At 36.0% G+C, this 52,053-nt stretch overlaps 1 protein-coding gene across 1 annotated transcript; it reads right to left on the bottom strand.

Moving 5' to 3' along the window:
* Nucleotides 1-7,285: 7,285 nt before the first annotated feature.
* LOC129005636 (uncharacterized) lies at nt 7,286-42,529 on the bottom strand. The gene is made up of 2 exons (XM_054434596.1): nt 40,017-42,529; nt 7,286-9,377 (listed from the first exon to the last, which is right to left on the bottom strand). The coding sequence occupies exon 1, from the start codon at nt 42,138-42,140 to the stop codon at nt 40,017-40,019; it is 2,124 nt and encodes a 707-aa protein (XP_054290571.1). The 5' UTR covers nt 42,141-42,529; the 3' UTR covers nt 7,286-9,377.
* Between the last annotated feature and the right edge of the window lie 9,524 nt (nt 42,530-52,053).

The raw sequence follows: 52,053 nt of genomic DNA, 5'->3' as shown, positions 1-52,053 counted from the left end.
GTGAGAAGAGGAGTCTGTTAGAGGAAAATCCCCGGTGTAACATACTCCTATACGGTACTATTCTGGCAGAAAGCTCTAGAATCAATCGTCAAACCCACCTTCAGAAACTCCACACGAACGATCGCATTGTAAATCGTATGTATAAGCCGAGGACAGGCATGTTTGTAAAGGTAACACCATTGATTGTATTCTGCACTAAGTGTATAGTCAATAGTGTACACACATATTATTAATTTGAAAAAGAAAGTATATAATAGTTAGCGTTTGTACAGATTGCTTCTAGGTCATTCAATTGACAAAAACTGATTATAAAATAACAAATATATACACTATACAGGGTGGAATTAAGTCCCGGGACAGATACAAATTACTATTCAGTGATACGCTACTCCCTCAGGAGGACGGCCCGCTAGGAGTCAGAACAAATCATTGTGTATATAAAGCTTAGTGTTTATTTTAGTTCCTTACACCAAATATAACCATTAGAATATTTCTAATGATACATAAGTGTGTTTTTCTTAACTACAGAGTTTTTATTGTTGTTGGTCTTTTTCTTATATTCTTGTCCCTTAATTAAGTTGCAAAGTGTTGTGAAGATAATCGTGAGAAAGTTTCAAAGGATAACGCATGTTTTGTTTAATATGCGTCCTTCGCGAATCTCGCGTGCAGATATGAACCTTTCATTCGCAACACAAAAGATCGCCTGCTCCTAGTAGGTAATTTAGAAATTTGGCGAACATAAATTACTAGAGATCTGGTCAGAGACTAGGTAGGTTTCTTTTTAATAAATAAGAGACCATAACTCTTTGGTAAATTTCCGCCCAGCTTTCATCCTGCTTTCATAAATAAGGGTGAATGTAATGGTGTAATACTTTAGACGGCAACGTTTGCTGCCAAAACAACACACGTTTTAAATCGTAAAAGTGTACTATTACACAACAAAAGGGTTGGACAATAAAAGTTATTACCCAAGAAGTAGTACTCACCGAATATATATTTAGTACTCGAAACGAAAATTAAACTAAAATGCGTATTTTGACCTAACCGTAATTTTGTCTTTACTTCAAGGGACAAAGTGAAGAGGAGTCTGTTTGAGGAAATTCGCCGGTGTAGCAAACTCCTTTACTATTCTGGCAGAAGGCTCCAGAATCCAATTTACATCCCGAAAACAAGTTTGAGGGTTCGACCATTTTATCTTCTCAGTTTCGTTCTTGCATCCCAAATGGTCCATGAGTAAAATCACATTGATGTTGATATTATAAAATTAATTAGCAGCCTTCTCTAATTATTCACAAGCAAAGGTTGCTGGTGCAGGAAAATAACTATCTTTTTAAGTCGTTAAGAAGGCTATATGAATGTTGAGCTGGAGAATTAAATAGAACACGACCGAAGTCAGGTAAGTTGTACGGTCTAAATCTAGGATGTCCGGCCGGAACCGTCCGTACAAGGCACTAGGCAGACGATCGCACATAGAATGCTCATGAGAGGAGTGGTATGTCTGAGCAAGTGAGCAAGTGAGCAGTGAGCAACGTACGAATGTGGCTCACTCGCTCCATTAAATCCACCACCTACCCTCGCAAACTCAAACTCGTAGAGCCTATTCCAGCTTCCAAAATCAATCTGTATTCATCATCATAACAAAAATCATTCTGATTAACTAACACATAATCCAACACTGGTGTACCCTTACAAACTCACACGTGTGTACCAATTTATTATCCGGTAATTTTTGTTCCTTTTTATGATAATAATTTAGTCCCTCATATTAGCTAACTAATTAATACATTTTTAGTGGCAGACCCATCCTACCTACCTTTTTAACTAATTATTCCGTTTTCTGATATTAGGATATTTTACAGGTGTTTACCCATTTGTGGTTAGCAGGTTTGATGGATACAGTAGAGATTTTAATTTTTCAATATATCGTGATTTCCCTTGCGTTGTGTTCTGACCCCGATTTCCACCAGTTGGAAAATATATTAAACCTGGGATCCCAAAGGCCGTAAAAGGTCATTTCAGGAATAGTTAAAATTGCCCCAGCCATAATTTACGCCAACAAAAGCTTGTATGTGGTTCTAAAGCTCGAAATCCATTCGATTTAGCGACCCTCGCTCCGTCGGGCATCACCACCACGTCCGGTCACTGACGTGTTGTACAATTTTCATCACGATTTTCCACGTGAAATCGTACGATGAGCCTAGGAAAGCCACGACCTCCGGACCTCACCGAGCCTCGTGATCCCCACTCTTTGTTTATTTCCATTAAATGGGCGCTGGTTTTGGAACCAGTTTGAGGAATGTGGGACCGGTCCACCTGTAGTGGCGTGGCGGTTGAGGATCTCAAGATTCAGGACACAAGACAATATACACAAGACACAAAACAATCGGCCTGGGGTAGCTTGCACCATCAGCAGTCAATATTCATAGGCCTAATGTGCTTCAATTAATATATTCGAGATATACTACGACTTTCTGATCAATTCACGTTAAAACTTGTCACGGACTAAAAAATAATTAAAATTCAATATTAATTATCTATAAAAACACAACACGTATACTACTCTTATGTAAATTAAAATTTCTGGGCAATGACTTGTATATGTTATTAAGTAGTGTTATCTAGAATTAATTCAAAACTCAGTAGATCTGGTTTACACATAAATTACTTTTATACGTAACAGATTTTAAAATTAACCAATGGGTTGAGTGGAGAAGGTTCTAAAGAACAGCGAAAGTTCTAATCGCCTGTAAAGACTATCTTATTTTTTTTATGTAAAGAGTAAACAATTTTTTTTCATATTACTAAGCACAGCCCAATCATAATAATTGTTGAGACATTTAAACTGGCCACTTATTCAAGTAGTGTGCCCAGTTACAAAGTAAAACATAATTAATAATTACATTTTAAATGTTTGATTGAATTTTGAATGTTGATATTGAAGTATACAATCATAGATGAAGTAATATTACTTCATCTATGATACAATTTCACAATTAAAGCTCATGTAATAAAGGCAATATAAAGGTAATATATGATATACTTTACTATATCATATACTACACCTTATGATATACACTATTATATGATATGGCTGCTTTCTATAAAATACAATGTTGATTTACTGTACCTGCATAATGGTAAAAGTATAGTATATCTGGGATTCAATCCCATGATGACGAACGGGTTTCTTCTTGCTTTGTTGGAGAAATGAAATCCCTGCAACGTTTGGTTGACTCATCCCTTCTTCAAAATCCCGTGCAGTGGATGTATTACTATGCGTAATAAACTATCCGGTGATTATAAAAAATGGAAAGCAAATTGTATCTATTACATTACTAAGATACTAGTGGCTTGTACTAGTAATTATTTTGTACAAATTATTAGTATCATGAGTTACCCTACCTTGTATCATCGTCTAACATTTTTGTATATTATAATATGTATAATAGTTATTTTTCCTGCCTAATGCATTTTGATGTCTGCTCTGTTTAAAATAAAAATTCCAAAGGGTTGTTCATGTGGTGTGTTTAAAATATAAACTTTCTATATTATATGTTTACATTATATTATATTTTACATTATATTATTTCTATATTTTTTATTTTATTTTTTTATAATACAGTACGGCAGTTACTTAAATAAACTGTGGGACTTTTATCCATTATAAGAGGTTTGTGACAAGCTAATGGGGAGAAAGTATGGTTCAGTTTGCTGATATCATTAATTTTATTTCAGAATAAGCTACTAATATTTCACTAAAACACACTTTATTACCGTCCCTGTAGCAGCAAATAAATAATTGTTGATCTTGATATTATTCAGAAAGGAAATAAATCTGACATGTTTAAGGAGATTTTTTTTGTAAATATCCAATTAGACAAATTGGAAACTCGCTTAGTCTGCAGGTTTGTTTTTGTTTTGTTAAGTGTTTTTTATTTGGTTACTCTGAATTGTCTCTAGGCCGGTCAAAATGTGTTAACAGGCTCATGTTTGTGCTAACTGTTCGCCATACTGACACTGCTCAGCAACTGCTGACAAGCTTTAACAACTTTTTACGATTTGCTAAGTATACGCTTAAGGCACATTTTCTCTATTAACACATGCACTATGTGTAGACCCAAAGGGAAGTTTATTGGAGAAATTTCTCCTGCAACTTTAATTTGTAAGAACTTTGAGCGTTAAAATAATTAATAATAACAAACAAATAAATGTAGTTTGTAAACTCGTCTAAGCCGTGTATTCGTTAAACGTATTCCAACTTAAAAATATTCGTTGTTTGCATGTGATTTTTTCACCTACAAAGTTATCATGTATAAAAGCAAGTCCACCACCAAGTTAGATGAACTACTTAATCGAATTATTCTTTGCAATCGACTAGATGACTTCATAGCCTGATGTAGAAAAGGTTTTCACTGTTCAACATAATATTCAATAATACTCTTGTACAACACTTCTGATGACTCTAAGTTACTCTAAGTTGCGGTGTACGATGTTCACAGCTGTTTATAGAATGTGACGTGATGACTTGAGTCTGCGTAATCATCAGGACAGAGTTTGGGGCTCATTCGGGGATCGTTCTGTGTTAAATCGCGTTTCTTTGGAATTGAATCGCCATTGTCTAAATCAAATGCATTGATGTTTAGAAAATAAATCAGTTTTTTAACTTAGCTGAATTATAATTTTTCTTTCGATCAATTTATATTCTTTTTGTTTTAGCGTGTTTCTAATCTCCTTAAAAATTCAATTGTAAATTTGTTTTACTCACATTTTGTGTTTCTTTGGGCATGACAACATTTTTAAATCTAAAATGTGCATATCCTATTTATGTCTTGACGAATCTTCTCAACCCTCCTTCCACTTACTTCTACAGAAAACATACCAGTCATTTTATATTTTCGTAAAGAAATAAAATAATATATTGCACAAGAAAAAACATACGTTTGTGTATAAACGAAAAATAATTCCTACAAATTTAAATAATATCAATATATATATTTTTTAAATTTATTTCACCACAGCCTTCAATGGAAATACTTACTTTTTTATGGTCCGTGGTTAATAGGTATAGTTGTTAGATATGTAATGTTGAAGATAAGATTTATTGTATGGTGAAATTATAAGTAAAACATATCAACTGTTACACTTGTATTATGTTGTTTCGCAAGGTTTTGCACCAACAAACTAGTTTCTAGTATGGTTGACTGATACAACTTTGAAATCCAAGTATGTTATTGATATTGTGTATCTATTGATGCATAACTATTACATCAGAGTCCCTGATGTCATCGTACAAAAATCAAGGCTTGGTCCGCTATCAATGGGCTGAAAACAAAGATGTGAATTGTGTGTTTGCCATGACTTTCAGCATTAGTCTCAATAGTGCTGGTTGTTTTAACCTGGAAATGGAGAAGTGTGTGGTTTAGTGGGATTATGTATTATGTAATCTAATAAAATAATATGCTGAAAACCAGTTGCTATATTGAGTACTTTAAATACAAAAAGGTAATGTCAACAAAACAAAATAATCTTGGTAGGAAAAGTACTTAACAAACAGTGTATGTTGTTGAATGTAATTCGTTGACGTTAATTTGTCCATTGTTGACTTGTCTTCAATAGGTGAAATAAAATATCAAAGGTTGACCCAATCATCACCATTGTAGATTCAACATACCTTAATCGTTGCAAAACATTCATTAAGAAACCTGATTCGCATATCTGCAATTAGAATTCCAGCGTTTGTGCATTCTTACACAATAATTTATAGCAAATAAATTTAAATTTTACCTTTGTTATTATCAATCTATCCCAAAGAGATCTCAATTAGTAATTCTGTTTTGTGCTAAAACATCCTACGGCCCAAAAAAATGCCAAAATTATATGTATTCCCTCACAGTTAATTAAATAAATTTTGCCAAGACAGAATGCATACCATCAAGTGGTTAAGTATGTAAAAATAAGCCTCCATTTCAAAAGAGCTCAGAGGAATCTACGTATAAAGTATCAAATGTATTTATTTTAACTAATTTCCCTATAGCGAAGTAACTATTACCGTAGATGGCACGGTAGGGCTTAGGCCCGGGACCGATTTACTTTTTCATTTTGATGTCCCCAGAGGCCAAAAACACTAACGTTCAAATTGTTATGAATATATATATATATGTCAGTGAACGCGATAACTCGAGTAATTTTGGCACGATATTGATGGAATTTGGCTTGAAGGTGTAGGGCGGGATAAATTTGATTGAGTTCGCGAACCAGCAAGATCGGGCCACTTTGGGAACGGAATACTTTGTGCTTTTTAAATTTTGTATATATATTTTTTTATATTTACCCTTAAAACATGGAAATGCCCAATTTTCATGAAGACCTTGATAGTAATTCAAAACTCCTCCTCTTCCCAAAGGTCAAACAGTGTTACGAATAATTCTAGCAACTTTGTTTATTTATATTTATATGAAGCCAGAATTGTAAAACTCAGTAAAACGGTAACATAAAAATAACAATGATCAAAAATAAACACGTAACATAAATAAACTACGTAAACGCTAAATAATGTTTGGCTGTTGCTGTGTGATTTTTAGATTTGGAGTTTCTAAACGAAGCCAGACGATTTTTTTTCTCCAACCAATGGCCGTTTAATTTTATGCCTGCTCGCAGATGGAACGTAAGGCACGAACGTTCTCAAAATGCCATTAATCTTCAAACCCTTTTACCACGCTATATTGAATCCAAATGGTCATTAAACCCGTTGTAAGAAACGAAGCGATCATAACAGTTGTTGGTTCAGGTTTCATTTCAGCGTTACTGCTTCTTGGAACTATAAGGAGGTTTTGTAATTTACAGTTTGTATTCAATTAAACTTCTACTCACTCCTTAAGGCCATCCGTTAGGGTTTGCCTTTATTTTGTCTGAGGGTTGAAGGAAGGCCATATTCAACTGATAGAAGAACCCTTCTTTGATTGTTTTTTCTTGTTGCAAAGTATACATACAGTGTTAGCAAAACGGGAGTGCCGATGGAGACCAGGTCAAGTCCCTTCAAACGCACGCACCCCCACAGGTCTCCATCGGCACTCCCGGTTTGCTAGAGGTATAGCTCTAGATGAACTGTGTCATAGTTACCATAAGATCTCTCCTGGAAGATAAAATGTAGTCCACAACCTTGATGTCTTGGGAGCCATTTTGAACTTAAATGCCTTGCAAACATGAAGGCAGGAAGCATAACATTTTGGTTTTTATAAAGATACAAATGATAAGAAATAGAGGGTATATCAATAATAAAACCTCGTTTTATATAATAAATTTATTGGTTATCATAACAGAAATAATAGCTCAATTATTTTGTTATAGAATTTATGCTATACACGCTATAGACATATTGCATATCTGATGATAATCATTATATATATTCAAATGCAATCTCCACATTCTTGACAAGTCAAAGGTAAGTTCGATTCATATTCCTATTCGATCTTGCAATTCAACTACGATAAAGTAACAACCTCTAAATACAAAGGTAAACTGCCTTCTTTCGTAAGACATAACATCTTCAATCCACGAAATACAATGATTCGATTATACTATGTACAAATCTAAAACACATTCTCCTACAAGCCGAATATGATGCGAATCTTCATACAATGGCACTGGAGGCACAGGGCCACCTCTACACTCGAGTTAGATATAAGCTTACTTCTAGTATAAAATGGTACATCGCTTATTTGAGCAATGACAGATGAGTACCTAGCACCTCTCGTACAAAACTTTGGTTCGGGGCTATGGAGACTAGAAATTGTAACCTGATGGATGCCTACCTCTTACGTGAAAATTAAACGGGATACAAAATGATGGTTTCTTTCAGATTGAAAACTTGAATCGACGAGTTGGCAATCACAACAGGCGTACTTGTATGCTTTATAGAAACATATCACATATGAAAAGTGTTGTGTAGACACCAAGTAGAAAATGTTGACTTGGTTAAAAGGGAAAATGGGGGAAAAAGTTAAATTCCATGGCCAATGTCAACCCATTATGTAGTAGCAGAAAAATCTAATTAACATCGGATGTGGGTATTTCATTTACAAGAGTAAGCATCCATAAAGTTGTTCGGAAATTATAAAATCAAGGGTCTTGTTTCAGTTTGAATACAGTTAAGTATGTTAAATCCCACAAATTACTGATCGAATTAGCATGTATTGTTGATTTTCTATGACCACTGAAAATATTTTGGACTCGATTGAACATTTTCATAGCGCGGAATATTCGATAATTTGGGTTATAAATGCACAGAGTGTCTCAAAATTGCAAATGCTCGACCTTGAAATTACACTGTAGAACGGAAAATTAGTGTTGAAATAGTATTATCCATCATCAATTTTTCTAAAGATAACTACATAACTGTGAAATGTGTGACAACCGTACACGATAACCCATATTTGATTTGTTGTTGCAAGTAAATGAATCACTTTAAAGATCATACGATACATTAGTGAATACATTTATTGAATAATACTTTATACGGAAACATATCTTTACACTCTTTATATTGAAAAATTGGTAAAGAAGCAGATAGTCCCACCCCGCCAGAGCTTTGCGCGGGCACATTGACAGCGCCTGCGCCACGCACTGCATACGTTCTATTGAACGTACTGTATGACGAGAGTCTTAAAATCTCTCGAATAACATTTAAAAGTATAATATCCTCTTTAAAACTCTTCATATCAACTACATAATATAGCGATGATACTATATTTATCACATTCTAACCTATATCATTATTACTGTACGATAAATGTTAAAACCTAAGAGTCAATTTGATAACACTAATACAATGAAAGAAACATGATCATAGCATAGAAGCGGATAAAAAAGTAACATTCGTATAATACATTCCAATCATAACTAATAACAATTTTTACATGTTACTGTACAATAGATAACAAGACCTTATCGATACGGTTTAAGTGAAGAAAACAACTTTCTAAGATAGATCTTCAACGTTTGAGTACAAAATGTCATTATTCAGTTCTATATGCATTTTCTGAATAGACAGTGGTCACAACCCAAGAGACAACAATAATATATATTTACCTAGTTTTATACATAGTCTAAAACTAAATATTCGATTTAATGTCATGTAATCGAAATGTATGAGCTATTAATTATACATGGGCAATAAATTGACTATACATAAATATATTCAAAGTTTAAAAAATTCATTTTATAGCGTATAGGACGCAGAGAAATATATTTACTGTGTTAAATGGTTTGAGCTGACTTTTCTTTTGAAAACCTGAAAGATTATAGGAGCCAGCTGGAGCCAAGACTAAGAAGTTCAGAAAAGATGAGAAGTACGATGATATAGTACAGCTGTTGGTCATCTGAAACAAAAACGAAAAAAATGAATTTCCCATCGAATTAAGTCGATAATAACCTATAGGTTTTAATGAGCGTTGGAAATTTGGGGATCATTCTCAAATAAATCAGTTATAGATTATTGCCACTAAGAAATCAGTGTGTTTTTTCTTACAAAAAAACCCCAGATAAGCTACATTTAGTTACACGGGACCTAGGACACCTTTGTGTCCATCGATCCTTTAATCGCTAACACATTCAAGAAACATGGAGTATTGATAGCCTTCAAGACTCAGAACACCTTGAGTAAAATATTACATCCACAAAATTTGTATTAAATGTGATAGTTAATATAAGAATATAACAAATTTGACGCTTCGGGGATCTAAAAAATCAATTATTTAATTATTTAACGCCGAAACAATTCATCCCTAGGTCAAAGACCTGTTTGGGATGTTCTATTACGTACATATACATATAAAACTGCTCAAAGATGGGATCACCGACATCAATAAATGATACACTCTAAGCAACTCTAAAAAAATTGCAACGATTGTGATAGCTTTTACATAGGACAAACTGTAAACTTTGTTAAACGTTTTAAAAACAATGTCTCTGCATGGAGAAACAACAAACCGGAAAGATAAAATGTAGCACAACACCTGTTACATTAGTCCTCATTAGAGGAAATGGAAGACAATGTATGTATTTTAAAGAATTTTAAGAAAGGAAATTTGATCAATGCTTGGGAATAATTCTATATTTACAGGGAACAATTTAAAGATATAAATAAGCTAATTAATGAACAAGTGATTTTGACTCCAGTTGTATGCTACTTATAGACACTTTTTGGGCCGTACTTCCGGTAGCCAATAGTATATAAGGGACGCCATTTGAGATTCTTGTCTGGAATGGGAAAAAACAGAATTTGCGTTGTCAATTGTCTACACCATAGTTTTATTATGAAACAATAATTTTTCCTTGATAACACCGATGCATGAACCAACACGTTATTATATAGAGGGTTAGTTAAAAGCCATATCATGAACCTTGCATTTTCAGCAACAAAGAATATAGAAGGTGCAGCTGCTTTTAAAACTGTTTCTTGAAGCTAAATACGGTAAATCTTCCAAATTGTTTGTGAAATTACCACCTATATGAAGCAGCTGTAGCTAATTTTTCATTCAAATTCACCATGGTTCAGCACCATAGTTTTTGCTTGGTTAAATTGTCAGTGAAATCAGGTGTATACGACAGAAATCAGCACTCGACATTCTGTTGTTGATTGAATTGAACTACGTTAAATTTCATTCTAACTGCTGCGACTTAGCAAAGGAGTTAAATGTCATTTTCTTCTCTTGCAGTCAGAGGGAACGTGTTGTATGGTTATTTGTCACAACCATTTTGACGTGGAAGAGCACCTAAACTAAAACAAGTAGATCACGTATCATTGGAAAATTACTTTGCGATGATCGTCGACACAACTATCTTAAAGCGTTATACACACAATAGTTAAGGTTTTAACCTCTGATTGTCCGTTGTCATCTAGTTTATCTCACTAAAAATACATATCGTGCCGATACTGTACTGTATAGTTGCATCTTATCGGACCCATGCACCTCTTTACGTATTTTGGTAACAAAGCTTAAGCTTGCAAAAACTACCCAAACATACACAAGAATGACACTTCTAGTCTGCAATTACCCATCATATTGTGACTACATCTGCATTTTACAACCGAATGTCCTATGAACTACCGAGGCTCGGGGTGAGGAGGTTATGGCAAGTGCGAATGAATGGAAAGCTGTCTGTCTCTGTCTGCTTTCTCTTCCCACATACACGTGACCCCGTTTCCTCACTTCTAGTGACTGTTTGTTACTCTTGTAATTTACTCAAAAGCATTTTTATGCGGATTGTAACTACTTAGCAAATATAATGTCTGGTTGGCCTTTCACTCGGTGTCGAAACACCCTTGTGCCACTATTCCGCTACTAGGTCATTGTTTCGTGGTTAAACCGCATCTACGGTGTTGGTGAAGTTTGCTGTTTAAAACACTGAATTCTTGGCAAAATAAAATGTTAACAGACTGCAGTGGTGTCATTCTAGTATTTATTCGTTGGTTCCTGCACCTTGTGAACATTATTTGCGAATGTTGTTCGTGTAAACTCTCAAACCACCGTGTGGAAAGATGTCAGTTATTGGGTCTATTGCAACATGAAATGTATTTCACTAACAAAGTGGCAGTAATTTCAAAAATCCCTAATATATCAGTAAAATATCCGTGTCCCCACAAACAGGTCTCAATCAAATTCGTACATTCACATGAAAACCTACTTCGAGTGTTATAAACATTGATTCATCGGGTACACAGACTTAGCAAGCTACTGCCATGAATAACACAAATATTACAATTTGTGGCATCATTTTGCAAACCGTTGGTATCAAACGATTAGCCACGAGCGTTGGTTCGAATAGCTTATAATAAGGCGTCTTGTAGTTTTTTTGTTTTTGTGAATTGCATCACTGGATCGAGGACTTTCTGTTCATATAAAATACATTCAGGATATGAACTCAGATGGAAAAGCGAATTCAATTTATCGATGTTGAATCATAGTGAGCAGTTTAGTTTATGACATACAAAAAAAGTTTTGATAAATTTAACCTAGATACATACAATATCCAACTCAACCATCGAGGCTATTGGAGCCCTGTGACAGCGTGTTTTTATTAGATCAGGCCATGTCGACCTTCAAGGTTGTTTATACAGCTATCGAGATGTTGCTAATTTGTTGTTGACTTTGGAATGTGTCAATGGTGTGACATAAATCTGCTCAAAATAAAACATAAAGTAAGCAACAATAAGGAATACTTTGTTTAAATAACACAATGAAAACAACATTCAAAAAGGGACATGGAAAAACAGATGTGAAAGTGTTCTAAGTTTGATTCCTCAAATGCATCGTTACAATTTGTATTAATTGTATTATTCATAATCCCGATGTTATACTAAACAAACGATCTAAAAAGATGCAACATTCAATATAAAAGTTATACATTTTCGATCAGCTGTTGATCGGTGAGCTAATAACAAGTCAAATGTAGAATTAAACTTCAATTACTTAAGTTATAAGCCCCTTAACTAACCTAGGAAAGTTTCACAAGCGGATTGTGAGGGGGTTTGTATGTATATTTTTACAGTTTTTACGTTTACTATTTTTATAATTTTACAGATTGATTTTGGATAAAACATCAGAAATGTTACTTACATAACATTGATTGATACGACCGAGAATTCGGACTAAAAAAATAGTGCCCTGATATAACTTGTTGAACCGTTCCTACATCTACCAGATGTATGAATTATGATATGAGTTAAACTTTTCTAAGGATATTATAATTTTTTTATTATTTTTACAACAACATAGCAAAAAATCGTGTTAACGTCTATTCACACCGGATTACGTCATAATTATTAGATAGGGCCTAATACAGTTAATTCGTGAAGTTTTGAAAATGAAATTTTGATTCCTCCACAATTTCTGAGATTTTCCATTTCAGTAAATCAAGTCATTTAGCATTTTCTACATCTAAAATACAAATTTTACTGACAGACATTTGTTACAGTCCAATTTTATACGTAGCTCCTCTATGAAAACACTGTTAAGTTGCATGGGTAAACACAGCTGTATGTACATTCTGGTCTGTGTGTGTAGGAGCCGCGTTTATCGTCAACGAAAGGATATCAAGGTTCTGGACCAAGGAAAACTGGCGAGTAGGACGATAGTAATCGTATGCGTATACAGGATGTCCATTTTAACTATGCTATTATTCGTAGCATAATATAGTTGTTTAATCAACAAAGCTATTTTCAAGCTGCCTTCAAAGTCCTTATACACTATTCCATTGGACGACTATAGCCTCCCACTTTCATAACTACGGACTCAAATATAAAATATTCAAAAGTAGTGGATATAGATTAAATCAATCTTATGACTAGACAGTACGTTATAAAATTGGCATATTTTAGTTAAAAGAATTACCAGGATCCTGTTATAATCCGTAAACAATATCAGTTTAGAAAAAAACACTCCCTTATATCACCCCTACGGATCGGCTGAAGACAATTTACACGTACGTTTGTATTCATAACACTTGTTTGCGCCAATTCTTTCTATATTTTTTACTGGTTTTAATATTGCCACTGCTAACTACAACGACTAATTCGTAAAGTACTAGTTACTCTTCAATATCTCTGCAAAAATATTATCACACACTCCAAATGTTAACCAAGCTTACATCAAAAAGGCCTCACGAGTAAAATAGGATGATAAGTTTAATTGGTAGGATTACTACGTGACAGGTTTGGTTTTACCTACAAGGACTTAAAACTATACCAGGACTGATTGTTGTGACCTCGAGTTTTATCAGTAGTCTGATAACTAACTCACATCAGTCATTCTTTCTATCATAACACAAATTGCTTTGGAAATAACTATTGACAAGCATAACTGCGGTTCTAACAATTTTGAAGGTTCTATGCGGTAAATTAATACCGGTAATAATATATTACCTTTAAAAGCATTAGAATAAAACACTGTATGCTTTCTTAAACGAACTTTAATTTGGAAAGGCTATCGATGGTTCTTTTCTAGACGTTTTAGATCTTAAGTGTTGTTTTTTACAGCTAAGAAGAATATTTAAGTGATGCATGGACATGTTGGCTTAGAAATTTCTGTAAATTGAAATTGGGATACAGCAATAATACTACTGTATTCATCATGTACCAATATTTGATTATCTCACAAACAATATTTGTGACTTAATATTGCAATACAATCAGTGACGGTGATTGTATGATCTTTCTATGTACCCTTTGTATGATCTCGTCCATCTTTCTAAAATTTCCATTTAAGTCCATCAAGTTAAAAATAAATACACAGGCCTGTCAGTTAATCACCGACGAGATATGTAGTTCTGATGAACCAATAAATAAAGCGATACAGATAATAGACCTGGTAAAAGTTTAATCTTTCTATAATTTATCTTCCAGCACATATTCACCAATCCATTTAAAATCAAACATATTTATTTGCATCTACATTAACGGGTCTAATTTGTGAATGAATACTGTGATACAGTTTCTTAACCCAGTAAAAGTTCGTCTTCCGATAATTTTGGGTTCGTGTATGAAATGTGGAGCAGTTAGGCCTCCGGGTGGTCGGGTGAAAGCAGTCAAATTCTCGCTCGGTCCAGTTAAACCTACCCTCAGGTAAACGCTAGTAAACTATTCAAACTGTTGGACATCCAAACAGGATACAAACCCCTGGAGGACCTACATATCTACGAGGAGTCCATATCACTCCTTTTACATTTCTTACTCGAAATATCACACTTATATCAAATTTGTATGTTAATTTACTAGGACCTAAAGTGACTATTTTTAATTTCATTTTAAAATTGCCGTTGGCTTTTTATCTTTTACAGAAAGTAACATCAGACTAAGGGAAAGAACAAGAGAGCAAGTACTATTATTTATAGAATTGCTGATAGTAACGATTTTCAATTTACAATCGTAAGAACGGTTGGATATGAAACTATGGTATGTCTGCTGCTCCTTATGTTCAAAATATAGTTCTGTGTGTGTTGAACTATATTTTTCGTCATTCAAGGATATTTGTAAGCTTACAATTCACAAAACGAATATGTCTTACATTATTTTATTTTTATTAGGCAAAAGAATTAGCAAAAGAATGTTTTCCAAGGTCAAAATAAGTAACTGCTATCTTCAACTCAAGATAGTTTTTTTTCTTTTTGCCTAGGGATGAAAATAACTCATTTAGCCTCGCTACAATAATCAATTAAAGACAACAATATCCGCTGTAGTATTACATGAAAAATCAGTTTTCTGTGAAGGAAATTTGTTTGGAAGTTAAAAATGCTGGGTTTGAAAATCGTAGCTACGTTTTTATGTTTTGATGTTACACAAAGCCTATCAAATAATAAACTGGACTGCCGTCGTAAGACTGCGGAAGTAATGTTTCTTTTGGGAATGTTTAAAGATTTAGGTCCATTGTTTTTCTAACCATGTGTTATGCCCATTAACATAATCTGCATTTCCATTGTACCAACTATAAATTCAGAGGCGTGAGCTTGGTATTGTATTTAAAATTGTTTAGGTAACTTCAGTGATGAATGTTTCAGTGTTTATACTGCACAAAAAGAAATAAAAATCATCCAGAATGTGAAATACCCAAACCCACCTTTACTGTTTGGCTTCAAAACAACATAGATTATAACATAGCAGAATCTAAAATGTATCACAGAATTATTGATAAAATTGTTCAGTGTAAACCATTATAGTTTGTAAGTTGTCCTGACTTAAATTTAAGAAATAAAAATTAACTTTATACTTTTAAAGTATCAATAAATTATCTGGGGAATTAATCGGATGTAGGGCAAATTGAAAACCCCTTACTACGCTAAATTTGACACACTATTAGTGACCATATTAAATAGCTATTGTTAACTTAGAATGGCAATAGTGATGAATCATAAGTTAAAATGCATTCTCTTATCTTTCGTGTAGAACACAAAGGTCTTATGGGAGATTTAACATATAGGCCTACCTGAATCATTTCCATTACAAAAATAAATGTCTACAGAAAATTTGTGTTAAAAATAACCATTTAGTTAACTTTAGTAGTTTGATTTTGAACGCACGTAGGCCTATTTGTTTCCCGCAACTATTTTGTGATTATTCACACTAGTAAACCTATGGATTTACCATTACCACCGATTGTTTATGGCCACACATAATGTACATATTTCTTTGAGAGAACCAAATACCAGCGACTGAAGTATTGTCCAAAGCTGGGACATAAGTTATCAACCTAGTATATACTGTATTCCTAGGTTTCATAATGTGTATTTCTCTTTCAGACAATACACAAGTACGGAAGTTTACATGTATTTCTGCTATGTATCACGCTAGAAGTAACCCAGCAATAATCTACGTATTTCACATGTTGTTATACAACTTCGTTACTGGTAATTTTATACACTTCATGCTTGCATGGTTCAATTCATAGCCTAGTGTTAGTGTGTGTATGAAGTAGATTATGTAAACTACGATTTGATAAGTGGTATTCCAAGTAGTTGAACAATGATGGATACATTTTGTCCCAGAAAGTCAAGAATCGCGGAACTAATCATTTAATCATTTAATCCCACGATCATGTTGTAAGCATAAACATCCGACATAATATGAAATACCACACTGATGATACGTATTTAGCTGACCTTGAGATAAATACGTAAAATGTCAGGCGAGTAAACTTAATCAGGCAATATGTTCTTGGTTGTTTTTATTGAAAAACATATCTTCACCCAACCGACCATGTGATGTTGGTACTCGTCTTTCTAATGATGTTTGACACAAACACTTGGTGACCAGAGCAAACCTGATATCTTGTGAGTTTTTGACACAAAACAACGTCATATAAGGAGATGGAGTCACCCACGCGCAACTCAGTGCGCAGGAGGGGCAAACAACTACATGTCATGCGCAATGGATATAAATAGCTATCGCATCATATAGTACATCTGGTAGATTGCAAATGTCAGTCCAAAACAAAGCTACAGGTGACATTAAATGTGTAGACTGAAAAGAAAACAAACGTCCCCACGTTCTTTATTGAGTCTAATAAGTTTAAAAAAGAGGAGATCCAACTTACCGTATTTTCGCCTTGCATAATCTTACGGTGGAAGCGTAAGCAAATTGTCCATGTTTTGAAGTGTCTACGCCAGTGGCATTTAGAATGAAGGTATCATAAACTTTTTTAAGGGCAATCTGTCCTCGTGAAATATTTATAGATATGCCGGGAATCGAACCCCTAACCGTCGTACCGTCCGAGACGCTAACCACTAGTCTAGCAGCAACATACCTAACTGACGCATTATGACTGATTACTTACGTATTTACATACATTTCATTTTTAATCTGTGACTAAGATAACATTATTGGGGTAGGCTTCAATCGATTGTGTAATCTATAATACCGATGGACAGCAAGGAAAGTGAACGTATAGATTTCCCCATGTGATGTGTCAATGACATGAGTACTTAACATAGATTACTGGGGTGTTTCCAAATTTTTAATTACCATTTTTAATAGATTTAGCTTAATTTTTTATTTTGCTTTTCAATGCCAGCATGAACAGTTGCTCTTACGGTAGTTGGGATTACTCGTAAAATATTACTTGAATATTACTAAAGCTTAAAAGAAAACGAGAGAAAATTTCGTATAGATTCAAAATAAGTAAAATGTCAATGTTGAATCCAAGTTACTTATAAATCAGTTGTTTTTTGTCAGACCACAGGAAAATACGTGGCACAGCCCTTAATATGCAAAACCTGATTATTTGAATAAAACAATGCGTACAACTAATGTGCATAAGAAATATACATTTCCATAATGCAAGAGTATAATCGTTTTGTTAGGCATAGACATTAGTTTATCCATGAGTTATAAGTAATGGTAATAAATCATACCCCTGCCACAGCAAACCTGCAGACTAAGCGAATTTCCATCTAACTGCCTCGAATTCCACTAAATTATTCCCTTAAAATTGTCAGATTTATTTCCTATTTAAAGATCATTAATTTTAATGAGTACTTAGGTTTGCTGCTACAGGGGGGAAAATAGGGGGGCTTTTAATTTAAATATTGATAGCTTAGTATGAAGTAAACCAAATTTCATTAAAATATGTCTATAGACAAGCAAGCTACAATAGTTTATTTATTCTCCATAAGAATAACCTGGTAATTTTAAATTTAAACTTTTTTGAGATTTTTTCCGTAACCGTTAGACATACAACAATGCTTCAATATACTAAATTATTTGGTTTTTTAGCTCTAAAAAATGGTTTGGAAAGAGATTGTAAAATCTTATGTTTACTGGGTGAAAAATGGGAAACCCCATTTTTACCCCATAAAACCCCCCATAAACCCCTGTTCCCATAGTCCGATCATGCTGGTTCCGCGAACTTGTTCGAATAAATGTAGGTTTACACGTTTATACCAAATTTCATCTAAATCGGTGCCATTTCAAATTATAATAACATGTACGAAAAATAGTACTAAATTAATTATAATAACAAATTATTCATGCAAGTGTAGATTACAAAAGCTATAGCACAATTTCGTGAGTAATTTAGATCTCGAGAATTTCTTTTAACTGCATATGCTGATAGATTGCGCATGTATGTTAAATTAAGTGATCTTGTAACTTAAACTATAAATATTTCTATCTTGCTCCAATTGGGGACTTTAAAATCGTATTTTAACCTTAAAATACGATTTTAAAGTATAAAAGACCTAAAACGAGACCCCTTACCCTGAGGAGTCCGTAGGGACTTCTGTGTAAAAACATTGATTTATCATTTTGAATACAGGAAAATGCAAAAGATCATCAGACTGGTTTTTCCATACCAATGCGTTTAAATAACGTGGAAACAACTTAAGAAGACACGTTTACAAACGAGATTTGACCATATGTCTTTACGTCCAAATATCAAGTTGTGAGAGTGAATTTCAAATACATTCCTCCTTTTCCAAGACGAACTAATTAACACTAAATATCTAACAGTGATAACCGTTATAGCCTGGAATACCTTGAAATAGAAAGCTCAGTAGGCGGTACCGGCTCGGCTGAGTCAGAATAACCTACTTTCTGCGAAGTAGTCAGCTGACAAATACTTGCGATTGCAAAATAATAAATCCACAACACATATGATTGAAGCGTTTTCTTTTAGCTGCAAGGTCACACCGTACGATTTAAAAAGAGGACTAATTTCACACGTTTGTTTAAAGTGTTAGAAATGGTTACTTAAGATTTACATGAGGTTTATGAGTTAAGAATGTTGTATTTTCATGGTTAGTTTTGTTCCTATTTTGTCTGGTCTACAGCAAAAACTAATTGACTTTTCATCCTAACAATGTTTTTTCATGGACTTTTCCAAGAGGGCTTATTAAAAAGGGTTTTGTTAATAGGAACAAATTACAAAACTAAGAAACCACGTGCACTCGGCTTGTGGGTATAGTATAGAATTAGTGTAGAAAATTACTTGTCATGTTATGTGATTATGTCTAGTCTGTGTTTTTTTTTACAGTGGAAATTGTTTTGTTGAATAAACTGAATATACATACAAACCTGTGCTTTATAAATAGTGTCTGTCCATAGTTGTAAAATAATTTAACACCTAAACCCATTATTTAAAACAAATAATATTGTTAAATATTTATCAACATTTATGTAAAACTGTATAAGATTAACGGTTAATAAAATATAAATCATTAGATCGTGTATGGTATGCAAATTATATTGATATATATATATATATACATATATATATATTATTTCTAATATATTTTAATGCATATAATATTAAAACTAAAGGCTGACAGATTAAAGATGGTATTAAGAGATCTACGGATAGTAGGTTAAAAATAAGTAAGTATAGGTATAGGTATTAGTAGTATAGTTTGTCGGTGCCGTTTTTTGGGGGTCGACATTTTTGGGCCAACTCCCCCCCTCCCCCCTCACCACTCCCCTCTGCCCCATGCACAATTGCTAGTACATCTACCATTCCCCTTTCCAGTTGATATATTATATTTCTATTTCAAAATCATGTATGTGCGTGGTTTGCACACGAACTCGGCTCATGGCGCGGGCAAACTTTCCCTTTCCAGTTGTTTGATATGTTGTTGTCTATATTTCTATCTTATCTATACATTAGTTGTACGAGTGGTTTAATATCGTCATTCTCTTTTTTATGTTATTCCAGTTATATTGTATAAATACCTCTTACCTTTAGAGTCATCCATATGAAATAATATTTAGCATTTTCTTAATTTTTAGATGTATTATTGGTTTTTATAAAAAGTTGGAACTTATATAGTATACTTAAATTTTAATCGTTTTGCTGTATCTTTTGACATTTTTGAGATACAAGTGATTTAAGTCTTGCTACAAGAAAATACTCTAAAATTAAAAATTAATTTAAAATACCTTACAACCTTGTAAATTTAAGACACTAATACAAGACCCACTTAGTTGAAATATAGTTATATGTCAAATTTAAGAACAAAAGATTTCTATAGTTACAGAGGACCTTTACAAAGAAATAGAATGTGACTTGCACTTTTTTTGATACCTCTGGATATAGTAAAGATATTGTCAAAGCTAAACATTTCCATTGACTTATATTATTTGATCTGTCTTGTAACTGTTCCAAGATTACTATGAGAATGTTGCAAGAATTAAATCTATAAATCATCACCTTCAAACCTTAACTAGGGATAAAATGTACTACATTTTCATGATGTCAAGAGGTTTATTGTACAATATGTCATCAATACTATTATAAATTTGTTACTAGAATACATATGAGTTTTTACATCAAATACTCTGAAATTTGTCCCCTCGAGTCGTAAACATCAAGTGAACATACTATACAATAACAAATACATTTATTATATTGAATTGTAACATGAACTATTTATAATATTACTTTTGTGTTATCATTATAATAGACAAATCTCTACGGCTATGCAATGTAAATCTGAGAGTCAATTATCATGATGAGCTACAACTTTTAATCTAAATGGAAAAGTTATTCAAACATACATATACAAAAGTACAATACTGTAAGACAAGAAAATAAAAATAATATTTGCTACTTGTTTTAGCCTATCCTTGTTAATTATTAAAATCAATCCAATATTAGTGCCAGAGATTTCTGGATTGATTAAACTAAACACTATGTTTTGTTTGAATATTAATATACGTGTTTGTGTATTTTTCTATGAGTAAAAGTAGTTATATTTTTTATGTCAAAAATGTTTTAATATTTGTACTATTCATGTCATTAAACAAAACAATTGACTGTGGCCTGTGACTTTGATGTGAAATAGTTACTCATATTTCACACATTTCACATAATTTGTACACAAATTTCACACATTTCATACAATATAACAACTAACTTTGACTGTGATGTGAATTTTTGTAAAAATATTTTACACAATTTTTACACATTTCACACAATTTGTACGAAAAATTAGCACATATCACACAATATAACAACTTCCTGTAACTTTGAAGTGAATTTGTGTGAAAAATTTTACTCAAATTTCACACATTTCACACAATTTTTACACAAATTTTATGTTATTTAACAACTAGCTGTGACTATGATGTAAATTTGTTACACAATTTTCACAACTATTAACAGATGAATGGTGGCTTGTTTGTTGTACATATAAAAATAAAAATAAAATGTTTGTATGGACTAATCTAAATTGGCTATTAGAATAGAAATGTATTATTTACAATGTACATAACCGAAATAAAATCTCAGTATATACAGTGTCTGTTTACACGTAATTCAACTTTTTTAACATATGAAAATGTATGCCCACTTCCCTTTAACTGGTACTCTCGCATTTCATTCTTGATTTTATCTAATTCACTATCAACTAACTCTTTCAAATTACTAGAATTATAAAATCCCTTGTTTTTTGTTTTTAGGTTTATAGTCACCACATCGTCTCCATTTAAATACTCCACTTCTACTAGTAAATTGGCTTTAAAAGAGCCAAGTGTTTCTAAGCATTGCTGGAAAGTATTTACTATTTCTGGTTTTATATTGTAAAGAAACTCTTCTAAATTTGTGGATGATGCTGGGTATGCAGCAAACGTTTTTACCCTACACCTAAATGTGCAGGGTATTTCCTGGAACAATGATCTGGACATTTTATCTTCTTTTTCTATAACAAATAAAAACAAAAACATATTTTAACCCAACATTTTCCTATGGTTTGAGAATATCTGATATGTTACCAAAATCATACCCCAGGTTTGAGCAATAAAAATGCAACTTGAAAAAGTAATTTGCAAGAGTAAGTTGATAGTAAATTAGATGAAATTTACTAAGATTAGATAAGAAAATGTTGTGAAATTTATTAAAATTGTTTGAAATATGTGTGATAAAGTACACACGAATTCACATCACAATCACAGTGAAATTCACAATTCATGTGAAATTTTTGTCATAATTTCACAAATTGTGTAAAATTTGTGTGAAATTTATAAAAGTTGTGTGAAATGTGTGTGATAAAGTACACACGAATTCACATCACAGTCACAGTGAAATTCACTATTCATGTGAAATTTGTGTGATGAAGTACACAAGTTCACAAAAATTCACATCACACTCACAGTCAGTTGTTGTATTTGATGACATGAATAGTCCAAATATTACACCATTTTTGTCAAAAGGTCGACATAAAAATATTGACTGTTTTTACTTGTGTAAATCTTGCAGCAAAGTACACAAACATTTATGTTATAATGTAAATTTCCTAATATTATCCAAACAAGACAATTTAAGTTTTAAAACATGTGTATAACAATCATGTTGGTAATGACGTTTCATTTAACCAATTTAACAATCTCTTCCTCTAAAGTTGGGACAAAACTTAATATGGCTTTTCCATAATAGACAAGGAAAGGTTAAATAATAACGGCAATTATAGATTTACGTTTGATCAATTTTATAATTACTAAGAGCAAGAGTATTAATGTCATCTTCCAGAATAAACCTCTTGTCATCATCAAAAGATAGTACTTTCTTATTCATAGTTTTTTTTTGTCATTTTTACCCACCTAAAATTGTTTAAGTCCATAATATTGTTTTAAAATGCTTATATTTTGAAAACGGTTTGAGATACAGCAAAACGGTTGAAATTCTGGCACACATAGTGGGTGTCAATTTTTGATTATAAACAATATTACAACTTAAAAAATCAAAAATTCCAACAAAAATTTTAACATTATTTTATGTGGGTACAAATAACAGTTATCACGAAAAATTTCAAAGTCCAGAGTTTTTGACATTTTTGCACACCTTTACATTTTTTAAGTCCATAATATTGTTTTAAAATACTTATATCTCGAAAACTATTTGAGATATGGCAAAATAAATATATTTTAACTTTAATAGATACATTTTCTAAAAAAGCGTATGCTGCTCCACTAAAGAATAAGACAGGGTTGGTGGTTACAGAAGCCATTAAAACCATTCTACCAAAGGGGGTTAAAAACGTTCAATCGAACAATGGAAAAGAGTTTTTTAATCAATATTTTAGCAAACTAAATATTAATCACTATCACACATTTTCTACAACTGAGGCTGCAATTGTGGACAGGTTTCAGAGAACTCTAAAGAATTGGTTATATAGGGAATTTAGTGCTCAAGGGAGTTATAAATGGCTGGATTTACTTCCAAAGTTAATTCGAAAATATAATAATAAAGTGCATATATCTATAGGAATGAAGCCTAACCAAGTGCATATTAAGAATAATAAATATGTGCATGAGAGGTTGACTTCTAAAGTAGTAGAGGGTTCTAATTGAAGCTACATAGCTAAATTTAAAATCAACTTATATGATTGGTTTAAGCCTATTGATTAGAACAGCTCCAACATTTCAATTATTCCAACCCAACAGTAATTATGCAACGCACAAATTAAAAAGCCAAGATATAAGGTAGGTGATAGCGTAAGGATTTCCAAGTATAAACATGTTTTTAGTAAAGGTTATACTCCGAATTGGACAGGGGAGCCATTTACAATAGCAGAAGTAAAGAATACAAAGCCTGTGACTTATATCTTGAAAGATGAAAATGGTAATATAATCAGAGGAGGATTATATACAGAGGAGTTGTTAAAGACCAAGTATAAAGACATGTATTTAGTAGAAAAGGTAATTAGGAGAAAAGGTGATTTATTGTATGTCAAATGGCTTGGGTTCCCAAGTAGCCAGAATTCATGGATTTCCGCAAAGGATGTCCAAGGGAGCGCGCCCGCGCCATGAGCCGAGTTCGTGTGCAAACCACGCACATACATGATTTTGAAATAGAAATATAATATATCAACTGGAAAGGGGAATGGTAGATGTACTAGCAATTGTGCATGGGGCAGAGGGGAGTGGTGAGGGGGGAGGGGGGGAGTTGGCCCAAAAATGTCGACCCCCAAAAAACGGCACCGACAAACTATACTACTGGTATTAATAATTAGGGGGTAGGGGGGAGCCAACTGCCCCAAATCATCTTTGAAAAGTGTAAAAGTTGGAAACTTTTTGGGTATTTGAAGGTATGAGTTGGCATTTTGGGATGTTTGAAACTGTTGTTAAACTGACAACTTAACAGATGATTTCAAACTAAGCAGACATTTACCCATATAAACTAATAATTGAAGTATTTACAAGTATTAACATACTTTCTCTGTTGAATTTAAAAGACATATCTTTCTATGAAAATATATAATAAATAAACCCTCTTAACATTCTAAACAAACACCCCGTTAATCGTTCCCTTCATTTACTACATAGAGAGGGAGCTATTCCGCGCCTATATTAAATTCAAAACTCACATTTTGTCTTATAATAAACGTTTGCTCTTGAGCAGTATAGATGCTTAGGCAGACGTTGGCCAGGGGTTACAACTGTTCCCAATAATGGTGATATTGGCCTCCATAACCATGCCTTTATCAGAGGCTATTGTTCATTAGCTGCATATTTGCCATAATTAGGCCTACCTGATGGTTAAGAACAATGTAAAGGCATGACTCAGACGTTAACTGTTTATTGGCAAGGCTGCATGACGTCACAGGACAGCAAAGTAATGATAGCCTGTATTGTTAACGCGTTGTATACAAGTGTTCATCATTCGAATTAATTAGAATCTCTAATGATTCAAACAGTCGCTTTACACGAATAAGCAGTAGGATATTAATTGTGGTGATGTATACTTCTTACGATCTTAACTGAGTGGTTAGCGAAAAAAAATCAAAATCGGATTTATTTCCACAACAAACATTGAAAACATACAAGAAACAGGATGGTTATTTCCAAATCAACCACAAGCTTTTTATTATACAACTTAAATTAAGGGAAAATTATTCAAGTTTGTAATCTTTCATTATGGGTATGTGGGGCTCGGGGGTTGTTGCTAGTGCTGCGAAGATATTAACAGTAAGTGTAAATACCCCCGCCGCAGCAAACCTGCAGACTAAGCGAATTTCCATTTGCCTGATTGGATTTACACTAAAATGTCTCCTTAAAAATATCATATTTAAATAGAATTAGTTTAACGAGTACTTAGGTTTGCTGCAATAGGGAGGGTAAAAGTGTTTTTTTAATGTTATTAGTTTAATAATAAATAAATGCATTCTCCAAATTTGATCAAAATATGTTCATAAACAAGCAAACTACAACAGTTTACTCTTATTCTCCTTTAGAATAACATGGAAATTTTAAATTTATAATATTTTGGAATTTTCTCCATGTATTCGCGAACTCGTTCGAAAATGTATGTTTACACGTTTTTACCAAATTTCGTCAAAATCGGATGATATATATACATATGAATTTGAACGGATGGTGTTTTTGGCCTCTAGGGACCGCAAAATAAAAAGTAAATCGGTCCCGGGTCCAGGTCTTACCATGAGTACTACGGTAATAGCTTATTCCCTATATGTGAAAATCGCTAAAAGGTGTATATCGAACATGGGAGAAACGGCATTCTATCCCAAGTGTGTCGCGATTTCGTAGCCCGTCGGTGTACGACCCCTAATCGGTACTTGAGAGAAATACGTGAAAACACAAACGATATAAATGAAAAACACACGCGAATAAAGGCTTAATCGGGCGGATTAAGTTTCCTGCTTGGTTGGGTTTTTTATGTTCACGCCAGGATCGGGGGATCTAGTGGTTAGAAGACACGTCTACAAAACTAAATACGTCATTTATATGGTAAGTTCAAATCAAAAATACATAAACAGATTCCTAAAAGCATCAGATATAGACAAAGAAAATTAGTAACAAATTATATCGAGGGCTGTTAAAGTGGAAACGATAAATAAAAACCGTATATGGCCCTATGGCGTTAATCTAAAAATATGTTCCTTTGAACATATTTTTGTTTTGAGTGTTTGAAAACAGGGTTCAAAGATTTTTATATTATATTAATTTTATTCAAATGTGATTACTAATATCATAGATAAAACATACTCCCTTAGTAGATTTCTCATCCTTATGGAACAGCTGAAGTCAATTTTATTGTTAGTTCATGTACGGTTTATGTAGAGGTCGTGTTTTGTTTACAATTTGTTTCCCGTTATTACAGCCATTTAAAACCTCGTTTAAACAAATAATACGATCTAATCATAAACAATAACTTGTCCCCTAGATATATAACCAAACAGTAAAGCACAAATCAAGAAATTAACCCTAAAATAATGGAAACAAAGTTTCATCGACACTAGCGCCTTTGTGTCACGTACATGAACTAGACACGAAAAACGTGCTTCAAAATTTACAATGGGATGAGAAGTCTACTTGTGTTGGTTAGTCTATGCTAATATCATTGTCTTCCAGTATTCATTCCCATTGTTAATGCACAGTAAAATTTTCCGTTACAGCGAAAATGGTTCCAGTCGATTTATTTTTGAAGATTAATTAGTTAAGAAGATATTAAGAGGCCGGGGAAAATACATAAAGCATATATATTGAGAGAATAAAATATAAAGTTAAAATTATGTACCAAATCGATCTGTTGTTTGTTTAACAGGAAATGTTAACGCGATGAAAGGTGATGTATAAATCTTGTCTTAATATCTTCCTAATGTGGCACTTTTCTAGAAAGAATGACTAACTAGGTAGTTGCATCCCAATGACGAATGACAACTCAGTTTCGAGTTATATAAGTTTCAGATTATTGGAGTAGTCTTCGATTTTACAAGAGACTTATGACGCAATTATAGTAGAATGTTTGCAGGGCTGTTTCCATTTTCAGGTAGCATTTGGAATGGATTATACAATGTGCAAAGATAAGTTGTATCACATAATAAAGAGTAGACTGTATGTATACTATTTATTAATCTACTCTAATCTTATCTAAATAGTGTCTACTCTTTATTTGTGGTATTATATATTGTTATGCTCTTCACAAGCAAAATTTTTTTTTTAATTTTAGGTAACATATTAAATAGTAAATGAACGTAGAAATCCTACCAGCTTGCCTTATGTAATGTTTATGATAGTTTACAACACTGTTCAAATTAAAAGTTTGTTTCCAGGTTCCGTTTCTTGAAAGTTATTAAATCTACATAACTACAAATGTGCTGTCCTGTTTCGCATAGGCCTAAATAAAGTCGTAAACCATGACTCGGCCCACATATTGGGGTTTCTATGTATTTAGCGCGCCAAAACATCTTTCAATGAAGTAGAGCGCAGCAACATGAGAGCGGATTGTAAAACTGAAATTATAATCAAAACTCTTTTGACCATTTTGTAAGCGATAGTGGAGTCGTACCTAGTCCCAATACAGAGGATGGAGACTACGGCGGTCTCTAGACCGTACCTGGGCTCTGGGCTCCGAGCCGAAGCCCTCACCTTGCTGCTACGAAGGTTATGTAACGGTACCCCCTTCCCCCTGTCACTCCCTCCCTATTGCTGCCACGCCGACACCGAACCATCGAACCACAGAACACAGAACCATCCGGTCTAGTGATGTGACGAGTCGAGTACTTTCCCTACTCGAGTCAATTCGACTCGATACCACAACTACTCGAGTCGGTACTCGAGTACTGGACTCGATTCTGACCTGTATAGCACCGAAGCTCTGTCTGTTGACTCGTAGCTGCCGTGCGAATACTGGAAATGGAACTTGTTTGACTCGGACTCGAGTCCCTTTACTCGAGTCGGACAGACTTGGCTCGGACTCGTTTTATACTCTGTGTAGATTTAAGATGAGAGCGAGATAGGTTATTCATCTCACATTGAGTTGATAATTATGGATTTTATTCGTTATTATAAAACTTAGATCAATAACAAACAGTGTCTTGACTCGAGTAAGCAAATTACTCGAGCGCTATGTACTCGTAGCGGATAGTTTTGAAACTATATCTTGAACATTCAGCAGTGTACGAACTGTCAGTGTCAAGCACACAAGCGCTGTCGACTCGTAGTGGCAAAATCTGGAACAACATCCGAGTCTCGACTCGAGTAGACGAGTATAAATGCACCCATCCCAAGCGCTATGGACTCGTAGCGGCGGATCTAGTAAGCTTTAGTTCACGAGTAAATAGTACTCGAGTATCGCCGATTTGGTATCGAGTCGACTCGATACTTCATTGGACTCGATACTTAACGAGTCAAGTACTCGACTCGTCACATCACTAATCCGGTCTCACGCCACTCAACAGTCGACACTCATCTGGCAACAAGACAAGAGTTAACATTCGCATATTAGACTGAGTAGGGGCCACGTGAAGGAATGCCGCAGGGCTGTGTCCTGGCACCAACACTGTTTTGCTTGGTCGTTTGTGTGCCAGAATGCCAGATAATCGTAATTTTGTTGAGCCGGGCCATATCTGGCCCGGGGCTCAAAAACAATACATGTTACTGTTGATACCATACTGTGCAGTACCATGTGTTATAGGTAATCTAAGCATTAACTTTATACTATTACACCAACGGTAAACTCATTAGAACCTACAAAACACATCATGACAAACCGCGAGATAAACACTAACTGAACAGAACCTGTGAACAACCTCTCTATTCTCAACAAACTGTAGGGAAACCCCCTATGAGCCACCTCACAACAAACTAAGTGACTTCACTAGGCCGGGAAACGGAGCGAATGTCGTTCTATTCTTTTCCGTGGGGATTATAAACCAGGGCTACAGATATACATATGTATATCAGTAACCCTGATTATAAACTGTCAATACTGTCAGATAGGCCTGAGTGCCGTTTGACTCCCCAGAGCGAAAGAGTTATTCAGGGGAGGGGTATTAGTGGAAGGGGGTGTATTGGGCAGGATGTAATGGAGACCGGGTACAGTTTCTTAACTGAGCTACCCTAATGTCGATTAAAAATTAATATCGATTCGATTAGTAAATATGTTCATTCAATTTTGTTCATAATCAGCAAGTTTGGTTAGGTTATAACAGTTTCATTTCATTTTATCCCTAAAACAAATTTTGCTCATCCCCCCCTGGTCGATCTTTCCACCCCCATACCCGCCGCACCATGGAACCGGTCACTGATACCTGGCCGGCACTCGGCCCGCCAAGCCTAGGCTGTAAAATGACCCTCGTCAAAGTGGTTAGGCAAACGGCACTCGGTGTCGTGCTGTTTCATTGGGAGCAACACGACAATCCCACAAAACCAAATCAATTGAGATGAAAGATTCACCACACAGCATCAAACAGTTCCATAATCCCTTCCATAAACAGATCATAGATGAGCTACCAAACGACAAACTCTTATATAACATTTTTACTAATAATGACCCAAAGAGAATTCCATTTGAGATCTTGTGTATAACCATTGACTATACACAGAATATACCTCCCATATAATGTAAAAAATTGAAGCCAAAAAAACCTGGTGCAATCTGTTGATATGGTCTAGCAACTGATGACATTCTGTGTTAAGTGATAAACCAATCAGCTGTTTGCTATGATACTGCATTGGTTTTAATTCCTATCTAACCCAATACACTAGTAAACTCTGGTGAGATGGTCTTGAACTTCATATATTTTTTGGGCTTCAAAATGTTATATCACATGGGAAGTCTATTCTGGGTTTAGTCAATGGTATAACTTAAAGTTACAACCCGTGAGCTTAAAACCTAAGTAGTGAACTTCCAGGACAAAGTGGAATCCATACAATTTGGATTACACGGCTCATACTTTTTCCTACAGTTACCTGACAAAGTGGGTTTCCTTGCACTAGTGATAGCACAGCAAAGTAGCTAATTGCTGCATTAACTTACTTTTGCCACACTCATATTTTACCGCACTCATGTTTGCCGCACTCCAGTATTCCATCAAAACAACACAAAAACAGTATGCTTTTATTAGGTTCGTAATTCGTGTACACTTGAAAATAAGTTGGCAACACTTGAACGCTTGGATTTAATCTAATTAAAAACGTGTTGTATAGTATTTATTTTTATGCTTTATAGTAACTGTAGGAACAATATAATATGTAACACGAGCGCAAACTGCCACTTCGCACACTAGTTACACAAAAAACTATTTCCTACAGTTATAGTACCTGACGAAGTGGGTTTCCTTGCACTGATTATAACACGCAAAGTAGCTAATTGCTGAATTTAGCCTACTTACTTTTACCGCACTCCAGCATTCCAACCAAACAACACAAAACAATGTGATTTTATTAGGCAAGTAATAAAGTGTACGCTTGAAAATAAGTTGGCAAAACTTAAAGATACTACGACTACAATCAGCTGGTACAGCGTTTCCCATTTCGTCCAACGCTTGGATTTAACCATGGATTTAACCTAACTAGTTGTATAGTATTTGAAAGACTAATTAGTTATGTGCTTTGTAGTAACTGTGGGAAAAATATAATGAGTAACAAGAGCACAAAGTTCCCTTGCACACAAATAACTATTGTCCCAGACTTTTTATTGATGACTGGTATTATACCGCCTGGACCGATACATATTAAAAATAGTGTAAAATCCTTTTGGAATTTCGCAGATTGCACAATGCGTTTTTGAATTTGTACAGCCTGATGATGGCACCATTTTTATGTAAAAGCTAGTTACGGAATGCAATGGCAATAACTGACATTTCTGCCATTTTAAATACAATTTTGATTACACTCAGAGAGCTTATGAATGTTTAAGGGTATGAAAATATTTCGAAATACGACCCTCCGAGATGCAGAACCTATGATACAACATTGCATGCAGCAACTGTAAAGTGAAGGTGGCAGTCCCGCTATGGCGGCCCTGAATAACGCATTCCTATCCCTGACGGCCTCGCCGTACTCTACGACTAGAAAACCATGCAAAGTTTAGTACTACGACTAGACAACTAGGCAATGCTTAGTACAGTATTACGACTAGACAACAAAGCAATGTGTAGTAATACGACTGGACAACAAGGCAATGCTTAGTACAGTACTACGACTAGACAACAAAGCAATGTGTAGTAATACGACTAGACAACATGGCAATGTTTAGTACAGTACTACGACTAGACAACTAGGCAATTTTTAGTAATACGACTGGACAACAAGGCAATGCTTAGTACAGTACTACGACTAGACAACAAAGCAATGTGTAGTAATACGACTAGACAACATGGCAATGTTTAGTACAGTACTACGACTAGACAACTAGGCAATTTTTAGTAATACGACTGGACAACAAGGCAATGCTTAGTACAGTACTACGACTAGACAACAAAGCAATGTGTAGTAGTACGACTAGACAACCAGGCAACGTTTAGTACTGGGTTATAGTAGTATGTTTTCTGTGGTACTGGGTACGACTAGACAACAAGGCAATGCTTAGTACAGTACTATGACTAGACAACAAGGCAATGCTTAGTACAGTACTACGACTAGACAACAAGGCAATGCTTAGTACAGTACTACGACTAGACAACCAGGCAACGTGTAGTACTACGACTAGACAACCAGGCAACATGTAGTACTACGACTAGACAACAAGGCAATGTTTAGTAATGCGACTAGACAACCAGGCAATGTGTAGTACTACGACTAGACAACCAGGCAATGTGTAGTACTACGACTAGACAACCAGGCAACGTGTAGTACTACGACTAGACAACAAGGCGATGTTTAGTAATGCGACTAGACAACCAGGCAATGTGTAGTACTACGACTAGAAAACCAGGCAATGTTTTGTACTACGACTAGACAACCAGGCAATGTTTAGTACTACGACTAGAAAACCAGGCAATGTTTTGTACTACGACTAGACAACCAGGCAATGTGTAGTACTACGACTAGAAAACCAGGCAATGTTTTGTACTACGACTAGACAACCAGGCAATGTGTAGTACTACGACTAGACAACAAGGCAATGTTTAGTACAGTACTATGACTAGACAACAAGGCAATGCTTAGTACAGTACTACGACTAGACAACAAGGCAATGCTTAGTACAGTACTACGACTAGACAACCAGGCAACGTGTAGTACTACGACTAGACAACCAGGCAACATGTAGTACTACGACTAGACAACAAGGCAATGTTTAGTAATGCGACTAGACAACCAGGCAATGTGTAGTACTACGACTAGACAACCAGGCAATGTGTAGTACTACGACTAGACAACCAGGCAATGTGTAGCACTACGACTAGACAACAAGGCAATGTTTAGTAATACGACTAGACAACCAGGCAATGTGTAGTACTACGACTAGAAAACCAGGCAATGATTTGTACTACGACTAGACAACCAGGCAATGTTTAGTACTACGACTAGAAAACCAGGCAATGTTTTGTACTACGACTAGACAACCAGGCAATGTGTAGTACTACGACTAGAAAACCAGGCAATGTTTTGTACTACGACTAGACAACCAGGCAATGTGTAGTACTACGACTAGACAACAAGGCGATGTTTAGTAATGCGACTAGACAACAAGGCAATGTGTAGCACTACGACTAGACAACAAGGCAATGTTTAGTACTACGACTAGACAACCAGGCAATGTGTAGTAATACGACTAGACAGCAAGGCAATGTGTAGTACTACGACTAGAAAACCAGGCAATGTTTTGTACTACGACTAGACAACCAGGCAATGTTTAGTACTACGACTAGACAACCAGGCAATGTTTAGTACTACGACTAGACAACCAGGCAATGTGTAGTACTACGACTAGACAACCAGGCAATGTGTAGTACTACGACTAGAAAACCAGGCAATGTTTAGTACACGACTAGACATCCAGGCAATGTTTAGTACTAGGACTAGACAACAAGGCAATGTTTAGTACTACGACTAGACAGCCAGGCAATGTTTAGTACTATCTTACGACTAGTCAACAAGGTAATATTCATTAATACGATTAAGCAATAAGGAAATATTCAATACTCCTACCATACAACAAGGTAATATTCATTACTACGACAAGACAACAAGACAATGTTCAAACAAAGTAATATTCATTACTACTATCAAACAATACGGATACATTCAATACTATACCATACAACAAGGTAATTTTCAGTATTACGACTAGACAACTAGGCAATGTTCAATACTACAACTAAAGAGACCAACGATGCTAAAATAGGCATTCAGATACAGTAATACATTCAGTGTTGCAGCTACCAGCCAGGTAACAAAGTTGAAGACCGGATCATTGTTTTACGCAAATTACCTTATTTAAAAAAAATCCCAGCTTGTATACACTATACATATACCAGTGTTTGAGAGATCGGCCAAGATTTGTTGTTGTAGTTTATTTATTAATTATTTTATGTAAATCAACTACCCTTCGGTTAATCATTACCTTCAAATATCCAGTATTAGGTTAGGTTAGGTTACCATTAATAAGATCAACTGCAACAATGAATCTTGGCCTATACGTAGCATAGCCGACCACGGGGGGGGGGGTAGATTTCTGGGGGTCAAATTCCGGTGTCCGGTTTATTGGGGTTTTGATTAATTACAACTGTTACATAAACCGTGAAATATGAGTTGATTGAAATAAATAATAATTTATCCGCCCTAAAAGTTTACGGCCGGAATCTACCCCCAGACATGTGACGTCAAAATTACGTAGTAGGCGTTTTTAATAGGGTTAAATTTCCAGGGGTAGAATTCCAGCGACCCCTTTCTAATTATAGGTACCGGGTTAGCAGTCAGTGAGTTTCTTGCTCTTATGACAAAACGAAATGGGGGAAAAAATGGACCCCTTTCCAACTTCGGTGCAGAGTGACGTTTTCTATCCCCGGCATATCCATCAATGGTTAATTAACAGGTTTTAAATAAATATAACTATCTGAACGGATGGTAGTAAAATACTACGATACAACAATTTAAGCCATAACTTTCCTTGAAAATTACAATTTTTCACATGCATTGAAGTAAAGTTATGTTTTCTCTACAATAATTTAACCATACATTTGGCTACAGAAACATTTCAAGACTGTCATAATAAATAATCCAGGTCAACCCCCCTCCCCCCCCCCAATCAATTCAATTCCCCCTTTCACTATAATTTACTAATGTAATCTAAACATAAAGTCGATACATCCTCAACAAAAACCTAAATTGCCCAAAGAGTTCAGCAATGTTACGATACTAGGCTGCAACGCGTTGGTACGCCAAAGCATCTTTTACATAAGAGAACAATTAACATTCATAATTTCTTCCTCACGGTAAACGTTCCTCATAATGCGTTTAACATCCAACCCTTTATATAATATTTTACACATTTCTTGGTTCAACAATGTTTAACTTGGAATTTTCTTTAGTCTTGTAACATATGTCATTTTTAGACAAGTTGAAATTCGCTTAGTCTGCAGGTTTGCTGCGGCGGGGGTATTTTTCGATTTATGTAGGTTGGATCTGAAAATTAACCTCAACCGCTCAACCCATAGAGCATAATGCAAAGTATAGTGGAAATGCATTTCTACAAAATACTAACGATTCGTTTCTGATAAGAATAAGAACTATTTCGAATCAATGAAACCTAGCAAAGTGCTTATAGTAAAACGCAGTGAGAAATACATAAGCCATATTAACACACGTGACAAATATAAACCTAATTCCTGTATAGTCTATCACCAGCATTATGTTAAATTGTATCCATTGGTGCTATCTACGAGGGTTATATGGTTCCTTCCATAGTGTGACTGAATATTGTATATAATGTTCTTGTACTATATTACACATCCTAAGTTTAAATTTTGATTGGTCGAATAAACCGCTAAAACCTCGATTACCTGATTAAACTTCTCGATCAACAAGAATGCCATTGCCAAAACTGGTAATGACCTGTAGTTACCTAAAGAGATAACTAAACTTATAATGAGTGTCAAAGCGATGTCCAAAAACTTAGTTTGAAAAATATCACTGACCAGTATACTAATGTAGACATTGAAATATCAGTAAACTTGCTTAAGATCTGTAAGTCCAAAAGTGTTGTTTATAAACTACCTAAACGTTTGAAATCATTGCACCCTCATCTTATATTATTGTTCTATTCCCAATGCGGAGCTCCTTATGACGGCAATCTCCCGTTGTGTCATCAATACGCATGGTTGTGTAACATATGTCCGTACGTAGAAGATGAGCATACGAAATGTTAAGAATCTTGTATTTCATCATCGACCATTGCATCAACTGGTGGTTGCAGGTTCTGCGGTATATGCCAGACACCAGGCGGTTACAGCAGGTTACATGCCGATGCCGGTCAACCACTCGTCCGTTCTCGTCTCTCAGCCGAATCTCCGCTTCCATTCCGATACTTTCTTCCCCATCCCGTCTGCTTGACCCGGGTATTGTTCTGGAGGATAAGGAAGTCGGTTCGACTTTCGGTATTTGCGGTCTGATTCGCCGCTGAAAGGATTTGCAAAGATTTTTATTATGACAGGATTTGGTTCTACCCACAATAGTGTTGATGTGTGCACTGGGAACTAAAGCCCGGTCCAAATGCTCACATTTGTTTGTGAAATTGTGTGTGTAAACCTGAGGTGTGCACCCCGAAGCCGTCCACACGCTCAGTTCTGGCCTTCAACATCTCCAGACTCACATCTGTCAACTCTCATTTCGTTAAGCCGAGATGGAGGAAGTTTTGCTCTGGCCAATGTTTGCTATTTTAATCGGTAAATACCCCCGCCGCAGCAAATCTGCAGACTGAGCGAATTTCCATTCCTGATTGGATTTACACTTAAATGTCTCCTTCAAAATATCACATTTATTCCATTTTTAAATAGCATTAGATTAACAAGTACTTAGGTTTGCTGCAACAGGGAGGGTAAAAGTGTGTTGTTTTTTTTTTGAATGTCAATAGTTTGTTTAATAAGAAATAAATTTATTTTCCAAATTTGATCAAAATATGTTCATAAACAAGTAAAATACAACAGTTTACTTATTCTCCATATGAATAAATATATATATATGAAATTGAACAGATGGTGTTTCTGGCCTCTGGGGACCTCAAAACGAAAAAGTAAATCGGTCCCGGGTCCAGGTCTTACCATGAGTACTACGGTAATAGTTTATTCCCTATATGGGAAATTCGCTAAAAAGCACAGTGCTCAATTGAAAAGAAAACAAGCAATAGACTTCAAGTTGGTCATCATGGAATTTATTTCTTTAAGATCCCCAACTTTGGAAATAGAACTGAAAACCTCCAAAATTAGTACAGCTTTGAGATAAAATTTTCTGATCTGATTCTGAAATTGATGATCTTTCTGATTCTCCTCTGGGGGTTACTTTGTGAGATTTTTTTGGGCAGAGGTCTACGATGTTGACAAATACTAAAGAGGGGCACACCTCTTCCCAAAAATGTAAAAGAAACTGTTGCTGATCTGTTTAAATTAAGATTATTTATGTTAGTCATATGTCAGTGTGGGTTTCAACAGTTACGACATTGCAAAACACTTCATCTTTACAGTGAAACAACCATACTATTTAATTATTAGGACTTCTAACATTTAGAGATCAGCCAAATTATTTACACATCGATTTGCACTTTGGAACAGTTTACCACTAAAAGGCCGACCAACATTTTGAAAATAAATCAATTATTTGGATAGTTTATTTTTTTCTAGCATTAGTGTAGAACGACTCGTTTGACGTTGCTTTGCCTTGCACATCGAGGCAATACCATCGTTTTTATTTCCCCTAGTTCGGTTTCTAAAGATGACATAGTTCTAGGAGTTCTCTTAAGTAACCTCTAGAGGATCGAATACAATAGCATTCAAACTCCAAGATGCATCGGTGTAATGAACATATTTAGAGATAATACCGCTTCTGTGATCGTTTACATCGACGTCCTAGTTATGTTTGGAAAACAACTTAAGTATTAAACTGAAGCCCCAACACGAATGCAGGGAATTGAGAATTCAATGTTGTAGTTTCATACGAGTAACTTAAGACATTCTTTATTACTGTATCATAACAGAAATAGTATGTAAATATTTTGCAGTTTGGTTTTGATGAGCTCGAAGAAGGGCGCACTAAAGTTCTAACTTCACTTTTGAGGTACTGGTACCTAGTTTCTTTAAATATTACAATTAATGTAAAGCTTTTCTGTGATATTTGATTAATTTCAAATACTTCAGATATTCCCCAGAGAATGCTTCAACGAATGATGTTTTACATCTGCACAATCATGTTTCTAATCACTGTGTGTAGATAAATACACATCTTGTCATCATTTTCCATTTGAGTTCAATATAACGTTTTCATACATAGAGAAAATGGTTTGGTGTACCCTAGGATAAAAGTGTTAGTACTGCAACAACAAAACGAGTTAATGTGTAAGAAGTGATGAAATGGTCGATGCATCTTATATTTTACTATTAACAGTTTAAAGAAATGTTTAGAATGGATAAGAGATTGTAGGGGCTAAGTCTACTAGTCAAGATCTAAAGATTATTATCATAGTAGACAAGACTATTTATTGTTTATCCAGTGTGAATGCTTACTCGGACAAAGATAGTTTAAGCGAGTACGCATAGCAACTGGTTTTTTACATTTATTTTAAACATATTTTTCCTGTACGGGTTGGAATTAATTCAATTGATTTCTAACTTTTCAAATCCAAGTTGGGTTTTCTAGTAATCAAGAAAATATTGAAATCAAATTCATAAATACTGCATACGGTTGATTCAATTCTTACGAAGAACTGTCTTTCTTCATCACTTTTCTCGTATTGTATTTATTCGTTTCGGATATTAAAAACTGCTTATGAAACTGATTGATCATAGAATTAAAACCTAAGTAGGCCTAAAATATTATACTTATCGTAACACAATTTAGTACATGCATAAGGAAAAACAATGACGGAATGAATTTTTATGCAGCCTAAGGATAAACCTAATACAGTAGGCTAGTTATTTATGACAGCCAGCTGGTAATTTAACTTTCACGATTATATAACTTGGGTTTATCCGCCTATACTTCCTATTGCGTGGTTCCAATTAACATCCCTGTTAATTGCTTCTCGTGCAATGGGAATGTGTGAAGAGTTACCTCAACTATAGCCATTGATGTCTTTGGCACATGGACACAATCGAAAACATCTTCTGACAACGAAGCATTCAGTCTCGTCTTACATTAAAGTCTCTCGTACGGATGGCAGTTAATTTAACACACCTAACATGATCTAGCCTATTTGAACATTATAAACTATGATTTTGTTTTTGATCTATTTAAGAAACTAACAAAGATCATAAAAAATATTAATAACGACGTATTAAAAATATACATCTAATATTGAGTACACAATTGATTTGTTCAAACAAAGCGTAAATACCAGTGCAGAACTAATTTGATATTCTAATACGATTTTCATCATGACAAGACAGTACATATCTGAGCAACTGTGTCACTTATGACGTAATCTCAACATAGATTACGTTTCCGTACCCCTTCCATTTTAACAAGAAGGGACCGTTTTGACAAGGGAATCTTTCTTCCATGAGATTCAGGTATTACAAGATAAGTTTCCGTTCTGTAATGTATTTACACAGACTTTTTAATTGCTGGGTTTGATAGAATACAAAAAATATTGCTTTCCTAATTATAAATAGTCAGTAGAACATGTGGTTTTCTCAGTAAGGACTATATAAAACAAAATAATTTCCCATTAAAGAAAGTATTTCGTAATCTAAGATGAAATGTTGACCCTGTTACCGTGAATATGCAGCAGATGGTACATGACCTGTTATTATGTTGTTAGACGAATGTTCATGATATGCCAAATCTGTTCGGAAATATGGCCTCAATATCACTCTCACTAATTCAAATCTCTTAGCTGCCATAAGAAATAAAACACAAACTAGTGTTTTGAAATATCATATAATTCTTTAGTTCATAAATAATGGTTTGCGAGGTTTTGATTGATATCTGATTGTTCCGGTTCTACTAAAGGTCATGCACACCAGCTGTTTGACACCGTGTATTTCCAACTGTTTAGTGATTCAAATGCTATAAATGCCCTTTAAGTACTGTAGCCTAGTTTAGATCACTTAATACCCTTCCCAACTTGGTGACTCAATAATATTAGGCTTCATGATTTAGTCCTAACGAATTCTTATAGGTTTTAAAGCTGTATGCTATATAATAACTCATAAAATCACAGCATCAATAGTAATAGAAACACATAACTTAACAATTCCAGTACCGCCAGTACTCCTATTTCAACACACACTGTATCTTCCACAACTTATTGGTATATAGCAAGGTTCGCCGAATGTCCAGTTTTTAATACGGACGTCCTGCAGATTTCCTATAAAGCTCAAATAGCACTGCACAAGAGAAGTATGCGTAGTAATCGCAGAAAACATACTACTTAATGGACAACAAAAATCCATGACCAAAATATTGACTTATACTTTTATTATACAGTACCGGTACTGTGATATCATAAAAAGTGAACCGTCGCCCCTTAATTCTAAAATTTGCTCATTATTTTGATTGAAAACTGAAATCTGAGTGATTTTTGCAGACTAGACATGTCGCAATAGATCCTAGATACACTAGTTGCTAATGAGGCACTCACCTATCTACGGCCGCTGGAGGGTCGATGACGAGCCTGTTGGTAGACAGCAGCCGGGACTTCAGATCTCTCCAGCTCATCTCCTGAGAGGTCCAGGTCCTGCATCATCTGCATGATCTCACGTTCCTTCTTCACTTCCTCCTTGTCTATGGATCCTCCGTAGTAGTGCGAATCAGAAGATGGCCCTCCACCGTTGGGTACCACTGGAGGAGGTGCAAACTTCAGGTTTGCTAGTGATCCGTACGATCTCGATCTGTGTTCCTGTCTTATAGAATACGAGAAGGCCCTTTCGTTAAGGTGACCTTTCCTTCGGTAGATTCCGGTGTTAAAAGGGGATTCATTCTCATCATCGTCCTCTTGATCGCCATCTTTTTTCTTGTCGCCCTTGGATCCTTTGCTCTTCCTGCGATACATCGCCGTGTTGAAAGGAGATTCATCCTCATCGTCCGGACGATGGTCACCATTTTGGCTTGTGGAATTTTTCTTGCTACGCTTGCTTTCTTTTACATTTCGTCTATATATTTCTGCGTCAAACGGGCTTTCAGGATCGTCATCGTCATCCATGCGTTGGCCGTTCACCAATATTGGAATTGACTTTTTGTTTTTGCTGTCTTTTACCTTCTTTTTCGATTTTACGTCCATCGTAGCATATTGCTGCATCAAGTAGGCTTCGTGAGGAAAATGTCCCGGCTGGTAGGACGCTACGGGACTCAGCGGTCGCGTCGACGGCATGTATATAGGCTCTTCCATGGCGACTGGCCAATGTTTTGACATCTTCCTTCCTGATTGCATGTAAACCGGATGAGGAGGCATGGGAACGAAGTTAGGGGGAAGCATATGAGGCCGAGGAGGCATCATCATACCCCGAGATTTATTTGGACGATGCGAAAACGTGCCGGCAACCATTCGTCGTGGATGAGGTAACGTGGTGGGCACCATCAAAACCGGTGGTGGAGGGGGAGGAGGAGGGTATCCGTTCATAACTTGAGATGAGACCGGCCTCAAAATCGTCCCATTAGAGTAGACGTGGTTCGGATAACCCATTGTGCCTCCTTTCATCATAGTTCCACTCATCGAGCTTTGTGATCGCATGCCGGGTTGAGGTCGCATGAGTGACCCGTTCATTACACACATTTCTTCTTTGCTACCGGTTTTTTTCTTTCTCCTGTCTTTGTCTTTGCCACTTTTCTTCCCTTTTTCTTCTTTGAGTGGAGGAGGAGGTGGTGGAGGAGCGTTTATTATTTGTCTTGGCCTCATAGATCTTGTGCTTCGCATTGTACTTCCGCCGTATTCTCCGTAGTTTCCCTCACGATCGGAGGTCGATATATCCCTTGTACTTCCTGCCCAGATCTTATGGTTTTCGTCTCCGTTGTAGATGGAGATGTCATCAACGGAGTTAGAGTTGTCTGGGTTGGATCCTAGAGTGTCGTTGCCATTCTGATGCTGCATTGCGCTGTTCAGTGTAAGAATACTGCCGCTAGTCGTTGGCTGCGAAGCCATACGGCGCCATCCTTCCACCTTCTCTATACTATTAGAGTTTACTATCGGTTGATTGTAGTTTCTGAGGGTTCCGTACACACTTCCAGCATTTCCACCCGAATCTATATGCCTAGCATAAGACGAATCCGCATATGCGTGAAAACAACAACGTACTAGAGCGTTAGCTGCTGTCTCCCTCTTACAAATAAAAGTGTGGCATTCTAGCACTTTGATTCCGGTCGTCCTCCGCAAAATAGCCGCGAAGAGAGGAGGGTGATGCGGATTCGGGGAACGAGCGAAAGGCGAGTCTAGGGGAAGGAATCTAGGCTGGGTCGAAGACGATACCGAATTCTTTTCCGGGACGAGTACGTAACGAACAGCCGCGCAATAGTGAAGGGTATCGATAGGAAAAAATCGTGTAACTTTCTTGTGGTTTTCGTCAACATTTTCCAACAGAAGACCGTTGCTCCAAACGCTGAGCCAAGAATCTATTCCTCTAGCTCCGAGAGCTCCTTGCTCGGGATAAAGTTCACGCAAAGGCTCTTGAATCCCTTGAAGGCCGTCTTTCGTGACGTGAGGGACAGCGGATCCAAGATAGAGGACCCGGCACCGACAGATCGGTGTCGAATCGTTTTTGTTAGCAAACATGGCTCAATAGTAAAGTGAAGTTAGACGAAAGAGAAATAATTTCAGGATGTAAACATGACGGAAGGATCTAGATATCACACAAGGAATCTGTGGCACATAAACTCCATCTAAAGTCGCATCACTACATCGAAACACTACAGCACACTAACAAACCTCAAACTTCGTCTGCGTCATATTTGGCGCGACCTCGTCAACTAGAGTTTCCTGATGCGGAAAACACGCGGAGTTCCAAGAAAGAACAATCACACTTCGAATACTCCCAATCACCTGGCACTACACAAGTATCCAAACTATAAAGTTGGCGAATGATTCGGGGAAACACTATCACTACGAACTGCCGCGAACACAACTACACGGCAACGTCTCGCGAACTGACTTGACCTCTGGTATCTCCGCCACTCCGTCGTTGCTGCTGCCTGTTGCCCCTCCCCTCACCCTCTCTCACCACACCACACTCTCCCCTCCACGCCACATCACTACCTCACCTCCAGCTCACCTAGACAACATACATTCCTCCACCGGTACAGAATAAACTACACGTAGGTCTCCACCTCAACATTTACACCACTTCTTGTGTACGAGCACTGCTGAAAAAAAACCTTTTGGGAGAGTGAATGCAAAATACACCAGGTTACTGATTAGAGTTAATCTCTTTTCACCATAAATCTGAAAAAGAAAAAAAACTTGGAATTAATCTGTTTGCGCAAAATTCAGTAACCTAAATCCGGTAAATGATGAACCGATCCGGTGGTTTGTCTGCACGATCGTTAACAGAGAAAAGTTATATGTGAATTGATAACAACTACTGTACTAATGCATAGTTATCATGACCATCTATTTAATAGCAAACGAATAGATTATTGTACGTTTTAACTTTCTACGTCCTTTTGAAGTTATTTTATGTATAGTATTAATTAATATACGGAATGAGACCAAACTTCGTTAAACCTTCAAATAAAGTTGTAAAAATCTCTATTTTTGTCCTAAGCACACCATACGTTCGACCTATTTAAAAGGCGTACTATGAGAACTGAGCATCAATATTAAACAAAATTTAAAACCTTCAACACAAATTAAAAAGCGTGTAGAAGTAGAACTTGAGTGGACGATAGGTCCTGGACAGTGACTGCGACAGGAGACAGGACCAAGATGAAGAGGGAGCAGAGCAGACGTCCTTGTCGTTCACAGGTGGGCGGCAAAAAATTCAACAAAGGCGCCAATGCCCACATTCCAAAACTTCATCCACATTTGGCGGTTCGGAAATCACAAAAGCCTAAGGGAAACCAACGAGCACCCTCGTCGTTCTGAACGTCTAAAAATGAAAAAGAGACATGTACAAAAATATCCGTAGGTTCTACAGTGGCAGGTTCTAGGAATTCGATGAATAGTTTCATCGAAAAATGCCTTCAGATTCATAAAAAATATCGGTTAATTTATATTCAAATAATATTCATCGTCTAATCATAAAACAAAGTCGTATGGTACTTAAATATGCCATCCAGTAAATAGTTGATTCGCTAAATTGTGAATGAAATTAATTTTGGTTTGTTGTTTTGGTTTGGTTGTTGTTTCCTGAAGATGGAAAATTGTGTGGACAAATTTGACAAAGGGGTTAAGATAAGAGTCTTCTTATGTCACGCTGTTGTTACAGTGTTGAAGACTATGCCTGCAGTGACTATACAATGATCTTTAGTTTTTTAGATTTGATCTATAAGAACATATTGTTTTGATTTGTTTTAAGAGAAATTTTTGTCAACGCTATTATGCAGTTTGTAACAAACTGTAAGAAATAAAGATGTTTGAGTTCACGATTTCATCATACGACAATATTCTTTCTTACGTTAAGAATTTATTTCTAGATGTGAAAGTAAGTTTTATTACTGTTGTTTGTTACAAGTCTAATGCATGCTTCAACATGGGCGTGTGTCAGTAGTTGGTAGCGCTAAGTTCATATTCTTTTTGTGATTATTTATTTGGAAATGTTTTAGGGAATTTTACAATCGTTAAAAAAGCATTAATGTAGATAAAGAAGACAAAATCACATAATATACAATTAAAACAGAAATGTAAAAAATGTTTAGCTTACTGGTGAAATGTGCAAGTTCATAAGATTCTGAGTACCTACTTCATTATAAAACAATTAACTTCCGTCGAACAACAATTAAAATTCTTGCATACTGAATTAAACGACTTCCTCCTCGAGCCCTAATATAACATATTTTATAACGTTTAAGGTGGCGAAGAAGGCGAGAACCCTAGACATGAGACATGATTGGACGGATTGGTAATTATAATGCTGCGAGTGATATTGACAGAGTTAACCGTTAACTGGCATGCCTAAGCCTGAACGCTGCATTCCACTCACTATACCACTGCACTACAGTCCTGTCTACTTCCTAGTGGCGACCTGAGCATCCTGGTGTGACGGAGGGCTGTATTTTAGCCACCGTACCACTGCTCTACATTCCTGGCCTGTCTACTTCCTAGTGGCGACCTGAGCATCCTGGAGGGCTGTATTTTTTAGCCACCATACCACTGCTCTACATTCCTGGCCTGTCTACTTCCTATAGTGGCGAATGAGCATCCTGGTGTGCCAGAACGCTGCATTCCACCTACCATACCACTGCACTACAGTCCTGTCTACTTCCTAGTGGCGACCTGAGCATCCTGGAGGGCTGTATTTTAGCCACCATACCACTGCTCTACATTCCTGGCCTGTCTACTTCCTAGTGGCGAATGAGCATCCTGGAGTGCCAGAACGCTGCATTCCACCTACCATACCACTGCACTACAGTCCTGTCTACTTCCTAGTGGCGACCTGAGCATCCTGGAGGGCTGTATTTTAGCCACCATACCACTGTTCTACATTCCTGGCCTGTCTACTTCCTATAGTGGCGAATGAGCATCCTGATGTGCTGGAGCGCTGCATTCCACTCACTATACCACTGCACTACAGTCCTGTCTACTTCCTAGTGGCGACCTGAGCATCCTGGAGGGCTGTATTTTAGCCACCATACCACTGTTCTACATTCCTGGCCTGTCTACTTCCTATAGTGGCGAATGAGCATCCTGATGTGCCAGAACGCTGCATTCCACTCACTATACCACTGCACTACAGTCCTGTCTACTTCCTAGTGGAGACCTGAGCATCCTGGAGGGCTGTATTTTAGCCACCATACCACTGCTCTATATTCCTGGCCTGTCTACTTCCTATAGTGGCGAATGAGCATCCTGGAGTGCCAGAACGCTGCATTCCACTCACTATATACTCAAATAAGTACAATGTTTCGGGGTTTGTTAATCCGAATGCTAAACTATCCCAAGTAGTCTCAAACTTAGGTAGTAAAATTAAACTGATGAGCAAACGTGATTATTTGATTGTATACGCCGGTACAAATGATGTTGATCAGGGAGATTGTAAATCTACACTTATAAGCTCCTTCAATGAATTAGTAAATGAAACAAAACATACTAATCTTATTGTATTAGGTATTCCATATAGGTTTGATAAGAAATCATTGAATGGTAACATTGTGGAAATGAATCGCCTTATGTATAATTGTATTTCATCTCATAACCATGCTTACTTTTTGTCACTCCACCATGTTTTCAAACAAAAGTTTTACACTAAATTTGGCCTCCACCTCAACCTTTTGGGTAAAAGACTAATATCTAAATATATATTGGATCTGATAAATCTAATAACCAGCCCGACACTAACAAGTGTCATAAACCACATCCCTGTCCATATCACCGGTCTTGAGGCCTGTCCTGGTAGAGTAGTTCAATCCCCAACACCACTAGAAGTTTCTAATTCCTGTCACTCCCAATGTAGTGATCCTATTGTTTCTTCTAGCTCAATTCCTTTTTTAGGAACTCCTCAACTGATTCAGGCCATCACGTAACATCTTCTATCAATCTTAAAAAGTCTTTTAGTATTTTCCATCAGAATGTCCGAGGCTTATTGTCCAAATCCAGCCAGATAGAAATTATCTTAGATCTGTATTCACCTGATGTTTTGTGTTTGTCAGAACATTTCCTCCGTCGATCTGAGTTGGAGGCTTTTCGAATGCCAGGCTACACACTAGCAGCTAGCTATTGCCGCACCCAAGTAGAAAAAGGAGGAGTATGCATATTTACACCTGATCACATAAATTATACTGTGGTAGATGTGTCTGACTTTTGTATTGAAAGTGTATGCGAGCTTGCTGCAATTAAAGTAACAAATGGGTCTCTGAATACAATCTTTGTATGCGTGTACAGATCTCCAAGCAATATACAAAGTAACATACAGAAATTCTTGAGCACTATTCAAGCATGTTTTGACTCACTGAAAGCTAAAAACTTATCTTTCGTGGTTGCAGGTGATTTTAATATTGACTTGACTGATAGAGACGGCCCCTCTGCAAAACTACTCATAGACCTGATGTTATCATTTGGTCTTCGAGACACAATTAAGACCTTTACTAGAGAGTTTCAAGGTTCCAGAACTATTATTGACAATATATTTACAGACATCCCTGAGCATTTATTCTATTCTTCTGTTCTTATAACTAGTATCTCAGACCACCATGCCCAACTAAGTGAAATAAAAGGACATTCAGAGAGCAATACTATAATTAAGTTTAAAATGACAAGGAATTTTAATGATCAAAACATATCTACATTCAAGTATTTATTAAGGAAAGAGAAATGGCTAGACTTATTCGAAATCGAATCCGTAGACGGAAAATTCAACCATTTCCTATCCACAATACAATTCTATTTAGATGTTGCACTACCACTAAAGAAATGTAAACAAAAGGAAAGAAAGTCCAAAACCAAAATATGTCTAGATTCAGGTTTGAATGAGTTAAGAGAAAAAATGATTTTCCTTTACACCCTGTCTAAAGATCTCAATATTACACACCCAATTAAACAATCATACATAAACACTAAAAAGGTTTTTAAGAGTCAAATAAGTTCGAAGAAAGCAGAGGCAATATTTAAGAAGATAAATAACAGTAGCAATGTACAAAAAGAGGTTTGGAGCATAATAAATGACCTTAAACCAGATAAATTGAAGAGACCGTTTAGTAAATTATCAGTGTTTGATTCAGAAGGGAAATTGCTGGATACTCCGGATTTAGTTGCAAATACAATGAATGAGTTCTTTACTAACATTGGAAGAAAACTACCTAAAAACATGCAAACGCAAGATGTACATAGAAGTAAAGATAGTAATATGATCCAACCATCACTATTTCTTACTCCAACTAATGCAAATGAAGTAATAGATATCATTCGATCCCTAAAACCTGGAAACTCCTCTGGAAGGGATGAAATATCATCAAAAACTTTAAAGAAATGTGCTGAAGAACTTGCCGCTCCCTTAGCCTATCTAATTAATTGTTCATTCCAGAGTGGAACATTTCCTGCAGTACTAAAGCTTTCAATAGTCAAGCCAATATATAAGAAAAAAGGAAGCCGGCACGATTGCAATAACTTCAGGCCAATCTCTATATTATCGACATTTTCTAAAGTAACAGAGAAGATCTTCTTAGCTAGATTAAATCAATTCTTAGATAAAAATAAGATTATCAACAAAAATCAGTTCGGGTTCCGTTCAGGTTACTCCACCCTAAATGCTGTGTTCAGCCTGGTTACAGAGGTTTCCAACTCTCTCGACGCAAAGAATCATGTCTCCGGTTTGTTCCTTGACCTCACCAAAGCTTTTGATGTCGTTGACCACAACCTACTTCTAAATAAGCTGGAAAGATTGGGTATCCGTGGAGTAGCTATGGATTGGATGTCTTCTTATGTTAAAGGACGGAGGCAAGTTGTAGAAGTCCCATACATTGATTCCTCAGGCTGTTTGTGTAGTAGGATATCTGATGAGCGTACTGTAAGTACAGGTGTGCCTCAGGGGTCCGTTCTTGGGCCCGTCCTTTTCTTAATGTTCATCAATGATCTGCCTCCTGTTGTGTCAAATTCAAAGTTACATCTGTTTGCTGATGATACTTCCCTCGTTGTCTCCAGTCAAAATCATGCACAGCTAGAAATCCAAACATTTATTGAGAGTAGTTTTGTTTTCCAATGGCTATACGAGAACTCTCTACATGTTAATCCTCAGAAAACATCACTTTTAGAATTTCGTATACGGCAGAATTCGTCTAACCCATCTGAATCTTTAAATTTACCTGTCGACAACATCAACATTGTTTCTTCTTCTAGTGTAACATATTTAGGAGTAGTCATTGACAGCAATCTGAAATTTTCCAGTCACATCGACAAAATTCACAATAGACTTAGTACTAGTGCTTTCCTTCTTCGTAGGCTCTCCTGTTATCAAGAAAGACGCATCCTTCTGACAGCTTATTACGGTCTTGTTTATCCCTTTCTTACATATTGTGTGCCCGTTTGGGGTAACGACAAACTTCAGACTAAGAAAATATTCAAACTGCAAAAAAGAGCCATCAGATTAATCTTCAACCTAAAATATAGAGAGTCTTGTAGATCTGTCTTTCGTACAAATAATATGCTGACCTTCCCATCAATTTTCATTTTTGAATCTTTGACCTTCTTAAGAAAAAATTCGACAATGTTTCATATTAGAGGGTCATCTCACCACAGCTACAATCTCAGGAGGAACTTAAACCTACATATTCCACTATCTCGTACCACTTTCCATAAAAACCAATCATTCTCCATGTGTATCCGTCTTTTTAATTCTCTTCCCAACTCAATCAAGGGCGAACATGATTTTAAAAAATTTAAGCGTGGTCTGAGGGAATATCTAGTTGATAAGGAATTTTACAGTGTTTCTTCGTTTTTAAATTGTAAATAGTTTGTACCTTTTGAAGTTTGTATCTTATTTTAATGGGTCTGATTTTATTTGTTTAGTTTTAGTGACTTTTGCCCTGTACATTTATGTATTATTATGGCAATAAAAGATTCTGATTCTGATTCTGATTCTATACCACTGCACTACAGTCCTGTCTACTTCCTAGTGGAGACCTGAGCATCCTGGAGGGCTGTATTTTATCCACCATACCACTGCTCTATATTCCTGGCCTGTCTACTTCCTATAGTGGCGAATGAGCATCCTGGAGTGCCAGAACGCTGCATTCCACTCACTATACCACTGCACTACAGTCCTGTCTACTTCCTAGTGGCGACCTGAGCATCCTGTAGGGCTGTATTTTAGCCACCATACCACTGCCCTATATTCCTGGCCTGTCTACTTCCTATAGTGGCGAATGAGCATCCTGGAGTGCCAGAACGCTGCATTCCACTCACTATACCACTGCACTACAGTCCTGTCTACTTCCTAGTGGCGACCTGAGCATCCTGGTGTGACGAAGGGCTGTATTTTAGCCACCATACCACTGCTCTACATTTCTGGCCTGTCTACTTCCTATAGTGGCGAATGAGCATCCTGGAGTGCCAGAACGCTGCATTCCACTCACCATACCACTGCACTACAGTCCTGTCTACTTCCTAGTGGCGACCTGAGCATCCTGGTGTGACGGAGGGTTTTATTTTAGCCACCATACCACTGCTCTACATTCCTGGCCTGTCTACTTCCTATAGTGGCGAATGAGCATCCTGGAGTGCCAGAACGCTGCATTCCACTCACTATACCACTGCACTACAGTCCTGTCTACTTCCTAGTGGCGACCTGAGCATCCTGGAGGGCTGTATTTTAGCCACCATACCACTGCTCTATATTCCTGGCCTGTCTACTTCCTATAGTGGCGAATGAGCATCCTGGAGTGCCAGAACGCTGCATTCCACTCACCATACCACTGCACTACAGTCCTGTCTACTTCCTAGTGGCGACCTGAGCATCCTGGTGTGACGGAGGGTTTTATTTAAGCCACCATACCACTGCTCTACATTCCTGGCCTGTCTACTTCCTATAGTGGCGAATGAGCATCCTGATGTGCTGGAGCGCTGCATTCCACTCACCATACCACTGCACTACAGTCCTGTCTACTTCCTAGTGGCGACCTGAGCATCCTGGTGTGACGGAGAGCTGTATTTTAGCCACCATACCACTGCTCTACATTCCTGGCCTGTCTACTTCCTATAGTGGGGACTGATCATCCTGATGTGCTGGAGCGCTGCATTCCACTCACTATACCACTGCACTACAGTCCTGTCTACTTCCTAGTGGCGACCTGAACATCCTGGTGTGCCTGAACGCTGCATTCCACTCACCATACCACAGTTCTACAGTCCTGTCCTGTGTAATTTCTAGTGGCGAAATGGCCATCCTGGTGTGCCGGAGCGCTGTAATCCACTTTCCACACCACAGCTTTACTACCCTGAGACCAAGCCAAATATGACTAATTCGATCGTTCTTGGTCATTTAAAATAATTAACTAACGTGACCCCGCACACTTCGTGAAATAATGAGTGATTTAGCATAAGATTTATATGTTTCATCACACAAATAATTATGTACGCCTACATCTTTTAGGCAGTAAAAGGTTATCCTATATTCCAACAGAATTTTATAAAATCGAATTTAAATCAACATTTAAAATTGTTGGTTTAAAAAATGTGCTATTTCTACATCATCAACTTGTGTGGACGGAGTCCGTGGTAATTCACATACTGTAACACGATTTTAACTTTTAGGCCAGGGGATCATATAAATGGGTTTAATCCGAATTCATTATTCTTTTTTTCCAAACCACGAACTTCAAAAATTATTCGCAATAACATACAGTACTTTGAGAAAATTGTAAAAGCAGTATCAAGTGAGTCAGGACCAAACGGTAAGAGGTATCAAGGCTACCAAGTACTACCAAGGCTACAAAGTAGCCTACATCTGTTTAAGGAATATGAGATTTAAGAAGTTCGTGTATTTAGTGAATTTCCCCATAGGGAAATTGTAGCTTTTATCGTGGGTGTCACGGTAAGACCTAGACACAGGACTGATATACTTATTAATTTTGATCTCCCTAGAGGCCAAAAACCCTATTCAATCAAATTGTTTTATGTATACAAAAATGGACGTATATATATAGGTACCCTTTTATATGTATACGTCCATTAACACGATAATGTCAGTAATTTTTGTCCGATTTTAATGAAATTTTGATTGAAGGTGTAGGGCCAGATAAACTTGAATGAGTTCGCGAACCAACATGATCGGGCCATGGGAAGGGGGGTTTAGGGGGTATAAAAATTGGATTTTCTTATTTTTGACCCTAAAAACATAAAAATTTCCCAATTTACATTCAAACCATTTTAAAGAGCTTAAACAAAATAATTTAGTATATTACAGTGTTTCATTACAGTTGTTAGTTCCGGAGGAAATTCAAAAAATTTAATTTAAAGCCACATGTTATTCTTATAGAGAATAAGTAAACTGTTGTAGTTTGTTTGTTTATTAGTTTGCTTGTATTTCTTAATAAAACTTGGCAAATATGTTTATTTTTTACTAAACTATTATTATTTTAGTAAAAACACACGTTATTGCCCTCCCTGTAGCAGCAAACCCAGGTACTTGTTAAACCTGTAAATAGATTTCAATTGAAAATCCAATCAGGAAAACGGGAATTCCCTTAGTCTGCAGGTTTGCTGGGGCGGGAGTATTTAACTTAGGACTTAGATATTCGATCCCAGCGGTATAATCGATTGGTGAGAGCGATTTGCCCCTATTGAGGGAGGAGTTCATGAAAAACAGAGCTTTTTTGAAAATTATATTTTGACATAACTATGGCTCTGCATTAAATTTAATATATAGAAAACATAAAATGTAAGACTGTACGATTATTATTTACCTAGAAAAAAGTTAAAGTTAATTAATGTATTGCGATTTTTTTAACCATATTAATTCATTGGATTGTTTTGTTTTGAGTATTTTAATACATTTTGACTAAAACCTAGTTATTTCATAAATAGTTATTTCATCTACTGT

Source organism: Macrosteles quadrilineatus, unplaced genomic scaffold (genome assembly GCF_028750875.1).
Source record: "Macrosteles quadrilineatus isolate MER2022 unplaced genomic scaffold, UCM_ALF_1.0 Scaffold_28__1_contigs__length_1566739, whole genome shotgun sequence".
Classification (NCBI taxonomy): domain Eukaryota; kingdom Metazoa; phylum Arthropoda; class Insecta; order Hemiptera; family Cicadellidae; genus Macrosteles; species Macrosteles quadrilineatus.
This window is presented reverse-complemented; position numbering and strand designations above follow the sequence as displayed.

Excerpts from the sequence above, each read along its gene's own strand:
- LOC129005636 (XM_054434596.1), bottom strand. The coding sequence starts at position 42,140 with ATGTTTGCTAACAAAAACGATTCGACACCGATCTGTCGGTGCCGGGTC.